This window comes from Ruditapes philippinarum, unplaced genomic scaffold, assembly GCF_026571515.1.
Source record: "Ruditapes philippinarum isolate M1 unplaced genomic scaffold, ASM2657151v2 ctg6318_1_1_1_1, whole genome shotgun sequence".
NCBI lineage: Eukaryota > Metazoa > Mollusca > Bivalvia > Venerida > Veneridae > Ruditapes > Ruditapes philippinarum.
The window spans coordinates 2,540-74,628 of NW_026852738.1; the positions used below are offsets into that span (position 1 = coordinate 2,540).

At 32.8% G+C, this 72,089-nt stretch overlaps 4 protein-coding genes and 1 long non-coding RNA gene across 7 annotated transcripts; 1 reads left to right on the top strand and 4 right to left on the bottom strand.

The window, feature by feature from the left end:
* Positions 1 to 2,957: 2,957 nt before the first annotated feature.
* Positions 2,958 to 11,425, bottom strand: LOC132722824 (gamma-interferon-inducible lysosomal thiol reductase-like). 3 transcript variants are annotated; one of them, XM_060707400.1, is made up of 8 exons: positions 11,299 to 11,425; positions 9,486 to 9,664; positions 8,674 to 8,859; positions 8,242 to 8,322; positions 6,943 to 7,041; positions 5,863 to 6,009; positions 3,981 to 4,049; positions 2,958 to 3,361 (listed from the first exon to the last, which is right to left on the bottom strand). In XM_060707400.1, the coding sequence occupies exons 2-8, from the start codon at positions 9,603 to 9,605 to the stop codon at positions 3,284 to 3,286; spliced, it is 780 nt and encodes a 259-aa protein (XP_060563383.1). In that variant the 5' UTR covers positions 9,606 to 9,664; positions 11,299 to 11,425; the 3' UTR covers positions 2,958 to 3,283. The 3 variants fall into 3 exon arrangements, with proteins under 3 accessions (XP_060563383.1, XP_060563397.1, XP_060563389.1); XM_060707414.1 differs by having other exon boundaries at positions 9,486 to 9,611; positions 11,299 to 11,364; XM_060707406.1 differs by having other exon boundaries at positions 9,486 to 9,619; positions 11,299 to 11,321.
* Positions 11,426 to 15,760: 4,335 nt separating this feature from the next.
* Positions 15,761 to 30,994, bottom strand: LOC132722839 (uncharacterized). Its single transcript, XM_060707426.1, has 4 exons — positions 30,619 to 30,994; positions 21,207 to 21,342; positions 19,278 to 19,421; positions 15,761 to 18,314 (listed from the first exon to the last, which is right to left on the bottom strand). The coding sequence occupies exons 1-4, from the start codon at positions 30,727 to 30,729 to the stop codon at positions 17,938 to 17,940; spliced, it is 768 nt and encodes a 255-aa protein (XP_060563409.1). The 5' UTR covers positions 30,730 to 30,994; the 3' UTR covers positions 15,761 to 17,937.
* Positions 30,995 to 35,632: 4,638 nt separating this feature from the next.
* On the top strand, positions 35,633 to 46,696 carry LOC132722849 (peflin-like). The gene is made up of 6 exons (XM_060707437.1): positions 35,633 to 35,729; positions 41,022 to 41,070; positions 41,593 to 41,715; positions 42,488 to 42,646; positions 44,305 to 44,448; positions 44,966 to 46,696. The coding sequence occupies exons 1-6, from the start codon at positions 35,712 to 35,714 to the stop codon at positions 45,190 to 45,192; spliced, it is 720 nt and encodes a 239-aa protein (XP_060563420.1). The 5' UTR covers positions 35,633 to 35,711; the 3' UTR covers positions 45,193 to 46,696.
* A 13,368-nt stretch (positions 46,697 to 60,064) lies between these two features.
* LOC132722869 (uncharacterized) lies at positions 60,065 to 61,665 on the bottom strand. The gene is made up of 2 exons (XR_009624670.1): positions 61,271 to 61,665; positions 60,065 to 61,228 (listed from the first exon to the last, which is right to left on the bottom strand). It is a non-coding gene; the product is annotated as an uncharacterized LOC132722869 (long non-coding RNA).
* A 10-nt stretch (positions 61,666 to 61,675) lies between these two features.
* On the bottom strand, positions 61,676 to 70,655 carry LOC132722859 (zinc finger protein 808-like). Its single transcript, XM_060707447.1, has 5 exons — positions 70,603 to 70,655; positions 67,127 to 67,462; positions 66,189 to 66,360; positions 64,125 to 64,337; positions 61,676 to 63,148 (listed from the first exon to the last, which is right to left on the bottom strand). The coding sequence occupies exons 2-5, from the start codon at positions 67,448 to 67,450 to the stop codon at positions 61,896 to 61,898; spliced, it is 1,962 nt and encodes a 653-aa protein (XP_060563430.1). The 5' UTR covers positions 67,451 to 67,462; positions 70,603 to 70,655; the 3' UTR covers positions 61,676 to 61,895.
* Positions 70,656 to 72,089: the final 1,434 nt, after the last annotated feature.

The following is a 72,089-nucleotide window of genomic DNA, read 5'->3' on the forward strand; positions in this document are numbered from 1 at the left end:
TTAACTGGTATACAGTATAGTACGGAATTCCATAAACGACAGCCTACTGCTCACTGCCTACTGCTAACTGGACAGCCTGCTGCTCACTGCCTACTGCTAACTGCTTATTGACAGTCTAAGTCTATGTATGGATCAAATAGAAGTATTCCGAATGTACACACACATGTGCGCCCGCCATTTTGTTGAAGGTAAACTTTGCGGAAAACAATGGTAAGTAAATTAAAAAGGATTATTTTATAGCCTAATAATTTGTAATTTCGAATTCATTGCAATGACTTGTGTATGTCCCACTATGGAACGCCGTGACTGTCTTATGTAATCAATGTTTTTGTTATCTTGTGAAACGATGATATTTTTTTGTCGTTTGAGCGTGTTAACATGTGCAATTTACATCATGTCTTGTCAAAGGAACATGCTGATTTGTACAAACATCATGTTAACTTGTCAAATTATTATGATGACATGTGCAGACAACATGCTAACTTGTCAAAGTATCGTGATGACTTGTGCAAACAACATGTTAACTTGTCAAAGTATAATGATGACTTGTGCAAATGACATGGTAACTTGTCAAAACGTAATGATGACTTGTGCAAACGACATGTTAACTTGTCAAAGTATAATGATGTTTTGTGCAAACGACATGTTAACTTGTCGAATTATCGTGATGACATGTGCAAACAGCATGTTAACTTGTCAAAGTATCATGATGACTTGTGCAAACAGCATGTTAACATGTCAAATTACCATGATGATTTGTGAAGACAACATGTGAACTTGTCAAAGAATCGTGATGACTTGTGCAAATGACATGTTAACTTGTATCATGCTGACATGTCAAAACGTACTGTTAACTTGTCAAAGTATTATGATAACTTGTGCAAATACCATGCTAACATGTCAAAATTCCATGATGACATGTGTAAACAGCATGTTAATTTGTCGAATTATCGTTATGACATGTGCATACAGCATGTTAACTTGTCCAAGTATAATGATGACTTGTGCAAATGCCATGCTAACTTGTCAAAACTTCATGATGACATGTGCAAACAGTATGTTAACTTGTCAAATCATCGTGATGACATGCTCATAATACCTAGGTAGAGTGTTGGACTGTGAATCGGGCGACCCGGGTTCGATTTTTGGACGGTGCAGGTCACTTTCGTTGTGATTGATCATGAAATCTTTCTACGGTTTTTCCCACTGTACCTCTGCTCTGGCACGTTCAGAAGTTTAAGTTCTTTTCGAAATTGAAGGAAACTAGTACTGACTGTTTGACAGCTTTCCCAGGAATGCTGGGATAGGTGAACTGTGCTGTGGTAAATTCAATGTGGCTTACTGCCGTTATCTAGAGTGACCACCCACAACTCATACACCACATCGAATGTAAGATAATATTTTACCTGTGCGTGCACTATCTTGCTCGGAAGTATATTAGCGACAGTACCTCCGAAAGAGATAGATCTGTTGTTTACCATGCATGCGTGACATTATATATCATGCATTCTACTGGATAATGATTATTGTACGTTAAAAAGATTTCACAAATATCCGTTGTGTTTTACATCTCTTTATACATTATAATTTACAATTTAATTGAAATTCGGCTAGAAAGGCAATGGAAAGTATTCTGCAATATCTTATTTTGTTTTATTTGGTTTCTGATTTTTTTTTAATTTTCTCTCGGAGAACCATTTCCTCACAGACACTTGGGGGTTGGAGCTCAAAACGCCTTTAAAATCCATATGCATATTTGTCAATCCCAGCACATGTACTGATCATATAAATATATAAAAACTTAATATAAGCCGTTTTGAAAAAATAAATAATTCGAAATAAACATCAAGATTATCGCCGTTTTCCTCCATTTACAAAATCTTTTGATAAATTCAAACGTGGCCCCAGCTTTGCCGTGTGCAAAATGCGCAGCGCATTTAAGTTTGGGAACAAATTGAATTTATCGAAAGATTTTGTAAATGGGGGAAAACGGCGATAATCTTGATGTTTATTTCGGCTGTTGCGCGTTGTTTATATTACCGTTGAAGTTTAAAATTGACCATCAACGTGAAGAATTATATCTTCTGTGTCGATGGACTAAAGGATTATTTTGAAAATATTGGAAATGGAATAAAATACATGGTGATTATGACGATAGGGGTGCGGATTTTTTTCCGGCGAACATTTTTATCTTGTGTATTATTATAGATGTTGAAATATGAATTTTTTCAAAACGGCTTATATTAGGTTTTTTAGATATATATGATCTGCTGGGATTGACAAATATGCATTTTATTTGGATTTTAAAGGCGTTTTGAGCTCCAAACCCCAAGTGTCTGTGCATTTCCTTAGAGTATAATAGGTCCGCGTGTAGTCCAACAAATATTCTCTTTTCTACATTCTGGCCCACAATTTTGCTCACGATGGAGAGGCGAGGTAGTTGAGATGATTCTTTCCCTCTAAATCACCCTCCGTGCACTTTTTTCCTTTATTTCCTGATCATGTCTGGTTATCAGACACCGGTCATTACCTTGCAGCAATATTTGCAAAAAAAATCAGCGCCTACATCCTTCATCTCTTTAACTAAAACTTTTTAACTATTTTTTTTACAGTGTATCATCAAAGTTATAATTGATACATGTATAACCTTTTCCGCCATTATACGACAATTCTGAAATTCAATCTGTCTAAAAATAACTCCCGATTGCAAAAACAGTGTTACTTAACCGCTTGACTCCCTTCTTTAGTTCCATAATTACAAATGGAACTTAAAATTGCATATTGCCTACAGGCCATAGGAAAAAAACAAATCTACAAATAAACAAGTGTCTATATGTATATAAGCCACAATATACTGTACTTCGAGATAATTTCAAACAAGTTAACAGAAACCAGTATATGGCAAGACAGGCTTTGCTGCAATGACAAAGGTACGTCATGAGTTTTTATTACGGACAACAGACTTCTCTTCAGATTTTTTTTCTTTAAATTTTCCTTTCATGCGATACTATAATAATAACTTGTTAGTTTCACAATATGAATAACGTTCGAGATATATTATTATACTGGTATTTCCTAAGAAAATCTTTACAATTGTTTTGCTGGAAATTATTCTCAATTTACGGGAGACAGTCTTTCAACAACGAGAATTAAATTATTTAAAGACGATATATATATTTTATTAAAATTTTTCCTTAACTTTAATGTTTTGAAATCATTTTTCCTTCTTTATTTCTATTTCATCTTTTGATTCATTTTTTTTTTGCAAAATCTGGAATATATGTCACTTCAAGCAATGCCCTCTTTTTTCGACAAAGTCCTTTTCTTGAATATGCCGATGACAAACTTTTGGTGGAGTTCCCTGTTTTCAAAAAGAACAAAAGGTGGATGATTCAAAAACTGAATAATGAAATTTCAAGTATCCAATATCCATATCCTTATCAACAGGTGTCATTTAACATTATTTATTAAGACTAAATGCAATGTACTTGTATAATTTATTTGAACCACATTTAACTGTACAAATCTATATATAAAAAATATTGTTGAACGCAGTTTAAATGGCGTTTAACCTTCACAAAATCACTTTTATATACGAGAAAATCTCGTCTACACGTGTAAACACGAAAACATTTACGAACTTTTGGAACAGATTCTTACTGCTATTATTTTAACAAATCATGTAGTATCGGAAGGGCTCGGGCGCTAACTATGAGCACAGTACTTAGTTAGATAAGACAACGCGAAAACTAACAACGGTTAGATTACAGTGACCTCACAGATTTACTATAGTCGAACCCCTCACCATAAGTACAGTCTCTCTTGTGGCGGTCACCAAGAACAGGACATGCGCAGTGCATCGACAACAGCCAAACAACAGTTTGCGCCCGAACCCTGCCAGTTTGGTCAGACAACGCTTATGACCAGAACACACGAACTTATATTTTTCAGGCAGATTGAAATAACATTTAATATTGTACCTTGTATGTGTCGCAAATCAGACTCAGTAAATCTTTTTGTGCCATATCTTGCATCTTTTCTGTATGAACCTTTAAAACAGAAAATGTATTCATACTTCTGTGGTAAGACCATGATTGTGAAAAACGTGCTTCGCTGTATATCGTTAACAAATTGATAAATTTGCTATTTGCAAGTCTTATTACATTGTTATTTCTCTAAATATTCCTCACCATAAACAAATAGTTTTTAGTATCAATATAGTATCAGGCATCATTATTTACTTTAAAAGGCATCATTTTCAATTGCGTTAATGTGAAATCTGCAAAATCACAACTGATTTGCCCTTCTAAACGTACCACAAACTCCATATTCAGACAATAAATTTTAAAATGACGCATTTTATTTAAACTTTTTGTATTATAAATGTCTATAAGATCGAACTTCTTATACCATTAGTTAAACGTTACATGTATGCAAAAGAGACACTTAAATGTTCTTTGTGCATTATTTCTTTCTTAAATTGTGTTATATATACAGTATAATATTATGTTATTTTGTTTGTTTGTTTGTTTCATTTTACGCCTTTTTCCAACAGTATTTCAGTCATATAGGCGGGTAGTTTCCTAACCATCGTTCTTGGAGAGTTACACCAGTACTAGACTATCTTCCTCCGTGCTAAACTACCAAAGCATCTCCAAAGCATCTGTTTAATCTTCAGAAGTAATTTACTTAATCTGAAGGAATCAGAAAATATTAAGAACGCTGAAATGCGGAATGGAGAACTGTTTACACCTTCTAAACGGCACAGCTGCAGTTGTGAACTTGTGGGCATATAATTCTGACCTGCAGTTGTGGACATATAATTCTGACCTGCAGTTGTGGACATATAATTCTGACCTGCAGTTGTGGACATATAATTCTGAAAACGGGGAGATCATTCGAGAGCACCGAACACAAATAAATACTAGTACATTTTACATGAAAACGACAGACTCAAAGACTAATCAAGTATAAAAAAAAGATCCCAATCACCTGTCTTTTTTCATCCTTTTTATTCAAGAAAACGAGGCCAGTTAGGGTATGACCACAGCTCACTCTTTTAAAATCTTCAGTATGGGATGGTTTCCCGATCCATATACTGATCATTTTTACGGGGAGAATAAATGGGGTCATCCTTTTATTGTTGGGGCTTGTTAAAAGGTTAAAAAAATAAACATCTGGGAAGGGCTTAATCTAATGTTGCTTGAACTTGTTGCCCAACTCATTTGCTTTTTTTTTATAAACTTATCATTTACATAATTTAACATGTATGTAATGTTTAATATAAAAAAAACAGTGACACCATGAAACTCTCAATATAACTTGAATGAAATTCATCTCGAAGGCTAATCAAATTAAACCAGTGACGTAACGAATATTTTACCATATAACTTGTACGAGATTTTCTTCTAGTTTGTTTTGTTTTTGATTGGGTTTTAAGTCACACCGACACAGTATAGGTCATTTGGTGACTATCCAGCTTTACTGGTTGAGGAAGACCTAACGTACCCGTCCGTGCATTATTTCAGGCACGAACTGGCACCTGAGTAGAACCACCGACGTTCCGTAAGCTAGCTGGATAGCTTCCTCACATGAAAGAATCCAAAGTCGTTGTTGGGATTCGAAACCACAGCGGTGAGGGGCAAGTGGTTTGAAGTCAACGATCTTAACCACTCGGCCACAGACACCCCTTTTTCTTCTAGTTGTAAGCATTATATGATACGGCATGATACTTGTATTTGTGATGCATTTTACCTTATCGCCATATTTGTATTCATATATGTTTTGCCACATATGTCTAAGATCTTTTGGATGAATAATGAATAAAGTTATAAAATTTTATAATTTTGATATATTTCTTACCCCATTGATTGTGATCCATGGAACATACGTTTGGTTTGGTCTTAATGCTTCCGTTTTCAAAGCCATCTCATGTTCCAGCAAATTTCCCTTGTCACTGTTTGCACATGACATAATTGGAGCTAAATCTATTTTCATAGCATTTGCGCACTGTAAGCAAATAAAGTAAATGCCACAAATTCATATTTCATTTGTCAGTATTAGTTTTGGCAAAGTTTGAAATTCAGATTGATCCTCAATGTGAGTAAGAAGAAGATTTAAATTTTACAATTTTCTAACTTATGCTGTAGAAGACGGCAAGTGCCATGTGGGAATTATTTCAAACTTAGACTTACATCTTCCCTGCTGCTCACTTGCATAGTGGACTTATTCTGCTTGTATTGTTTAACTGTCCATTGTTAATTAAGAATATTTAGATACGGAAAAGCTAGAATTATGACACGGTGTAGAAGTTGACCAGACTAAATTGAGCAGGATTGTCGTGGGTACCGCCTGCAATTGTTATTCTTTGAGCTTCGAGCTATACAGGCATGATACACCTTGATCCAGAGATAAGTGTGAAATAACTTCAAATAAGAAACAAGAGCCACCGCCGGGCGGGGGCAACGCTCGACCTTTTTACTTTTTTTATAAAAGCAAAGAAATAAACCGTTAAAACAAACCATAAAGAAAAAAAGTAAAGTTTTCCTTTTTCATTTTTAAAGGTCTGTTTAGTCACACTAGTTTTTGAAAAGACAATTAATTAATGATTAATACATTCAAAAATAACAAAGTTAAAGCCACTTAGTCTAATATAAAAAATCAGCGAAAAACGAGCAAAATTTAGACATTTAACCTTAAAAGGTCAAGGTCTTTTAAAGATGATGGTCAATGTTAGTCTACTCTACTAAAAGGCACTTTCCCAAGGGTTATTGTGGCCAAGTAAGAAGACAATACACCAGGAACTTAAAAAGTTATGATCAACATAAAGTTTGCGGACGGCAACGCCAACCGCAACGGCATTGGTAACGCCGACATGACTGTAATAGTTCTACTTTAAAAAAAAAAAAAAAAGTCGAGCTAATAAAAAGAATTTACATATACCTTCTCTGCTGCTTTATCCGGCATTGTATCTTTCGCTTCCATACATTTTATGAATGGAAAATATACATTGATGTCATCAATAATGTTTATGGCACAAGTCTGGAAAAGTATATTTCATTTAATCAGTTCTTAAAGTCATATTGACAGATATATGTGGCTATGAATGTTTATTGGTTTAGTTAAGGAGACATCGGGAACACTACCCTGTATTATTATTTTAGACATGACCAGGTGATTAACAATTACCACCACCGAATCTTCAGCAAATTTGTCTTACTATCGCCGTTCTTGGACATATACAATTTAAAAAGGATTTACCATTTCTTCCCGCACATAGCCTGTCCAACAGAGAAATTTAATACCACATGATAACAAAATGGAAGACAAAGGACCACAAAAAGAGGCGCCTACGGGGCAAGCAATCCGCCATGTTTTTGTTTGGTTATCTATATAGAATTTAGATACTATCTTTCAAAACCAGTGTGACTTCATTTTTCAGGAGAAAGTCTATATCATGAAGAAAAAAAACAAAACATTTTCTTCGTATACCCGACTGAACGGCGATTCCTAGCATTTTTCAAAATGCTAATACTTGTTTATGGTGTTTAACTGTTTATGGAAGAATCGATATAAATTGTGGGATCCATAAATTATGTTATATTATATCAGAATTAAGTATAAAGTTTAGCTCAAACGAGTACAATATAAGCTTAGCTTTGTAATACTAGTATACAAAAATTAAAGGAACTCTACTAAAGTGCACAATTAACCTTAAAAACATAAAATTTGAATTTCTGACATAGATCAGCTTGGGCACTTAAAACAGAAAGATATGCAATGATAATAATTATATAAATATACTCAGCAATAAACTGAAAATCGTATTGCCGACTTCTTATAAGCACAATCTGTGTGAAAAGCGCTTTACAATTTCGGGCCATTTTTCACAGTAGAAATATTCTAAAAAAGCGTCCGCAATAAGCGTCCGCGTCCGGATGAAATATTGCATACAAGTTTATTATTGGTCTAAACCTAATCAAATAGAACAGTTATCTTGAAAGATTTATTCCCAGTCCCGTCTGTCAGAAGAAATTTAACCTCTGTTGAGTCTCTTTGACTAGAAAAGAACATTTAAAAAAATCCTGACAGGTGTAAGTCAGATACAACTAGTTTTTCTTCTTCTTTTATTCAAATCAAAATAATGCTACCTAACATCATGAGTGTGTTTTTTATTTTGACAATGCTGCACATATTGTCTTCATGCCTATACGTAATAAATTAAAAGGAGCCTTATCTAACCTCAATGATATTCCCGATGCATTCTTCTGTTCCATGCTGGCACTCAAATTTCCACTTTCTTGTAAATATGTCTTTCTTTTCCTAAAATAAAACAAACTCAATACAGACAGCATATTCCTGCGATTATTTTAACAATGGAAAACTAACAATCAAAACAAAATTTTCAATGCATAATTCTGACCAGTGAAAGGTACTGTACTGTAAATTTAAGCTTCGTATCATATACATGTAAACAATTTCTAGCAATGAACAAATGTATATGTAACCCCTGGTGTAAATGGTAGGAATGGCTGAAAATAAGCTGAAAGTTTTATATGGTTTCAATAACGTTGTTTAATGGAATTTTATAGCGCTGTCAAAAAAGGAATTTCAATGTCGCTCATTATTCTTTATTTAAATGTGGGATACACACTATATAAAAAAAAAACTTACATGCGCGTTCCCGTATGGCACCAGTGTTAAATTAAGGACATGATTTCCAAGTTCACGCCAAGTTTGATACAATTGTTCTTGAATGAAGTTCCTACATGCAGGGCACAAGAATTCGTAATACAAGGTCAGGTTGACAGGGCCAGCTGACGGGTCGGTTTTAAACTCTTCTTTACACTGCTCATGCACCTACGTAATGGAAATTATGGCTAAGATATAGCAATGTTTTATAACATTAACATTAATTTCATCACAGTATAATATCAGTATATGCTATATTAGATATTCAACTTTCTTGAAACATCCGACCTTTTCCGTCAAACTTTGGATAAGACGAAATATGAAGAAAGTTGTGATTTCTGTGAGTTTACACTTCATCTATATTATCTTATTCAGCATACAACAATTTGAAAAAATGCAGACTGTAGTGTAATAACATTACATAAATCAAATATGCTTCTCATATAATGACATAATTCTTTGATGAATATCAGTTATGTACTATTATTATAAAATATCATTTTTTGCACATTTATTCAATTCCTGCAGACGCACTCCTAACCATTTAAATTTTTGCCTGAAATAAAAGCTAAGGTTTGTTTTCCCTGTATTACATTCTGTATGTACATACGCTAATTCAATTTTGGTATAGTATAATTAAGACATAATAAAATTACACATAACAATAATTTGCGATGTCAAGATTAAGGTTTCATTTCAATCAAAAGTATAGAAGAGTGCCTTAAATTAACATACATAGACAATATGCGCAAAGGCTACTTTCAAATACAATGTATATACTTTTTTTAACTTACTCCACATGCTTTGGCGATCTCTGTTGAAGAGCACCAGAGACTTGAGGGGAAGTTGCACTCGCTGTTGACGACTGCCAGTGCAATAAGCGTAGTTAAAGAGAGTTGCACCAATTTCTTCATCCTGTGCTGAAAACCTAAGTGGTTTTTCACGGTGCTTTTATATTGTATTTTGGTCAATACTGTCAGTAAGTAAGTAGATATTTTATTATAGTGACATGTGTATGACAGTTTACAAAATTAATAACGAAATTAAATAATTTAACATAATACCTGGCCCAATGGACCAATAAGTCACCTGAAACATATATACATCATAAATAGTTCACATGAAATTATTATACTGTACACATCATCAACATTATAATAATATAATATATATTTCAACGATTAAACAAGGATTTCTTTCTTTTAAAATAAGCATTAACAAGGTATTTAGCTACTTTTCGTGGAAAACTTACAACAAGATATTTCATTTTCATTTCATTGTTCATGTTGAATAAATCTGCATTCATAAATTGTTCAATAAAAATGTCTACTCTGATATTGTTGTAAAAGGGACATTGGACTAAAAAGTGCTTTTTATCTTCTATTTTGTTATCGGTACAAAACAAACAAATTCTCTGCTCTGGTGTTTCACTGATATAACGTCCAGTTTCAATCCTTAACGGGAGAATGCCAAACCTAAACTGAGATAATATTGATCTTTCATTTTTATTCAAATGTGTCATAAATGTGCCCAAATAAGCATGAGACCTGTACTAGAGGCTGGTGTCTTGGTGGCCTATGTTTGTTTACTCTTTGTAAATTTAGGTGTCTTAATTAATTCTGACCTTCCTATAGAGAAAGGTCACTGTTTTGATATAGGACTTGATCACTTTGTAGCGAACAAGAAATAGGAGATGAGTTTCATTATATTTTTAATGTTATTTTTTTAAACATGAAAGGCACATGTATATCAGTAATAATTACAATGTAGGTTTCCTAGTTCAACACATGTAGCTGTTCAGACTCTAATGTGTTGTGTTAATAGAAACACTTGTAATCTATCTACATTTGTTACAGCAGTAAAGCTGAAAACTTCATTGGTTCATCTTCCTCTTTTTTCACTTCTCTGCTATGATTAATTATATTATTATTTGTTTTATTGTTTGTTCACTCTTCTGTCCGCATTAGAAAAAAAACCCTGACAAAAGACGCAAAACCATCGAATATCCTTACAAATAAAATGTCTTGGTGATTTGGAACGTAAGTTTTACCAAAACTGGCAGACGTACATTATCAAAGCACCATGAGAACCCCTTTACATGAAACACAACATAAATTAATTACTATAATATAATACTATTTTATTTTAAAATATTTTTTATTTTTATTTTTCTAATACGAAGAAGAATGTGATATTGCTTTTTAAAACCTTTTATCATTTCAAAGTCAAATTTAATTAGGTATCAATAATTTATCAGTATCTTACAACTGTACTGTAAGTATAATATTACATTGTTCTACAATCAAAATTTATGATTAGTTTATTTTATATTTAACTTTATCTGATCTCTTGCGTATCATTATTTTGATATTGTATACATTGTAGATAACATAAATAAGTAAAGTTTAAACCCCTTATTATACTACATTATTTTGAAAATATAGTTACAATTTCGAAATTAATCTCCATGCAGTTCATTGGTAAGTTCATGGCTTTAACTGTCAGATATTCAGATAGATCATAATATGATTAATACCCATCTTTAGATCTCAAGAGGACGACGGATTATACTCGTAGTTTACTGATTTATGCATAAATCTTACTCACCTTATAATGATTTCCCTCCTTTATCACGTCTGTATTTGTTGATCATGTGACATTTTGTAAACGTTTCACGTGATTTTATCAATCGATCCAAAATGTATGGAGCGCTGTCGGATATATGTGAACCATTTTGGACCATACCTCATTATTACGCGAAGAATTCGGAGTATTATTTTATTTAATTATTCACTTAAAATGTCATTCAAATCGACCTTTTTCTGCTTGCATCTACCCAGCGCCTTGTCGTGAAATTCAAAAGAGAATCTGACTCCTTAGATTCTGACAATATTCTGATGAGGGTGATCTTTCTATCATTAGCTCGACTATTCGCAGAATAATCGAGCTAATGCAGTCACCCATTTGTCGGCGTCGGCGTCGGCGTCCCTGTGGTTAAGTTTTTGTATGTAAGCTGGTATCTCCATAACTACTGAAGGGAATGGATTGAAACTTCACACACTTGTTCTCTGTGATTATCTAAGATGATTGGCACAAGTCCCATAACTCTGAATTGTTTTATTTCATAATTATGCCCCTTTTTCGACTTTGAAAATCTTGGTTAAGTTTTTGTATGTAAGCTGGTATCTCCATAACTACTGAAGGGAATGGATTGAAACTTCACACACTTGTTCTCTGTCATTATCTAAGATGATTGGCACAAGTCCCATAACTCTGATTTGCTTTTTTTCATAATTATGCCCCTTTTTCGACTTAGAAATTCTTGGTTAAGTTTTTGTATGTAAGCTGGTATCTCCATAACTACTGAAGGGAATGGATTGAAACTTCACACACTTGTTCTCTGTGATTATCTAAGATAATTGGCACAAGTCCCATAACTCTGATTTGCTTTTTTACATAATTATGCCCCTTTTTTGACTTAGAAATTCTTGGTTAAGTTTTTGCATGTAAGCTGGTATCTCCATAACTACTGAAGGTAATGGATTGAAACTTCACACACTTGTTCTCTCTGATTATCTTAGATGATTGGCACAAGTCCCATAACTCGGATTTGCTTTTTAACATAATTATGCCCCTTTTTCGACTTAGAAATTTTTGGTTAAGTTTTTGCGTGTAAGCTGGTATCTCCATAACTACTGAAGGGAATGGATTGAAACTTCACACACTTGGTCTCTGTGATTATCTAAGGTGATTGGTACAAGTCCCATAACTCTGAATTGTTTTATTTCATAATTATGCCCCTTTTTCGACTTAGAAAATCTTGGTTAAGTTTTTGTATGTAAGCTTGTATCTCCATAACTACTGAAGGGAATGTATTGAAACTTGAAGAGTTTGTACCTTTTCGGACAATTTTATGTATTCATATAGGTAAGCATTATTATACTCAATGAAAAACCCTTGTGACAAATTTTCGAATAGTCGAGCTTTACTGTCCTCCGACAGTTCTTGTTTTATTTATAGAAGCACTTTATACACTAGCATGTTAAAATCATCGCACAATTTATGGTTTCTTAGTACGAAATAAAGACAAGGAAACGAGGAGTTACCGATTTTACGTTTATTCTTATCCAAGAATAGTGCTAATTAATACATTTTATCGTGCATTAACATCTGCAGAAGCCCTCAATGTACGTGCTCGGACTTTAACTGTATCCTCATGCTTCTGAAGGTGTTAATGCACGAAAGAATGTGCATTAATCCCCTTATAGTAATCCAAATGAACAGATAATTAATAATTGTCGTTCGGATGCGCATGATATCACTCGGGCTACGTCCTTGTGATATAATTCCTCCATCCGAACTCCAAACAGTGATTTTATTGAGCGATAAAATCACTGTTTGGGATATGTTATTTCTTAAATAAAAAGACAACCAATAAATCATATTTATTATGTTGTGTTAACGTGTTTTCCAACCTGCATTATGTAAATCTCATCGGGTGAATTGATGTCGTTTCAGATCAATTTCAATGGTCCCCTCTGTGAATATGATTTTTAAAATAAATATTTAATTAATTGAGTTATAAATATCAAACAAGGGCTGTCACAGAAAGTGACAAATGACCTCGAAGGATTTTAGTTATAAACCACCTATTACATGGTAAAAATTGTCAACGTTTGAACCCTAGCAGTGACCTTTAAGTTAGACAAAGAAACCTGTGTCTTGTTCACAAATCATTGTCCATCTATGGTGACTTTATATTTTGAAATAAAAATTGAAACTTTCATGTATATATGGAAGTTACAGAGCGGACACAACAACCACCTTTTATATGTATAAAACAAAAATATTGAAAAAGTTTAAACTCCAGCAGTGACCTTGAACTAAGGCGTAGGAACACGGGTCTTAAGGGCAACACATCATACATTTATGATAATTTCATATGTAAAATCAAAAATATAATCCTTTCATGCATATTAGTTTCAGAGCAGACACGACCATCTCTGCCTATATGTATATTAACATCAAAATTGACAAAGTTTGAACCCCCACAGTGACCTTGACCTAAGTCGTAGAAACCAGAGTCTTGTTCGCGACACACCATACATCTATGGTTATTTCATATGTGAAAGAAAAATTACAATCCTTCCATGCATACTGAAGTTTCAGAGCCGACATTACCACCACCTTCTATATTTATATAACATAAAAAATGACAAAGCTTGAACCCCCACAGTGACCTTGACCTTAGTTGTAGGAACCCGAGTCTTGTTCACGACACACCATACATCTATGGTTATTTAATATATGAAAGAAAAATTACAATCATTTCATGCATACTGAAGTTTCAGAACGGACACGACTACCACTGTCTATATGTATAAAGTGGGACGGACAGACTGACAGACAGACAGACGGACGGTTCGATTTTAATATGCCACCCTTTGTTCGCAATATTGTCTGTACACCATCATCATATGCATGTAAGTAAAACCTAATAAAAACTATAGATCTTAATATAATTATTATGTAGAGTCTAATATGTCAAATAGCATTGTATTTTTAGAGCTTTCAGAAGATTTTTACCCAGCACTCTTCAATTTCGGCGCATAAAGGAGCTACAACTCAGTCCTTTAAGACAGTAACTAAGGCCATCTGGTGACTTTTTAAGTTTTATTTTAAAACAAATAATAAAGAAAATAACAAAAATAAATAGTATGAGAGGAACACACATGACCGGAACAATTTTAATTTTTTTATTTAGTAAAAATTTACTAAATAATAAAGAATGTGGAAAATTTGCTAACTTTCTATTTTCCATTTATGTAAAACCCCTCGCGGGGACGTAGACATGACTCTAGACTAGTCACTTCGAAGAAAGCTATGAGATACAAGGGAATCCGGGAACCAGTCCCTAGCTCTTATTGAAAAGAACCCTTGGTTCTTTTACATGCCCAGTGTATAGCACAGACACATGCAAGGATTACCTGGATTTCTTACCAGTACCCCTCTAGAGTGTGAAACACTTAAAGTGTCTCTGAAAAATCCCAAGGGTGTTACCCAGGATTGAACCCGGGACCTCAGGACTGACAGCCAGTGGTCTAACCAACGCGCCACCCTTATTTGTATACCTTTGTAACACACAAAGGATCAAACCATGTTAAACTACTGACCCTGATTTTCTGGTATTACTATTACTTACTTACTTCAGGTTTTAAATTGAAGGGGCCTGAACTCTGTCATGCATTAATATGGTTATCAGTCTGCATAAGCAAAAAAATGCTCTAGTGTGCAAGTTTGGTTTAAGCTACAGACTAATTGTGAACTGAGATAAAAGTTATGGAAACCATTTGATTCCAAAGCTTTAATATCGGGAATTTTTGCCCAAAGGCCAAAATGATTTTAGACTTCTTTTAAAATTTACAGGGAAAAACTGAATACAAAATACAGATCCTTTAAATTATGGTTCTTTGACACTATACTTCCTCTCGCATTAAGTGTCTCTAAAACTGTCCGAAATTTCAATGACATTATTGGCAGTTTAGTCCTATTCTCCAGACAAACATTATCATAAAACAAGGTAGAATTATAGTTTTTGTACTCAGCACTTCCCCTTACAAACCTAAAGTTCAATCATAGCATTAGATAGCACTGTTAACATTTTTCAAGTCAACAACGATAACTATTAAAGCATCATTACCTCAGCCGAGTTTTATTTAAAGTTTCTTCATGTTAAATTTCTTAAAGGGACTAAGTGGTGTTAAGGTTCTTGGCAAGTGACCCACATGACTTCAAAGGTATGAAAAATTAAGCAAATTATTTCAGTAATTTTGGAGACGGAATAGACACTTAAAAACCTTAGACAAGAAATTTTCAACATCACATATTTTGTAAACTTTTGTCTTTCTTAGATTATGACAGCCATTTAATTCTGGCCTTCAACAATGAGAGTGAATACTTTCATATACATGTATTAATTAAAAAAATGATTTGACACCATACTGGTATGAATTGCATAGCTCTGCTGTTTCTTTGGATTTAAGGATCATTTGGCATAAAGAAGAAGATATTCACTTTGTTACAAGTTTTATTACTGATTCAGGATACACAATATTAATTACCGTGCCTTATAAAAATGATTATTGTACAATGATATGATAAATATGGTAATAAAAACTGCATGTACAGTATATTTCAAGGTTTGAAAAGGTTTCTAATTAAGAATTAATGTTTTTTATCTTAAGTTTCTGGATAATAAGCATTTTTTTAAATCCTATATAAGTACAGTATTTAACAGAAAGTATGTTGTCTTAAGTTGTCAATAAATATTGAAAAATAACAATTTAATTAAGGATTACTTATTGAAATAATTCATGGGCATAAAAATAAATCAGAATATTTAAATCCTTGGAATGGATTTGCGTAGAAGCGCTGTTTTAAAAAAGCATTTCTTTGTAGAATGTTATATGCCTAATCATATTTAGTAAACAGTGCCAAAATAACTGATCAAATTATAATAATAAGCTGTATCACAATTTCTTATAATACAGATTTATCTACAAATATTATTCCAGTATTATAATTTTCTATAATATTGACTTAGCGGCAAATACTATTCCAGTAGCAAACAGACTAACCAATATGTTGTGTCATTTATTAACATAAACAATTATAGGATGCCTCTGCTGTAATAAGAATATCAAAATCATTCTGAATGTAACTTATTAAAACACAAGAGCAAGCACCCACTACGCAGCAAATATTCGTAACAAGCAACCTAATGCTACTGGAAAACGAACATACCCAAAGCACTCATCAATTACTATGACTTGGATGTCAAATAAAAATTTCATGAAACAGACATTTGTAACTAGTATATCTACTTGTTTCTTTATATTTCTTTATAAATACATCTTTACTCTCTCGTTGTCTTAGAGACCTTTGCTCAATTATAAAATGATACCTGTCAGTGTGTGTGTTTATATTATGTTTAATTAATGGGGTATAGGATGTAATGTACGAAAGGTATATGTGATGATGAAAATATGACTTTACACTAGTAATATAAAAAATACAATTTCTATGTACATTAAAAGTTCACTGTATATAAGTTTGTTTTTTTTTAAAACTAAGCACTTTCTATGTACATGTGCATGTACAATTTGATAATCTTAACCCTTAACAAGCTGAATATTTTGAATGGACTTATCCCATTTCCATTTTTGGGACTGTCCATTTTAATATCAATTTTAGGGCTTTCAATTTGAATATTTAACGTTTGTCAGCCAACAGTATAGAGCCTGGTCAGACTGCATGCATGTGCAGGCTGGCCTGGCTCTATACTGGTGGCAAAGGCTTAATGCTTTCGGTTTCAGCACTTTAAGGGTTAAAGTAAGATAACCTTAACATAAATTAATGTATTTTATTTATTCATATTAACTGATATTACTGTAGAACTTGTTTTATTCATGCTAGATTAAATTTTGCTAATATTTGCAAATATATTTCTTTGTATGTTCAGTTCTCATGAATAAATATGTTAGCCCCATATTACTAGTTTCTTTTTTTATTCAGAAACACTTTTGATTTAAAATACATGTACTATGATGGCGTAATTTAAGTGTATGAATAAGCGAAAAAAGAAAGATTCACTTTTTGGACTAAAAAAAAAACCAAAAAACAATTTGTAACATAAATTTAAAGCATTCTACAGTACATGACTTGTTAAAAAAATTCTAGAAAATGTATGAAAAAAATCAGCATTTGATGCATCAACTTAGTAAAGAAAATTGTGAAATAAAAAAATCATATCTATATAATAATAAAACTAGTAAAATTAAGAGGTATTCCCTTTTAATTGCCTGACCTTCAACAATTTTAACATTAATGATTGAATGTTTCTTTACATCAAGTTTATTACTTCCCAGATATATGCACCTTTTCCCTTATAAAACCCACTCTAAGTATTCAATATCTTGCTTAATGTTTTTAATAGAAAGACATTTATACAGTTATACAGAAATTCTTGGTATGTACAGTATATAGCTTCCAAATTCTTGGTAAGTACAGTATATAGCCTCCAATATAAAAACTTCTAATTTTCTATAGTGATTAGTAATGTACATATTAATGTGATATGTATTTTATAGCATATCAAGGTAAATTCACATTCACAACTCATAATGTGTATATGTGACAATAGTTTAAAATCTTTTTAAAAAACAAGAAAAATGAACAGTCTGTGTCTTAGAAATCCACTTCCATGCCTTTCTCGGGTTTGCTGTAGCCATCGTATCGGAAACCTCTACCTTGCCCACCAAACTTGTACACTTGTGCTGGACCAACACCACGTTCGTCCTCAGTGAGCGGTGCATTCAACATCTGGTATCGGACCTCTTCCACGTGCTTACACATTATGCAAGCCTGAAGCCATGCAATGGCAAGTGAAACCAAACTGAGAACGGCAGAAAAAGCAGCAATATAGAGGCCAATACCAAGACTGATTTTCGGGTCGGCTTTAACTTGCATGAAGTTGTCAGGAACTGGAAACGCATTCCAGGCACTTTTATCTTCCACAATTCCAGCCAAGACAGCAAACACTACACCAAGTACCAGACTCAAAGCTGAAATAAGATAAAGATCATATTAAGTGGTGATTTTTTTACAAACTCATCAGTGTGGGTCCTAGGACTCGCTGGGCTCTAAATCTACGAGTCCCAAAATTTAGCCGACAAATCCAAGTTACAAGGCTTAATATTGCTTTAGTGATATGAAAGGTATATTTACAATGGAATGAAGAAAAATGAATTTGATTTCTACATTAATTACAATGCTTCTGATACTGAAATTATTCAAAACTGTCAAATAAATTTAATAAGTTTATTTACATTAATTTAGTTTGAGATTAATTAAAACTTCATTTTCCTTAATATTTTCATGCCTATCTGCACATTATTATTTCTTATCTGTAGAAGATTTGCAGACCTAGAATATGATTGACATAACTTGAACACAATTTGGTATTTATTACCAAATTCCTGTCAGACAGGACTCCCTACTCAGAAAAAGTATGCATCCAAAAGATGCACATTGCCAGCTAGGAGACAGTAATTTAAATCTTATAGTAAAAACAGAATGGTAAAGAAATAGCAATGGATAATGTGAAATCATGGTATATCTTGCTTTCTTTTTTTCTTTTTTTGGTTGGATTTTATCTCACACCAACTCAGTATAGGTCATATGAAGAGTTGAAGACTTTCCAGCTTTTACTGGTAGAGGTAGACCTCAGGTTCTGTCCCTCTGTGCATCATTTCAGGCATAAGCAGGCACCTGAGTAGAACCAACAATGTTTTGTTGACTAGTTGGATAGCTTCCTCACACAGAAGAGTCCTAATGTCCCTGGCGGGAATCAAACCCAGACTAATCTTCATCTGATTGCAGTTAATATTGGGGTTGAAGGTTATAGGCTCCTGATCACTAAATAATTTGAATAATGGTAAGTTCTCTAATGGAAAACTGGAGACTCAAAAGTATACTATGATTTATCTGACGGAATGTTACCTATATAAATTACATTTCTCACTTACATGCTGGTAAAAGGCCTGCAGCTAGACATATTTCTCCTGTTGCCGACTTGTACTTCCGACAGAAATATATTAGTGATGCAATGAACAACACAAACACTGCCGTATCACCAAGACCAAAGAATATCTGGGCAATGCGAAACATGGCTGAAAAATACCAATATTCATTGTCTATAGATTATTGTTATAATAATAAAATTAATTTATATGCTTATTTTAACGTCCACGTATATACTTAAAGGAATGCAATAGAAAAATGAAATACATGTAGTTAAATAATAATTAACTTAAATCTTTGCAGTCATGGAATAATTAACCCTTAATTATTAAATCTGCTGACAATTTAAGAAAATTTCAGCTACCAACTGTATAAAGCCCGGTTGCAGATGGCAAAATAATACACAGTATGCAGACTGGCATGACAATACATATTGGATAATTGGTGGCTAATCACTTTTAATGTCAGCAGGTTAAGTGTTAAAATGATGTGAATCAAAATAATTTCAAACAAAGTTTTTATCAGAATTATAAAGTACTTAAAAGTATAAAGTACATTTCAATATTGTACATTCATTAAAATCCTGTAACACAATTTTTTATGGTTTTAAATCATAAATATGATGCTCAAATTAAGATTTATCAATATTGTGGGCTCCTAAAAGCATTATTGATAAAGATATTACCGAATTTAACATTTCATGTAAATAAAGGGAGGTAATAAAAAATCTATTTTCTATAAAGTTTAAGTCAAATTTTACAATAAGAAATGAATGCATATATTTTAATGATTTATACATATAATATGCACAAATATTTGCAGTACATATTTTACATATTCTCTGATGTTTGAAAATTGTTTTATTTGCATAATTATGTAAATATATATATAATTTCACTTAGTGTTTTTTACCACATTAGGTTCTTATTGACCACCGTACAGTGACCTACTTTTGGCTCAAAATTCATATCTTTGGCTAATACTCCGTGGAAATTGCATGGAGGTAAATTATCACCACTTTGTGCTTCAAAGGGCATGACTGGTGACATGTCCAGGGTCCGTACTCGACAGCGAAAGCTGCATTTTGTGCCCGAAAGGGCGGATGGACCCTCATTAAGCATTAACTACATACATACATGTTTACCACTTTGATCACAACATACAGGATCTCTAAAGTAAAAATAAACAAGAGCTGTCCAGAAAACACCACGCTTAACTTATTATTCTCTGTAATTGACAGTTCCTACTGTCAAGGGGCTTAACTCAGTGTCATGGTACCAGTGTCCAGCAGGAAAAGGGACATAACTCAATGTCATATGACAAGTGCCGATCATGTAAGATATAATCACAGAGAACAAGTGAGTAAACTTTCAATCTATTCCCTTCAGTATAGTTTTGGAGATGCCAACTTGCACATAATGTCAGTTGGACATTGTTGGATTTTATTTTTATCTATACATTTATGATATAATAAATTCAAACATTATTTTATCTGATTTGTAATAAAAGCTTCCTGGAACCAAACAAATACAGGTTTCTTTAGAGGAAACAAGGCTGTGATAATTACCTAGAACCCCAGGGCTCAAATCTATGGACAGAGAGACAGATATCTTTACCACTAGACAAAATATTGCTGCCCCTAATTGCACATTATAATGCATGTTATCCAGAATTGGCAAATGTGTTTTTTTCCAAGTTAATCCCCCGGTACAAACAAACTTTTACCGTTATAACTCCCAGCGCACGTAACAGGTCACAATGGATTAGTCAACCTGTTGCACATTTATTTCGAAGTTGTAACTGTGAGAGTTTATTTGTGACCCTAGGATTAGCTGTGAAAACCCCAAAATATTCTGATATTCCGGAGTACGGAATTGACTTACGTAGGAATGTCATGACAATCAGACAATGCATATTATAATAGAATGACTTACGTGGGAATGTCTTGAGATTACTCGCTTTATCTATCATGATATTATCTATCAAGTTGATGTTGTCGCCCTGGTCTGTGTAAAATAATCCAACATCCATCTTCTTTGTCTGCATTGTACGACCGCCATCCCATGATATCTGTAAATATATACCTCATTATTCATAAATATAACAAAACAAAAACAAATGTTAAAAAACTAAAAAAAAGTAAATGTAGGGTCTGCAGAAGCAATAGATATGTATTATTTTAGTTGTGCATGGAATCATCTTGATATGTATCAAAAAATTATGCAGATAAAAAATGCTGTATTTTCAATCCCAAAGAAACCTACAATTTCAAAAACTTCAAATTTGTTTTATTTCTTGTCCCCCACCTCTTCGAAGAAAAAAGGGGGAAATAGAAATAGGCTACGTCCGTCTGTCCATCACACTTTCGTGTCCAGTCTATAATTTTGTCATTTATCAAAGGAATCTGAAATAACTTGGCACAAATGTTTGTTATACTAAAACGATGTGTCATGCGCACTAACCTCACCCCTACCTCCCGGGTCAAGGTCGCACTTGTTCATTCAAGGTCAACATTGTCTATTTGAGGGTATATGTTGTGTCCTGTCCATAACTTTCTCATATCTTTGAAGGGATTTTGTAAAGACTTGCCACAATTGTTCACAATAATGAGACTAAGTGTCATAAGCAACAACCAGTCACCTATCTCCAAGGTCAAGGTCACACTTGGAGGTCAAAGATTAACATAGTCTGTTACAGGGTATATTTTGTGTTCAGTCCATAACTTTTTCATAGATCAAAGGATTTTGAAAATACTTGCCAAAAATAGTCACTAAAATAAGATGATGTGCCATGCACAACACCTGCATCCCTACCTCCAAGTTCAAGGTCACACTTAGAGGTCAAAAATTAACATAGTCTGTTTTAGGGTATATTTAGTGTCTGATCTAGAACGTCTTCAAGATTTTGAAATAACTAGGCACAAAAAGTCATAATAATAAGACAATAATTATGTCAAGAACAACACTTGCACCCCTACCTCCAAGGTCAAGGTCACACTTGGATGTCAAAGGTTAACAGAGTCTGTTATTTGGTATATTTTGTGTCCCGTACATAACTTTTTCATAGATCAAGGGATTTTGAAAATACTTGGCACAAATAGTCCCCATTATTTAAGATGATATGCCATGCGTAACACATGTGTCTCTACTAGTGATGTTCCGATTGTCGCAAGTTGCCGATAATCAGTTACTGTTATGTAAAGCGACAATAATCCATTTACAAAAAATTTGTTCCGCGACGTCGTCAAAAATGCTTACTGCAGTAAAGTATCAAAGGGAATTAATTCTGACTTTAATTTTCTTTAAAGAACACCTCACCGATCGCAAAAAATCATCTCAGAGACAATTTGGATTTGAACAGGATCAATACGTGAATGTAATCAATAGTAATATAATGTGATTTTAATGTTATTATTTGACATCCATTGAAAAATAAAATCTATGTCGTAAAATTATGTCTATATAAGGTTAAAACTATGTTGAAAAGTGGAAAAATGAAGTTCATGTTACTGAATATAGTCAAGTGCATTGGGAAGATTGGGAAGAAATGATACTTCCCTATTTCTTTTTAACACGACTTTATTCAAAAAGTTATCGATTATGTCCCATCCGACTTAACCGATGATCGATTGGGACAAATTTCATCCGATTTCCATCACTAGTCTCTACCTCCAAGTTCACACTTAGAGGTCAAAGATTAACATAGTCTGTTATAGGGTACATATGTATATTTTGTGTCTTATCTAAAACTTCTTCATAGACTTAGTTCAAGGGATTTTGAAAATACTTGGAACAAAAAGTTACAATAATAAGACGATATATCATGCACAACACCTGAACCCCTACCTCCAGGTCAAGGTCACACTTAGAGGTCAAAATCTTAAAATGATAGATTTTTAAATTCCATGTTTCATTTTATTTCTTTAATAAATTTATTGTTGCATTTGCAGATCTAGCATTGATCATAATTTTGGACTGAAAGTCCTGAGATCCATACCTCAATCTTTTGAAATAGCACCATTTTATGCTTCATATAAAACTTCCCGAGGCGGGGGACGTTGGTAACTCTGTTACAAATCTTTGTTATATTAAAAAATGTCCTCCAATTTATCCATCAGCTTGATAAACATTCATAATGCTATTAGTTGTATAAAACTGAAGATAAAATAAATTTGGAAAAAAAAACCTCCTAAAACTTTTCATAATTTAGCTATTTTAAAAACCAAAAAATGATACATATGGTTTGGATAAATATGATTTATCCATCAGACTTGATATTATTCTACCGGGTGAATAATAAGAGCTGTTGATAGGACAGCATGCTCGACTATACTTGGTGCTTGATAGTAAAAATTAGATAATGTAAGAATTGAGAAAGAGGAATCTTTATTACATTCATAATCAAAGCACTGCAAGCACTGAGGTATACATTGCTTGACATCAAGACCATGTGATTTTAATCTACTGAACTCAATAGAAGTCATCTTCTGGTTACAATCAATTTCGAACACAAATCTAGGCTTATTTCTTCTCAAGTTATTAATAGGACAGGAAAGAGGTGTTGTTCCTACAGACTAGTGCTGTGTTTTTTCAAGGCAAGACTATATGGTTTGCGAAATTGAAGAGCAATACAGAAATCAGTTTGCAAAGACCGGTTTATTATCTGCAGTATACAATGCTGAAATAGTAAAATAGAGTCTTCAGTGTTTTTATCTATTACTTTAAAAACAAGACCAACATGTGGGTTTGTAGTCTACAAAAATGTGGTATTGAATCATTCAGCAAGACTTGAAAGTTAGGTGAACATTTTTGTTTAAATGCAAAACGCATTCACTGGAAAAAATGCACTCCATAGTGCAATAATTGATTCAAAATAAAAGCATTTGTACTTGACAAAATTTAGGCATCAAAGCCCTAAGCTCTAGCCTTGTACATTCTTAAATTTTTACTACAAGTACATTACGAAAATTAATGACTCCCCCCACCCCCAACCCTCCCACAAGGCAAATTTTATCCCAGGGCTAAAATTAAAACAATCTTGGTACGAGGTTCGATTACACAATGCTTCATGCCAAATATCTTACCTCTAGTCTTTGTCAATTCAGAGGGGAATACTGTTTAAGTCTTTTTTCTATACATGTATATACATTTAAGGAAATCCTAAAGACACCATGGTGCCTGTTAAACCTTGTACCTTCAGACAAGATTTTTTTTTAAAGTTTTACTATATACATACCATATAATGAAAACCCAAAAAGACTCCTTGGCAGAGCCATTTTGACCCCAGGGCTATAATTTGAACAATAGTGATAGAGGTTTATTACACACGTAAAGGTTTCATGACAAATATCAAACATCTAGCCTTTGTCAATCCAGAGGAGAATATTTTTTAAGTTTTTTTTCCTATACATGTTTATACATTTAAGGAAAACCTATGACACCCTGGTGCTATTTCACTAGGGGCAACATTTGAACAACTTTGGTAAAGGACGTACTTATGATATTATTTACCAAGTATCTAAGTTCTAAGCCTTAAACCTTCTGATAAAAAGATTTTTAAAAAAGTTTTTGCTATATACATAATATAAGGAAAACCTTAATATATGACCCCAGGGTGAGGCTAATTTTGACCCTTGGGCTGTAACGTGAATAATCTTGGTAGAGGTTAACTACCAAATGTTTCATGACAAATATCTAACCTCTAGTCTTTGTCTTGAGAAGATTTTAAGTTTTAACTACATACATATCAGGAAAATCTATGAACCCTAGTGCAGGGCTAATTTTTGACACCCAGGGTATAATGTGAAAATTATGTGAATGTCTACCAGACAATGCCTTTTGCAAAATATCTATGCTCTAGGCCTCATTTAAGTCTTTGAACAACTTTGGAAGCCCCTTTACTCATGGAACAACCCTGTCAAGTTTGGTTGAAATTGGACAAGATGTTTTCAAAAGATGTTAACTATATAATGTATAAAACACACACACATGCACGCATGCATGCACACACACACACACACACAAAAGGGGAATCGCTATATGCCAAACACAGCATCTACATGCATCAGACCAGCAGTCCAACACATTTTCAAAAAATAAAATGACAATTACATTGTTGATGTGTTGAAAGCCTTTTGAAATTTAATAAAATTAAGCTTTATAATATCTAGAATAAACTTTCATTTTTTCATTCCTAACTGTAAACAAACAATATGAGGTATGGTACATGTTATGGTCAACCAAGTGGATCTCATTGGAGCTAGGTGGAGAGGAGTGTGGGAATCCAAAGATTAGTTAATCATGTTTGCTTACTGAGTTCATCAGAAAGTATTTAAGCACTAAGTTGAAATTTATATGGCATAATGCCACTTTATGTGTGTTAATATGCTATATATCAAAATTAAATACTCTGTATCTTTTTTTGTTAACTATAAACTTAAAAAAATTAATAAATTTCTTTTATATAATCTATGAATTCAGTTTATAGTATCTTTTTTGGGTTTGACTTTTATCACAGTCTGTGCTTTTTTGTGATATCATACTATTGTTTCCAGCACCTTTACTCCAAGTAAGCAAATGAAGTAATTGAAGACCAGGAACTTAGGAACTTCCTTTCTGAGTGGGGGATCTGAACATCACTGTCTGTCCTGTCCACCATGTTCTCGATATCGGATTTGTCAATGTCTTGGTACAGACCACCCTGTCTCATGGTCTGCAAGGTCCTGCATGTATGGCCAGCTGGGGACTGTTTAATGTCACGAGGAGAACTTCCATATAGTTTTTTTGACAATCAATAAAATTTTACCAATCCAATAGGAAAAAAAATTCATGTAGTATCTTTTTTTAGCTAAATCCTTTCAAGCTATCATCATCGTGTACAATAAAACTTACTGGTAAGGAGTTAATTAAGGGCTTCTCCCCCAATACAAAAAAAGGTCAAATTAAGAAGTAGTTACTGTTACAATGCCTTATCAAAAATAAAGTCACGTGCATATATATAGACAATAACTAAATATTTAAAAAATATTGATTTAAAAAACAAATAAATCATTAATATATGCAGTCCAGCCAATAATGAGCTGAAAATATTTATCAATATCAAAGAGTGAGAAAATGAAATGCAGCCTGACTAAAACTCAAACCAGAGACACTCAGAATACCATACCTCAGAACTACCAAAAAACCCAGAACCCTTGGAATACCATACAGCAGCTCTACAGCTTAAATATTTTCAGTCTCATAGTTCTATGCATTGACATAATCCACAGCATATTGAAATTTTTCCTTTTTCATTGGCACACTTAAGTAACAAAGTGAATTGACTTATGACTCAGTTATGAACCATCATAAACATATATTGAACCCTAAAAGTAACAGGTTGAAAATATCACAGGGTGAGAAATATGTGCAGTTTGACCGGAATCAAACCTGAATCAGAATATTATACATGTATGTGGGCTGTACTGACTCACTCAGCTGAGCTATCTAGCTGCTGGCAATGTCAATAATCTATTACACATGGGCATAGAAGTCAAAGAAATATTCATTGATAATGACCCATTATTTAAAGTAAATCATATTAGAAACATCCTTGAAAATGATATTTTTTCATTTTTGACCCACAGTTATTACCACTACCTCCTAATGGGCCTAAGTAAACTGAGCCTGCAGAATTTTATAATTTTGCTGTCTGTCAGACATGGCAATTTCTTATGGGTTTCATCTTTATCTCCATTTGAAGGGATGTAACTCATGTTTACTAAAAAGTTTGTTCTTATCTGTCTATCTTAGCCATTACAGACTATTCTAGCTGTATATAAACATAAAAATATTTTATATTAACAAACAAAACATAATAAGATGAAAAATTTACCAGTTGGACAAATTCATCAAATGGATGGAGGTCCAGGAATGATGAATATGGATAGAAATATTTTTTTTGACTGGCTTTATGAACCTTCTAGTTATCATTGTGGCAAGGAATTTTATAATTATTCAGTTAAACCTGGTTTTTCAGTTAAGATTTCATCATAAAAAGATCTTCAGGACTCTAAATAAAATCATATTTGTGGTATCAGGGGAAATTAAATTACTATTTGTGCTAAATCTGATCATAAACATCAATCTAAATATTTAGAATGTACCTGTGTTGAGTATCATATTTCACTCTTCACTTTGGTTATCCCAGGTCAACCCTCTTTTTTTACTACTGGCTTTAATTTAACTGCCCATGCAATCATAAGCTCATTATAATAAATGATATATGGCTAATAATTTTACCTTATATATATATATCAATAGTCTAAGGAGTTATGTAAAAAAATGTTAAGGGTGGCTCAGCCTGACTGAGTGATTGGATTGTAAATAACATATTTCAAAATATATTTCTGGACTCAACATGCTTTCAAAACTCTGTAAGAAAACTGTCAAATGATGAATAATTATCTGGATTTGTTACCCAAAATCTGTGTGATTCTAGCACTTCATTTTTTCTAGGATTGCAATAGCTTTCTATTTTGTCAAAAAAAATTTTCACTTTCAGTTTATGTTCTGCATTTGCCCATGTAAATTGATAACTTTAGGTCCAGCACACAGGCGCTAGTCACATAATCAAATATTTTACATAATCGGTCTATATATATCTTTATATACATATATAGACCGATTATGTAAAATATTTGATTATGTTACTAGCGCCTGTGGTCCAGCATAGTGTAATAGGATATTTACTTGTATCTTTTCATCTTTCTCAGCATTTCCAATGGCAGTCAACACTGGTAAAGTAAATTTCCATTGGCGCTTCCATTTGATAAAGTTATGTGATATGTTACCATTTCAACATCTAAATGTCCAGGGGGTCTAAACATATCTGCCATGATTGTCAGTTCGAATAATACCGATTACGAAGGCTAAATTCGAATAATATTGAGTACAAATCCTTAGTTCGAATAATATTGAGTACGAATCTTCCCCTTCCCGAAAATGGCTTTTGGACGATATATTTCACTAAAGTGGCAGAAATACTTCACACTGCAGGTGTGAAACAAATAATTGCATACTCCTCCGATGCCACCACGTTGATAGGGTTCTATTATATGCAATTATATGACAATTCGTCAGAACGTTAACTTTAATCCATTCATACAGACGCTTACAATGTTACATAACACTAAATAAGACATATAGGCCCCCTATATCTGTATATGCTCGTTTTCTAAAACAGTTTGAAATAGAAAAAGTATGCAAGTCTATATTTAAAAGTAAATAAGGTTTATTAAACAGATTATATATTAATTTTGGGTGTTGGACATATTTTTATACAGAGTCCGTTGTAATTCATTCATTCTTGCACGCGCATGCGTCGATACGAAGTTTGAAGCGTAGGTTTACACAATGCTTTTATGAATGAAATAGAAATTTTCAAATTATCGCTTTCATGTTTAGAAAATGTTTATTTGAACTGAAAGTGCATAGTTTTGAACTTTCAAAGCTTATTGACCACTATGCAAACAGTATATTAATAAAAAGTGATCTTAATGTGACAATCCTGCAAAATGAGGATCTACTTTTATCGAGGTTTCATCCAAAGGTGGATGTTGTTCAGCAAAACACGTTAGGTGTACTAAATCTGAAATACAGCTATAACTCTGTATACATTGCAAGCAATGTATACAAAAATACAAATAGTTTTTAGGTTGAGAATGTTTTGGGTTCACATATGGCCTTATTTCATTCAAAATCTGTAGGGTTATGGGTGTTATCGAGGAAAGTGACCATTAATTGTAATTCAAAGAGCATGAATCATTTGTTTCAAGTTATTCAGAGTTCCAGATAATGTGCGTATTGGCGTTTTTTACGCTTCAAAATCAACTAAATAAGCACTTTATTTCAAATTTCTTGCGTTCATTTACGCATGCTATAAATTAAATACGCAAAGAATGAAAAATCGAAGTGTATTTGGTGTGTTCTTTCATTTTCGAAACAGCTGATTCCGTTTCGTTTAACAGTTGACTGTGTTTCTTTTTTCCGTTTAATACCCGCCAAAATACTCCCCACTCTTTTTCATTCTGTAAACCAGTCAAATTATGTCTTTATCGCATAGGCGCTTGGTAAAATGTGTTGCTCGATTTCCTTTTATAATTGCTAGCGTTTATTTATAAAGACTTAAATCATGGCAGCTTCCAAGCCAAAGCAGAGGAAAATTGACAATTTTTTAACGCGACCGAGTTGCCTGCTAAAACAATTGTTAACCCAATTGTTGAAGACATTTTAGAAAGTGTATTTAAAGTGAAAAGGGCACACGTAACTGTGAATCGCAATACAACACTTGAAAATTGGCAATAAAGTTATCCGTGGCTGCAAATTTCAGAAACTGGTATTGAAGTGCGAATGAAATGTCTGACTTGTCATAAATTTAAAGCTGGCAATGTATGGGCTAATGAAGGTACAGAAATCGGCAATTGACAGATGATTATTTGTAACGTTATTGTTCATGTATTCATTTTCACCGATTTTTGTAGTAAACAATGTAAAGTAAAGTTAATAATATGGTAAAGGCCTTTTAATTGAAGTGAATTCACCCTGAAGCCTGAATATCAGAGAATGGTGTGTTAATTTTAATGTAATAAACCTGTGATGCAGCAAAAAAAGTAAGTCATTTAATTGTACTCTTTAGATTTACAATATATCTAAATTTACCCCCACATTCTTAAAAGTGGGGGTAATTACCCCCAGTGTCAAAAAATTATCTGGAACTGTGTTATTACAATCAGCAGTTTTATGAAAAATTCATGTTGCAAAAAAAACTTAACCAAAAATATTCTAAATTCAAAAATTTTTTAGGGACACAATTTGCAGGGCCGGCAAAATCTGATTTTGACTTACTTGTCCGTTTTTTATGTGAAGCATTTTTTAACTTGTCAGTATGATATTTACACAGATTGTTCTTGAAACAGACTGTGGGACAACATACCTAGGCAATACAGTCAATTTATTTTGCCGGCCCTGATTTGAGTCTATGGCATAGATTGCAACCTCCAAATATGATCCAAACAAAGACATAATTATTAAGTTTTATGAGAATACCTTCAATAGTTTAAGTTATGAAGATTCAGATGCTACATACAAAACTTAACCAAGGATTTTGCAACTTAAGAAGTTAAGTTATCGTAAAACCCTGTATAATCTATCATCTAATTATGTTGACTACCCTTTCCTTTTGATACTCAAATACATGGAATGGACAAGGAATATCTCCACATTAAAAAGATCTGGCTCAATAGGTCACCTTTTCACTTTTAACCTGATAGTTAACATAGAGGGCGGTAGAACATCAGATATTATTTACCTGTATTTCAAACTCGTACCAAAATGGTAAAGTAAGTGAACCCCCAGAAATCACTGCCGTCGCTCCAAGAAGAACCGTTTTAATCAACTGAACTAGACTGTAGCCGTTCATTCTTACAAATTAGCCTATTCAACGCCAGAACAAGAATTTTTTTAATGAACACCTTGATTACAGGTGAGTCATAGAAGTATTTCTTAAAAGTTGGTGTAAATGAACTCTAGCCCCATGTAACTTTTTGTTTACATGTAAAAATCCTGTAATTGAAACAGAACTAGCATAAAATCCCTACATATTTTGAGGAAATTGAAAACTTTATCGAAATACTAATTCAGGTAAACTTCCGGTTTTTCGAACAACATTAGACTGGTCGGGTCGCAAATTTTATTTTCACACCGGAAAGTTTTTAATTGGCGAAATGAACGAATGATCTCATTTCGAGAATAAGCATTAAATGTTTATCGCTATTTTAACTTCTAAGTTGGTAAATAATGCGACATATGGAAAATTAAATAATTGATTTTTTCGTGCAAATGTTTATCATTTATTTCCCATATACACTGTGCTCCTCTTAGTTCACGGTACTATGAAAAACATATTGTTTATTCTTAGTAACATTACATCCACTCTTTCATCAGAAGCACTTAACACCTTGTTGTATAATCAATTCAGGAGAAAAAAGTGTGAAAGGGATTAATGACAGGGTTAAATTAATAAAATGTAGTGTATGGTATTGTAATTCCTTTCACAATGACAGGGATTAAAGAGCAAATGATTATTACATGTTAATATTTTTGATATGTCATCTTATAATAACATCAATAGCACCTAAACATATTAAGACAAATTTATGGTGAATTTGAAATTACTACGGTTTGTATGTAAAATAATATGTAAAAATATTAACGCATAGTAACAAATATTATTTTTATGTAATAAATTATAATAATTAATTTAAATATGACTTTATATTTTAAAAATATTAATTAAGTAAAGAAACACAACAGATTTGTTTATTGCATCTTCTAATTTTAAGGTAAATTTCATCAAAATTAAAGTAAAAAAATGGGGGGGGGGTAGAATTGTCTGTGTCATTTTTCCAATAATGCGGGGTGAACTGTCTGGTGCGTGAGTTGTCTGGAAAAACTGGCTGACGATGAATTGTCTGGGGGTGAATTGTCAGTAAGCCCTATATACAGTAACGCTTTGAAACAAGAAAAGAAAATAACAAATGAAACTTATGGTACAAAAATTGTTATAAGCTGTAACATATGGGGATTTTCTGCTGTATGACACAAGGAATCAACAATTTATTGAGTCAAAATCAGTTTTGATGGTCCAGACGTAGACAATATGTCGGTCATTTCGAAAACTGCGTGTCATAATTTAAATCGCGGTAAATGTTTTACACTTAAGTTTTTTCATTTTTCAGCTGAAACTTCTACATGTTATTTTGTTTAATTTTAAATAATAAAAATATTTTTACTTTGTATCTCAAAATCTATTTTTCAACAAATAAGAACATTTAGAAAATGATGACTGTTTCAAACGTATTCACAAATTTAATGGACTATTGTTGCTTTTTGCAGAAATTTGTAATATGTTGTTCTGTTTTACGTGAAAATCTAAAGATTTAAAAATATTTTGCATAAACTCTTTGTTGTTCATGTGTACGAAAAAATATGTCAATTCTGACCAATTCTAACACTGGTCACATGAAAATATGCCATTACCGTGAAATAAGTGATGACTCGGAATTAGTAATGTTGAGTATATACCATAATGGGATATCGATATGGTACTATCCAAAATGACCTAGTACAATCACAGGGTCCCGGTACAGTGCTGGGATAGTGTAAACAGTAATTCTAGGGGAAAACTATATACTGTATATAAAATATATAGTCTATAGAATTACCTTTTACACTGTTTTTGTGGGTACAATGTAACGTACGCAGCAAAACTACGATTTTTTAACTCAAAGCAAAAACAAATATGTCAAATGATGATAATAATGAAAACTTGTAACATATGAAGGAATACAATAAGTTCAACATATGTCTTTTTAACAATACGGCCTTCAAGAAAACACAACTATGTCAATGCGTATAAAAATATAAGCAAAAACATTTTAATTGACATACACATCATGTGACATGTATTCATCAGATTAATTTATATTACATATCAAGTAAAATTTGTTTCCACAATTATTATAAAGACGATTTTTTTATAAATCAGTGCTGGTCCTTCCCAGTACTTTTAGCGGGCACCCCTTTTAATAGTATTGAGGATTGAATAACTCTATCTACTGTAAGGAACATGGCAGATATTTTACTGTCCATTTTCTCTGATGTACAGACTGAATTAAACAGAATTTGTCATTTTCAGCTTACTTGAGTTACAGTGAGCAACATTTTGAAACAAAAGAGCCTAAGCAGAAAAAATCCTTGCCGCTTCTTAATAATCGCAAAATTCGCAATTTTCTTTTAGTGAGACCCGTCAACGCAATCCGGTCAACTCGTCCCCTAGTCAACTCGTCCTCTGGTCAACTCGTCACCTTTTTGGTCAACTCGTCCCCTACTTTTGGTCAACTCGTCCTCAAAGAGTCAACTCGTCCCTAATATGGTCAACTCGTCCCCTACGTTCGATCTATTCGTCACTATTATGTTGTAAATCAATGTCTTTAAATAGTACTTTTTATGTAAAATTTATAATGAATTTGATTGATATCGAAATATTAATAAAATAACGTCTTTTTTACGTTAAATTTTAATGATCTTTATCTAACCCACGTGCATAGCTTTGATGTAAAATTACAAAGACAGGTAAGTTTGCAAACATTCAATTAATGTTTAATTAATCGGAGTTTTAATGATAATTAAAACTAAAATTAGGTCCAACTCTTTGATTTTTACCTCCTCCCTGAATGGATTAAAGACTGACGACAGATTTACAGAAATTGGAAGTGCTAAAAACTTTATGTCGGTGCGTATTGATCTCATTATAGAAGGATCGTGTCAATTAAAAACATGATAATTGTTTGTTGTGAAATTGTCAATTGTTTCTGATTTTTTTAAAATTGAATTTCATTGTAATATTATGGTCCATTATCATAGGAGTTGTATAAACATACATGCCTTTTGAAAGAGTTAGTATTTTTTTTTTCATTATTTTTTTTAAATAAAAAATCCGTACAATGATATTTGCCGTGGATATTAACTAATTGAAAACATAAAATAATTACTAAATATTCAATTGCCATCTAATAATAAGTAAAGATTAATATTAAATTTCCATAAATAAATCTTTAAATTGATCTCAAAGAGGAGCTGTATAAAACCGAGTTCCAGAATTTCTTGTAGAATACAAGTCAATATATTGAATGTATTAATTGTATTTAATTCAACATTTTCACATATTTGACCATACACCATCAAAAACAAAGTCGACATTTGGAAAATAAAATTTTATAACAACCTTTGGCACGATTTTCACGCGATTTGTATAATTTCTAATTAAAGACACGCGTTCTTTTAATATGTATATACGTATCCAACCACAGAGGCAAATGTGTCTTTAATCCTGTTATCAAATTACTATGTGTTTACTTTAATAACCAAAGGCACGTGTCATGATATATTTAATTAACAACAAAAAAAACCTCCAAATATTCGCATACAAAAAGCGTCAAAATATGTCAAATTCAGAAATTTTATAATGTATTATTTTAACAGTCTATGATAATTTATTGGGGGGGGGGGACGAGTTGGGGACGAGTTGACTCTGAATCCCGTCAACTATGTCATTAAACGAAATTAAATAGACGAAATATATATATTACAAATACATATGTTTGCTATTATCAATGAATATACTCAATTTAAATACCCTTAAAATAAGAATTTTAATAATACTTATTAATTCTTAATGAATTGAATTCAATATTTGAATTGATAATTAAAACTAAAATTAGGTCCAACTCTTTGATTTTTACCTCCTCCCTGAATGGATTAAAGACTGACGACAGATTTACAGAAATTGGAAGTGCTAAAAACTTTATGTCGGTGCGTATTGATCTCATTATAGAAGGATCGTGTCAATTAAAAACATGATAATTGTTTGTTGTGAAATTGTCAATTGTTTCTGATTTTTTTAAAATTGAATTTCATTGTAATATTATGGTCCATTATCATAGGAGTTGTATAAACATACATGCCTTTTGAAAGAGTTAGTATTTTTTTTTTCATTATTTTTTTTAAATAAAAAATCCGTACAATGATATTTGCCGTGGATATTAACTAATTGAAAACATAAAATAATTACTAAATATTCAATTGCCATCTAATAATAAGTAAAGATTAATATTAAATTTCCATAAATAAATCTTTAAATTGATCTCAAAGAGGAGCTGTATAAAACCGAGTTCCAGAATTTCTTGTAGAATACAAGTCAATATATTGAATGTATTAATTGTATTTAATTCAACATTTTCACATATTTGACCATACACCATCAAAACAAAGTCGACATTTGGAAAATAAAATTTTATAACAACCTTTGGCACGATTTTCACGCGATTTGTATAATTTCTAATTAAAGACACGCGTTCTTTTAATATGTATATACGTATCCAACCACAGAGGCAAATGTGTCTTTAATCCTGTTATCAAATTACTATGTGTTTACTTTAATAACCAAAGGCACGTGTCATGATATATTTAATTAACAACAAAAAAAAACCTCCAAATATTCGCATACAAAAAGCGTCAAAATATGTCAAATTCAGAAATTTTATAATGTATTATTTTAACAGTCTATGATAATTTATTGGGGGGGGGGGGGGGGGGGACGAGTTGGGGACGAGTTGACTCTGAATCCCGTCAACTGTGGCATTAAACGAAATTAAATAGACGAAATATATATATTACAAATACATATGTTTGCTATTATCAATGAATATACTCAATTTAAATACCCTTAAAATAAGAATTTTAATAATACTTATTAATTCCTAATGAATTGAATTCAATATTTATCATGCTTGCAGATGATAGATAAAAATATATTTCGTTTAAGAGTACTGAAAAGCAAATATGGCGAATTACGGACAGGTAATACCAGGAAGTGTTCATATTTTATAATACCCTGGTTCTATAGTCCAATTTTTGCAGCTATGGATTGTTTAGTTTAGAAATGCACATAATCTGAAAATATTGTAAAACATGTATCACTACAATAAACACAGTTTAATTAAATTATAATAAGGAAAGAAATGGTCAACAACAACCAGTTGTATCGATACTTGAAATCATCAGTAAAAACATTATTCCAGAAGGGGATTCCGCTATGACGTCATTCAGTGACATCCCTACCAGTGTTTTGATTTGAAGTCCCACATAATTTTTTTAGGAAGTGGTTAGCCAAAAGATCAAGCCATACATGAGGCACATATATACGGTTAGCCTATACACACAGTGTGTATAGGCTACAGACACTTCACCCCTCAGACACTTCATCCTATGCCCTTTTTTGCAGACAGTTCACCCCTAATTTTTAGAAATTTGATTGAGACACTTCACCCCTCATTTTTTTATTTTGTGTTTAACAATTATTTACAAATGTATGTAGAAAATGTTAAATGCATTCAATAGTGATTGAGTATGTTTATTGTTTAAACATATTTTATTATTATTATTTTATCATGTAACTGACCAAAGACAATGGATATATTGTTGTTTTGCCCTACAAAAAAGCTCATATCTCAAAGTTAATAGTATCTGGGATGTACTATAACATATCGTATGTTCCAGATAGTATAAAGTAATTTTTTTTCTAATTTTTATACTAATTTCAATTCAAGTAAAAGTGATATAACTAATTGAATAATCTTTCTAGTGAAGAGTGTGAACCTTTGTGTGAATTTTCCTTTGATATATATATATATATATAATAAGTATATAATCTCTTTCACACTTACTTTGTGTCTTTAATTAAGAGTATCTTGTTTAATGGAATGAAAGCAAAAACAGGAATACAAAACTGTTAATTAGCTGTAATGAATTATGACTATTGTATTAATTATCATGTATTAATAGTTCAAGTAGTTCATATTCTCTTAATATTACCAGGGAATTCCCCAGGCGCTTTTTTCAGAACAAGAAATCATAGCGCTTTAAAAAATGACCGATATTCCTTACTATTGTGTCTATAAGTTAACTCCAATAAGCCAAATAAATAAGCCAATATACATGTCCTGTGTAGATAATTACCCGAGGCGTATACAAAACCCGATACACTGATTGCCTTTAGACTGTGTGACGTCACAGACACCTGTCATCGATGTCTGCAGACGACTGTTGGTGCACTTTCAGATGTTGTCAATTACCGTGTATTGAGATGGGTGCAATTTTACCGCGGCATGTGTGATATTTACATGTTTCAGGTAGGTGTAATAACTTTTATTATTTTGATAATATAATTGGCATTAATTGACATGCGATATAACAGTTTGATATTTAGGGATGAATGGGTTAATTGTCTTGATATAAGTGTAATGTTCAATTTCATCTTTCACTTTCTTATGATCGTTACGTCTAGGCAGTACTGTAGTATTAAGATTTCAAAAAATAATATGTCTAACATGAATAAGGGAAGCCTAGTTCACTATCAATTTTAAGAGTTTTTTTTGTGAGCAATGTCGTTGAAACTGTCTTAGGATCATTTTGATTTTTAATATATACAAGATAATCGTATTTTACTTGGATTAAACTGCATAGATATTCAGAAATAAATTTGGTTGATGGCTACTTTAACATTGAAAACATTTACGACTGTTCATTATTATCAACTTGCAACTGAGTGAAAACAACAACAAAAACTTTACATTAACAATCCCACTTAGTGACAGCCAATTGGTCATTTTCTTTTTTAATTAAAAATATCTTGTAATCTGTTTCTGTTCACTGAATCCCCAAAATGAAAAAAATATTAATTTTGCAGGCCCTCTTTAATCGAGTCTGTTCATGCACAGCTTTGTGAAGTGCAATCTACTGTCCTACCCCTTAGCATTGGTTTGTCAGGACATACAGGAGCTGGCCAGGCACTTTGGTGTAGATATGGAGCAGTGCTGCAGCCACTGGCACCAGGTACGTGCCAGTCTAGAGGGGACTGATCAGTCAGCCGACCAGACCATGACCTGGATTACTGGCAACCTTTCTACCAGCTCTTTACAGAATTGCTTCTGTGGATCTCCTCATCCCAACCTCTACTGCAGGTAATTATTATTAAATGCATTCATTCTTGAACATTAATGAAATTCCAATGACAGTTGCAGATGTGTAACACTTTGCTAGAAGTTTTTCAACATTTCAAATATAATTTTTTTTACTTTGTTAAGTTTAAACAGCCTGGAAGTTTTAAATTTTCAAAAATTCACAGCAAACAAACAATATAAATAAAAGACATGCGGTTAACATAAATGATTACTTTCATTTATTAATTTCAGATTGTGAGGGAGGATTCCGGGCTGAGTGAGTGAGCTGCCTACTGAAAACAGGAATTGTCTCTCTGTAAAAGTTCTAAACTATCTTCTTGCCGTCTCCCTTCAAGGACCCCCATTAGAATCTTTCAACTTTGAGAAGGCAGTCAAGGCATGGAAGGACAACAAAACCTAGAAGACAGGCCCACTTTTAATGATGTTAATGAAGAAAAAACAACTGAAATATACTCATTTAAATGGGACATACACATACATATAAATGTTGATCACATGTTGTGAACTTTTGTTTATATATAATTGTTTATTTATTTGAATTGTTGGAAATGGAAAAAGTAAATAATAAAAATTAAGAAAAAGTTAATCAAGTGAAAAGCTTTCATTATTTGTTTTAAAACAGCCCACAGCAGTATCTTGACACCTAAAATGGCAAAAAAATTTGACACGCGCTATGGGGGTCAAGAACCCCTCCCGCACCCACCCCCGTCTGATTAAAAAAATGTAGCGCTTAAAAAAAATCCTGGGGAATTCCCTGATTACTGAATAATTTTGTTTAATTAGCTCATATATTTTAGTAATCATAACAGCAGAATAGCTTCAAGTTTATTTGCATCATCAGCAAATCAATTGCTAAATGGCCATTTACAAAGAAAACACATGAAGTATGGCAAAAATAATATAAGACTTACTAGTAATAACAATACAAACTCATACAAAGACTTTCAAGTAATTTTAAGTATAACCCATTGTCTAATAAAATTTGAGTTGATTTAATTTTTGAAGTTTTGGTGACAATTTGTGCCAAAATTTTTGCTTAATTTACATAACTAGTGCTATTTATTTGTTTAATAAATGACAATAGGAATGATCTTTGTATTAAATGCAGGATAATTGTGTCTGATAATGTTGATAAATAATTTATGTTTACTATATTTTATAAAGCAACGATTCATTCATTCATATTCATTTTATTCATTTATTCAATATTATAAATAAATTTAATTTTCATACAATAATACCATTTTAATTCAATTATCTAATCAATTATGAGATAACTGTTGAATAAACAACCAATCAACATGTTGAATAAACAAGGTGACATGCAATAAACACTGAATGGATGAAAATGCTTTGTATATCATTTGGCAATACAACCAATTAACCTAAATTAGCTTTATAAACTTAGTAAAAATAAAGCTTTAAGCAAACTTTTTAATCAAATAATACTAAAAGTAATTAATATAAACATATATAAGCATTATGTTGTTGACTAACTTTACTTTACAGAAAAAAATTGGATGAGGGGTGAAGTGTCTTACTGATTTTGGGGGGTGAAGTGTCTTAAGGGGTGAAGTGTCTTCAAAATTTGAGGGGTGAAGTGTCTTGCTACCCACACGGTAGAGGCAAGCCTGACTTCCTTTTATATCCCAGAAATTCTTGGTTATTTATATCTTATTGCTTAAAGATGCATAGAACTTGTATACTTGTACTGTCAGCCCTTGTTTTAGGGGTCCTACTAACCACTGGTAAGGATTGCTAAGGAGCAAAGCAGTAGTTCTTGGTATCTTTTTAAATGGAGAGGTAGTCCTGTAACATAAGACGTTTTGGTTAGTACTACATACACTCCAACTGACATCTTATTGACTCCTTCATAAGTTTCTTTAGCAAAACTCGCAGCGTTTTTGAAGCCCTACATAAACTGTTATTACTCAATAATAATTCTATATTTTTACTAATAATACACAGAAATATTAAATATAAACCTTTTTGCATAAATATGCAAGAAAATAAATAAATGACTCACCTTTGAATGCAAGAATATCCAATACAATACAATCTAATCCACTTTTACCTCTAATAATAGCGGCTATATACATTTGGCCATGTTACCTGTATACAAATCCTGATAGACAAAATATATGTCCCTTTAATTTTTTGTTGCACATTTTAATATGCAATGATGTTTTAATTTATTGTCTGCATATCTTTTGACTCAAAATATTGTTTTTGTAGTAAATTACGACACTGTATGTAGCGCTTCAAAATGGAAAAGTCAATAAGACATTGGAGTGTATATAGTACTAACGGAAACGTCTTATTATGTTATAGTAACTTATAGGACTAATGGAGAAAGGAAGCTCTTGTGTCATACATTTAAAATCTGTATCAGGGATTTATTATCCTGCAAGTTCACATGTTTGACACAAGTAGTAACAAAAGAGTCAAGTTTAAAAAATATAGAAAAAAAGCAATAAAGATTAAAAAGATTAGAATTATTCTCAGTAATGATGAAAACGTAAATGTAATTGGTTACTAAAACAAGATGGCGGAAATCGATCAATTTGAATGGCCAATCAATCTCCACCAAGGGATTGTGAGTCTCTGCTTTTAAGCTCTTCTTTTTCAATGAAATTATTCAAGCTAGTGCTACACTACAGTCATGCGATCCATTACTCCAGTCCAAAAACTTTAATATTGGCCATTATATTTTTGTATTTCGAAATGGATTGTGGCGTTCACTCATTAATACCATTGACGGTCAAGACTTAATTGAATTTTGGTCGAGTTTAGCTAGAATTGGCTATAACTTTGTTGTTTTTAGGACAATGTGTTAGAAGATCAAATAAAATTTGACCTTGACTCAGATATTTTTGTAATTTTTCATTTTTTTGCTATAGATGGATATAACTAATTAACTTTGTAAGTTATGAATGCAGAATAATCTTATATTTGGGCACAAAAATCACAGGGATAATTAAAGAAAATAATTAATCAACCTTAGCTTGACCGTAACACTTAAGGTCATATCAGTAAATTTTGCTGCATTTGGCAATAATTTGTTATTTATTTATGGATTGGAGCCATCTACTTGCTACATTTTTATTTGAATGATTGCATATATTTTCAGCCTCCTTATGGACAACCTGGTTATGGAGCTCCTCCTGGCGGGCAACCAGGTATGAGATTATCAGATATTCACATTCCTAAGACTTAATGCAAAAGAGTTGTGACTTAAAAAAACTATTTCACACCAAGCTCTACAAATTGAGTGTGCTGGGTTAAAAATTATTAAAATTAAATCTGTGGACCTTAGATTCTGAAGGTGGTACCATTTGTGTGCCATGTGTTCTTCTTTCATGATTAAAAAAACAAAAACTATTGTTACCATATAGGTTATCTGTCAGTAGACAGTTTACATTCAAATCATTAGGAAAGGCTGAGTCTTGAAATGGTTAAATGAAGTGACAGTCACAGTGTAAAGGTGGGAATTGTTTTCACAACCACAAGAAAATGTAAGGAAATAGATGATTAAAGACATTCTGTAGTTTTTATAAGCATTATTATTAATATTTCAATATACTATTTCTGTTATACTGTATAATACAGTCATATATACACACAATATTAATAAAATCTTGTACTAAAGAGGATGGAGCAGAGCTGAAAACTGTATTAGAAAGTCTCTCTCCTTATTTCAGGTTATGGAGCCCCAGGTCAGGCACCTTACGGAGCTCCGGGTCAGGCACCCTATGGAGCACCTGCAGGCCAAGTGCCCTATGGAGCACCTGCTGGAGGTCAGCCATATGGAGCACCACCACAAGGTATGAAGTCTTGAAAAGAAGAGGTGTACAATTTTTGATAAATTAAATCATTTTATAGCAATAGTAGGTTTAAAAGATGTCCAGGTTTTTTTTGGTATAAAATTTAGGGAAAAAAGTTTGGTCATTTTTCCAAATAGAGTTGGTGGGGAGGGTATTACTATGAAAAAGTACAAGCCAAAAGAGAGTGTAAAATAAACAATTACAGAAAGTTAACAGTATTGGCCTATAACATGTTGAAGTAGAGATTACCTATCTATAGTCTGTGAAATTAGGGTTGTCATTCGGGCAACCAATTCAAGAAAATCTGGTTGTCCAAAGTAAAAACTGGTTGCCCGAATATTTTCATCAGAACATCTTCAAGCAATTATTGATCAAATCTGCAAACTGATCTTCAGTGAGAAACAGTCATAAATGTAAGCAAACTAATTGTATTTGATATCTGGCATTTTATCACTATTCGTTGACATTTTGATGAACACTTTCTGCAAATTATTACTTGTCCATCATAAGTAAACTTTTAAAAATTTGTTGTTCGGAACCATAAAATGGTTGTCTCGAGCAATAGGACAACTGCTAATTTCGCAGACTGTGTCTATTGACCTACAGCTTTTAAGACAGATTAGACAGTAGATAATACATTTGTTGTTTGTTATTTTGTGGTCCTGGCAGTTCATTTAGTAAGAATTTTCTAGATTATGATTTTTATCATTTTCAATAGGATGAGATGTTACATTTTCTTGGTATGTTTCTGTACTGATTTGATTTATTACAGGATGGGGTGGCGCACCAGCTATAGATCCACAGATTCAACAATGGTTCATGTCGGTAGATGCAGACCGTAGTGGGCGTATATCAGCATTAGAACTACAACAAGCGTTGGTGAATGGAAACTGGTCACACTTTAACCCAGAGACCTGCAGACTCATGATAGGTTCGATACTTTCTTAAATGGACTTGTCCATGACCAGCTTTTATTTTTGGAACTGTCTATATTTTTTTGGGGGGATATGAAAATATATGAAAATGTAAACTTTGTCAGACAAAGTCTAGTATTGGAGCCTGGTCAAACTGGATAGATATGAAGGCTAACTTGGCCATAAACTGGTGGCAAATGCAAATTACTTATGGTTTCAGTAGGGTTGTGTTAACCTTGATCATAGCAACTTCATTGGTATTCTCTCCTTCCTTTGATTTACTTGAGAATTTATTTTAGTTCAATTCTGCAGGAAGCTATAAGCTTATAGACACACTTTCGAATCCATTCCTGGAACCAACCAGTACTGAGCAATGAGTGTAAAGTTTCTTGCACAAGGAAACAACGACTTGCCGTTGATGGGGTTTGAACCCATCCGGCTAGCGATCATTAAATTACTAGTCCGACACGTTAACCACTCGGCCATGCCGCCACTTCATTGTACTTAAACACACCTGGATAAGAACTTCATTTTGAATATTAAAATATAACCTTGACCTTTAAATCACATTGACTTTTATAAAGTCTTTAATTATTAATGGATTAGTGTTATAAATATTCAGTGAAATTTTCATCGCTGCTTAAAATACATAAATATTGCAATATAAACACAACCTTATAGCTTTTGAAATTTTTCCTTGTGATTATATGCAATGTAACAGTAAGGTGTGTCTGTGATTTCTGTTTTGCTGTTATGTTAAAAAAAAAAAAATCACAAAAGATTAAATTTCGCTTATTTCACATTTTGGAGATGTTTGCTAACAAACATGTATCTAAGTATCATGTAAATCTAAGAGAATTCAAAGCAGAAAGTTGTGTATAATCAGCCTCACCAATTTGACTGATCTGTTGATTTTGCAAAAGTTTGGCCTCACAAAAATGTCTGATTTTACAATACAGTCAGGACTCAATACATCGGAATCCATTATACTGACAAATTCAAATAACGACAGTGAATTGGTGGGAACCAAACTTTTTCAACGTTATTATTATCCGTTATAACGGAAAATTCGTATTCCGACTCCGACACAATAAAATTGGTAACCAAACCTGTTATTTTCTATACAATCAGTACCCGTTAAACTGACACTTGGTCAGTCAAGCGCGCTTATCATTGAGCCTAGAACAAAAGCTGCAATGTGTTAAAACGGGTATTGTACCTTGGTCAGTTGATTGTTACACCTTATTACAATACCAACGTGTTGTTGTCAGCTGAATTTTGTTACACTTGCCAACTTGTGGCTTTTTTATTAAAAAAATGGCAGAACCTCCAGCTCAACGTCAACAGACTAATTTAACTTTTGAACAAAAATACGAAATCATTTCATAGAAAGAAAGTAAAAAGGATGTTACACAAAGTGATATTAATAAGAATTTTGGGCATATTATGTTATACCCCTTGGCATCCGTCCGTCTGTTTCACTTTAGATGTTTATTATAGATCTAAATACATAATGTTCAGATACCAGTGAATAAGCATATCATTACAATTACAATATTATGAATAATGAAATTCAATATACTGACAAATTCCATATACTGACATATCCTTTGGGAACCAACAGTGTCGTTGTAATGAGTACTGACTGTATTTGATTATATTATAATTAAAACAGGAATGTTTGACAGAGATCATACTGGGCAGATTGAGCTTAATGAATTCCAAGCTTTATGGAACTACATTCAACAATGGAAGGGTGTGTTTGAAAGATTTGATGGAAATAGAACTGGGCAAATAGAATCTAATGAATTACACCAAGGTAAAATTATATATTTGGAAGTGTTTTATTGATATATTTTCAGAAGTTTCAGTAACAGATTCCTGTAACAGTAAGGTAAAATCAGCCTATTGGAACAGGATATAACACAGTTTGTAAGTAAAAAGGGCGGCATTACTCTGTCAAAATGCTGTGAAGAGTTGTGAAAAACTTGGTCTATTGTGCATTCTTGTGACTCTACCCTTAAAGTATTAAAAATATGCTTGTTTACTGTTCTACCTACAATGGCCACTCAATATTTGGTTTTTATTGCCTGTGATGATTTAACAATAGGAATACACTGAAATAATGAAATTTAAATTGGTGATGGACAAAGACTGTAATCATACAATTAGTTGCGTATTTTTTCTCTTAGCATTTGTCACAGAGCTCTTGTTATTGCATGTTATTGTATGAGTGAATTTTTTGTTGCAGAGCTCTTGTTATTACATGTTATTGTATGAGTGAATTTTTTTGTCACAGAGTTCTTGTTATTACATGTTTCACTTTTTCTTTCCAGCATTATCGTCCATGGGATATAACTTGTCACCACAGTTCATGCAGATGTGTGTTTGTAAGTTTGACATCCAAGGTCGGCGTAGCATGAAACTGGACGACTTTATCCAGTGCTGTGTGATGATAAAATCTCTTACAGATATGTTCGTGGCGCGCGATCCACAAAGAACGGGTCGAATCACAGTCACTTATGAAGACTTCATGACCATGTCCATCTTAAATAAGCCTTAAATTGATTGATTATATTTAGGGATTATTTTATTTTTTTTTTGAAAAATTATCTTCATCAAAAGTAATAATTATACAATTTACTCATTTATAATAATTCTCTGTGTTGTGTAGCTTTGAAGTGAGTGGTAGAATGATTCGTAATGTAGATGAAAGGACATAAATGTATACAATGTATATATAACTGTAGGGAACATGTTGAATAAAGATTTGAATGTGGTGTTAATGCAAAAAGACTTATATTTATGAATTTATAATCACAACTAACCGGAATTAAAATGGACAGATTACAGGTGTTTTACCTATACTGTATAAGAAAGTTTCTTTTTGATGTCATACCTTTTTCTTCTCGCATCTTTTTTTGTTTTTAAATTTTTGATGTCTCAAAAGTATGATCAATTGAAAGTATGACAATGTTGTTTTGTCTTATTAATTTGTGTGCAGGACATTTTATGAAACATTGTTGATGTGATGAACAAATGGCTAATTCACTGAACATTGAAAGTGATCTTTGTCAGTGAACAAATTTTGTAAAAGTTAAATCTGGTTGATCAAATTATTTAGAATCAAAAAAGCAATTTTGAGCCATAATTAACAAAAGTTCAAGTGACTATTTACTAATACTTGTTTTACACTAAGAATCTGAAATGTGATCAAGAACTTTACTTCTGTTATATTCTGGCAGTAAGAAAGATTTATCTATAGTCACCATTTAAGAGGCAGGCCAGTCTGATATTTAAAAACTCCACTGTGCTCAATTGCTTTGCTAAATTTTTAGCATTTGATACTGTAATCCCTTATACTCAACTTGGACTGTTCCAAATGCAAAGCAGGACAAGTCTTTTATATGAATTTAGCAGTGTAAGCCTTGAAACAAATTGATTGTTCATTGTTATCTAAGTGCAGCATCTTTGGCTTAACCAAAGTTGATTTTTGAATGTCTTGACAAGATATTGGCACAATGTATTTACTGGTACTCATTGCTCATGTTCAAATTTTAAAACATGGCGGCCATTTTTGAATTTTAGGATTTAATCAGATTGGGTTGTAATAGGAATAACGGGGATTTGGGGCAATTGTCGGTGAACAATGGAATGATAAATAGAAAATAGCCTTACACATATGCACCAGATAATCTGTTGAACTTCTGGTCTGTTTCTATGTACCAGTAAAGTGCATATAAATTTGTTCCTAAGATATTGACTGTTTTTTACATTATTGTGTTTTGTTTCATGGATTGGTCTTTTGGGCAGGATTTAAAACACTAACCATGTGAGCAGCTGAATTTGGGCATTTAATTTATTTAATTAACTTTATTGTTGAAAATGCCTGTTATAGGTACTATATAACATTCAATATCTATGATACTGACTGGGGAATATTTTATACATGTACATGTATCTACATTTTATGAAATATACTATTTCTTTTACTATTTTACTTTCCTTTGCATTTGAAACATATTGTATCTGTAAAAAATGACTCAAAATAAATTGTTGCCACTTTTTGATTTTGTTTTGCATTTAGCTCTTCTAAATCTCTGTACCCTCAATGATGTTGACTGTGCCCTCATTGATGAGGACTGTGCCCTCAATGATGAGGATTGTGCCCTCAATGATGTGGTTTTAGCCCTCAATGATGTCAATTGTGCCCTCAATGATGTGGACTGTGCCATCAATGATGTGGATTCAAAGTCGATTTTGGATTCCTTTATGCAGAGAAGCTAATCAGGTGGGAAATGGAAGATTGATGGCTCTACTTTAGTTCCTGCTTTTGTAATGGATGGTAGGGGGGCATAAGGTGTTCCTCTGTCACAAAATCATAAATGTTGCCATTGAATTTGGTCGATTACTGTGTTCCATAAAACTCGTAGGACTTTATTCATGTTAAATTGGCTAAATGCAATTCTTAGGGTCTGGCATGTTACTTGAATGAGCTAGCTTGATGACTTCATGGAATTATTTGCTCCAGGGTTCTGAGAATTACTATATCCCCACTTATCAAAAGCTGTACTCATTTGAGGCTGTCTGTTCAGTTGTCTGGCTATTTGTGTGTGTTTCTCTGAAACCAATTTTGATATTTCATGGGAGTAATTGACATGAAATCTACTTGTGAATATTGCAAGAAAGTTGATCTTCACTTGTAAATGACCTTCACTTTCAAGGTTAACTCCTTGATTTCTGCTGAAATTGGCTCTAATTGGTAATAAATGTTATTAATACATGTATTGTATTCATACTTTTAAAATACATTCAAGTTGGACCTTAATGGTACAATTTATTTCTGATAAATTGGCCACCTTTTTCATTTAAGGAAAGTCAAAACAACTCCTCCACCAAGTGACCTTGATTGTAAAGGTCAATTTAAATCAATGAATTTAGCTACACTATTGATACATCCATACCAATACCTAGGATCAAACTATCAAGTGGAGTAGTTCATGTTTGACCTTGACATCAAAGGAACTAGAAAATCAAAATGTATTTTCATAAAATAATGGTAATTATTTATAAGCAAATTTGATCTTGGACAGAAGACCGTCATGTGAAGTTATTTAAGTATGACTGACCTTTGAATTCCCTAGAGACTAGCTCAGTGATAGTTCTAGTTTAATGCAGGCTTTCTGAAATTTTATGCCCCCACAATGTGGGAGCATATAGCGTTGCACTTGTCCGTCCGTCTGTCCGTCCCGAAATCTTGTGAAGGCAACTCCTCTTAAACCGGATGGCAGATTTTGCTTAAACTTACAGGGATGAACAACCTTAATGTGTAGATGGTAGGAAAGGAAGGAATTTTCGCTGCAACCAAATTTAACAGAATTATGGCCCTTTGTTGATTTTTTCACTATATACTATGTAGAAATTTTGTGAATGCAACTCCTCTTAAACCGGATGGCAGATTTTGCTTAAACTTACAGGGATGAACAGCCTTAATGTGTAGATGGTAGTAAAGGAAGGAATTAATGCTGCGGCCAAATTTAACAGAATTATGGCCCTTTGTTGATTTTTTCACTATATACCATATAGAAATTTTGTGAACGCAACTCCTCTTAAACCGGATGGCAGAATTTGCTTAAACTTCCAGGGATGAACAACCTTAATGTGTAGATGGTAGTAAAGGAAGGAATTTTTGCTGCTACCAAATTTAACAGAATTAAGGCCCTTTGTTGATTTTTTCACTTTATACTATGTAGAAATTTTGTGAACGCAACTCCTCTTAAACCGGATGGCAGATTTTGCTTAAACTTCCAGGGATGAACAACCTTAATGTGTAGATGGAAGTAAAGGAAGGAATTTTTGCTGCGACCAAATTTAACAGAATTATGGCCCTTTGTTGATTTTTTCACTATATACTATGTAGAAATTTTGTGAACGCAACTCCTCTTAAACCGGATGGCAGATTTTGCTTAAACTTCCAGGGATGAACAACCTTAATGTGTAGATGGTAGTAAAGGAAGGAATTTTTGCTGCGACCAAATTTAACAGAATTATGGCCCTTTGTTGCTTTTTAGTTTTCAACTTGTGGCACATATAGTCTAAAAAATATTTGACCTAGAGTCATAAGATTGACAGAACAGTGGCATGTGGGGGCATCCGTGTCCTATGGACACATTTCTAGTTTTCTTTAGGATTTCAGAGTTATTTCTTCCAAGATTCAGGGAATTATTCCCTACAGACATCCAGGAAGCATGCATGGCAGAGATTCAATACAAAGCTGTCAATATTAAGTATTCAATTGACAATAACATTAAGCTTTTACAGAGGAGAGCTCATGACCATGTTGAAAACGTTAGTTTAAGGCCCATGTTTAAGCAATAAGGACTGCATTTCAAGGAGAAGTTGACAGTAACTTGACAAACAGAACAGGATGTAGTGGTATAGAACTCGGAAACGGTAGCAATATGTAACTTCCCACAGTTATGGTGTGGATAAATTTCTGATATGTTCAGTGATGTACATCTTAGTCCAACTAAGTGCACTTTGCATTGAGATATTGTGCCATTTTGTGTATGAACAATATCTCCCCTTTAAGCGAGCTTCTGACCCAGAACAAAAAAAAAACTACGTTGTACAGAACTTCAATATTTTGACTATATACATATATAAACAAGTATAAGACCTGTTTATTGATGTCCATGTTAGCAATAAGTTTTAAGGTACATATATATATATTATATAACTAAGTTACCTTCTTATATACAGTGGTGGTTGTAATACTGTTAATGCTGTTTTACTGTTTTAGTTTATTTCTTCATCATTGACTAATTTACAATTTTAACTTATAAGGGGGACAACTCCACATTCCATATTACAAATGTCTAGAGTGCAATAATTTCCAACATAACGTACATGGTTACCTCTCTTCTCTTTTCATAGCATGATATGCATATTACAACTAATTTTAATCTAAAAGAATTTCTGGTACAATTGCTTTACATGATGTTTATGGTATATGAAGGCTTTACTTTACAATATACTGACAGGCATTCATTACCTGGCGGTGCTGGGCCGCCCAGCATTGTGTTCGGCCTTCAACAAGACCGAAAGGTATAACAGTGGCTATGAGGCATAACAACATCAACATTGTTTGCTGTCTATATATTAAACTTCATATCACTATATAATTTTATTGATATAACAGGTGACTTAAGGATAACTTCCTAAAATTTCTCCCAGAAAATAAAATTATTTTCCTAAAAATTTCTTTTTTAAATTCTTTTTACTCTCAAAATACAAAGTGCTAAGAGAGTCTTAAAAACATGAACAATAAACAATGTTCTATGTCGAAAACAAAGTAAATTTCAAGTAACACAAACTGACAGTCTTTAAAGCAATTGTCCTCTCCTCTGAATATCATCAGTTTGTGTGGGGTGTTTTTATTTGTCTCCAATTTAGCAGGAAAATAATATTATTTATTATCCTTGCATAGTTTCCTTCATAGAAAAATTCACTTTGAATGTCCTTTTTTGTTTTCAATTAAAATATATAAGAAAACATTGAATAAAAGAGTATAGTTTGCAACTACGCTACACGTTAAGTGCATATATTACTTATCTTCTAAGTGTATAGCTTTGCGTACTTTTGCAAATTTATAACTAGACTAGTTTCCGTGTACTTGCCCTTCACCAATGTGTTTTCAAATCCTGCCAGGTACTTGGGATTTGTTCATGTTATGAAGCTATCCAGCTAGCTTTTAGTCAGTGGTTCTCAAGTTAGAAGTCGATCTCCAGCAGTGAAGCTTACTGTGATGGTGTGACGGTTTAATGTCTAAAATCTAATAAGTAATTTGCATGTCTTAATGAGAAGTTGCAAAAACCTATTAGGAGGGAAAACTAGAACTGCCACTATCATGGCGTGAATACCCCCGCATACCACTTTGTCAGAATCAACAGTGGCCATTTAGAGCTCAAGGACAACCTCCCTGCCAAATCTGAGGTTACTAAGCCAGTGCATTGCTAAGTTATGTATTATACATGCTTCAAATGTGAAAATGTCAAAATCAATACATTGCGGACAGGACATTCTTTAGCAATTAAGAAGAAAAGCTTTTTTTTTGTCAAGGTCCCTGTGACCTTGACCTTTGACCCAGTGACCTCAAAATCAATAGGGGTCACCTTATAGTCATGATCAACATCCATGCCAAATATGAAGACTGTGGGTCAAAGGAATCTTAAGTTAATGGGTGGACACACTTTTTGAAGTCAAAGTCCCTATGACCTTGACCTTTGATCCAGTGACCTCAAAATCATAAGGGGTCATCTACTAATCATGATCAACATCCATGCCAAGTATGAAGACTGTGGGTCAAAGGAATCTAAAGTTATTGGGCAGACAAACTTTTTGAAGTCAAAGTCCCTGTGACCTTGACCTTTGACCTGGTGACCTCAAAATCAATAGGGGTCATCTACTAATCATGACTAACCTCCATGCCAAATATGAAGACTGTGGGTCAAAGGAATCTTAAGTTATAGGGCGGACAAGCTTTTTGAAGTCAAGGCCCCTGTGACCTTGACCTTTGACCTGGTGACCTCAAAGTCAATAGGGGTCATCTACTTACCATGACTAGCCTCCAGGCCAAATATGAAGACTGTGGGTCAAAGGAATCTTAAGTTATTGGGCGGACAAGCTTTTTGAAGTCAAGACCCCTGTGACCTTTGACCTGGTGACCTCAAAGTCAATAGGGGTCATCTACTAATCATGACTTGCCTCCATGCCAAATATGAAGACTGTGGGTCAAAGAAATCTTAAGTTATTGGGCCGACAAGTGTTTTGAAGTCAAGGCCCCTGTGACCTTGACCTTTGACCTGGTGAACTCAAAATCAATAGGGGTCATCTACTAATCATGACTTACCTCCATGCCAAATATGAAGACTGTGGGTCAAAGGAATCTTAAGTTATTGGGCGGACAAGCTTTTTGAAGTCAAGGCCCCTGTGACCTTGACCTTTGACCTAGTGACCTCAAAATCAATACGGGTCATCTACTAATCATGACTAACCTCCATGCCAAATATGAAGACTAAGGGTCAAAGGAATCTTAAGTTATTGGGCGGACAAGAAAAAACCGACGGACGGACGGCTGGCCGGACGGACGGACAGCCGGATGGACAAGCTGATTCCAGTATACCCCCCTTACAACTTTGTTTTTCGGGGGTATAAAAATCTTGTTCTTTATTTAAAAACCTAGTTAAACAAGAGCCCGGTTTGAACCGGATGATGCTCCCCGAATAAGTTTTGACACAGGAAAGTATACGCCTTGTAGTTTCAGAGTTATGTCCCCGGACAAAGTGCAATAATTCCAGAATATGGCAAGGCAAAGTAACTGTTCTTTGCACTGGACCTCTAATACTAGTAGATGAGATCTATCTACCTACAAAGTTTCTTGTTGATACCTGTTATGGTTTCCGAGTTATGTCCCTGACAAAGTTTAAAATGTAAAAATGAACAAAGGGCAATAACTCCAAAATGAGACAAGGCAGAGTTAAGTTTCTTGTGCACTCCTCATCTACCTATTGAGATCTATCTACCTACAAAGTTTCATGTTGAAATCTCTTATAATTATAGTTATATCTCGGACAAGATTTTTTCTATAAGGGGAGATAATTCAATCACAGGGCTTACCAGAGTTATGGTTCTTTTGCAATGCACTTCTACCCAATGAGATCTATGGATTTACAAAGTTTCATGTTGATATCTCTTATAATTTGCGAGTTATGTTCTGGACAAAGTTCAAAGTGTAAAATGAACAAAGGGCAATACCTCCAAAATTAGGTAAGGCAGAGTTACGGTTCTTGTGCACTGCACACTACCCATTGAGATCTATCTACCTACAAAGTTTCATGTTGATCTCTCTTATAGTTTTAGAGTTATGTCCCGGACAAAGTTCAGTGTAAAAATGAACAAAGGGCAATAACTCCAAAATGAGGTAGGGAAGAGTTACTGTTCTTGTGCAGTGCACAGCTACCCATTGAGATCTATCTACCTACAAAGTTTCATGTTGGTATGTCTTATAGTTTTAGAGTTATGTCCCCAGACCGTTTCTAGGAGGGGAGATAATTAAAAAACTGGGCAAAATAGAGTTATGGTTCTTTGACACTGCACTCCGCCTCGATGTCCTCTACCACTGTGTGAAGTTTAAACAAATTATCTCCAAGTGTTTTCAAATTATGCTCTGGAAAAGACAACAGGCGGACAGATGGACAAGGTGGCGACTATATGCTCTCCCTTTAAGGGCGCATAATAAAATGATATATTGGGTACTTCAAACAGACGGACGTCTTAACAAGAGGACATGTATTGGGGTACTTCCTTTGTTTAAAATTACCCAATTAGTCCACAAAAGTACCCAACAATACTGACGGATTGAACCCAATTCACTGTAATCTATTGTTCTTGGTACAAAAGTGTCCATTTGTTCGCCCGGACGAGCAGATGTGAAATTTGGGTGACATTCTGAGCGGATTTGAAGACTGTCATGTGAAGTTTTTCCAAGTATGACCTTGACCTTTAAATGCTTTTGACACTCAGTAATAGTTCTACTTAATGCAGGCTTTCAGACATTATCTTCAGGCTTCAATGAATTTTTTCATACATAGTTCTATGCAGCATTCATGGCAGAGATTGAACACAAAGCTGTGAACATTAAATTTTTACAGTCAAGAACCTAAGCTGTAACACTTTGCCAAAGAAGCCAACAACAAGGATATAATAGGTAAAAAATATGGAGGAAAAATAACACAACAATCTCATTAGAATGTGCCAATTTATTTGAACATAGCTTTTATACATCATGCATAGGAGAAAAAATAAAACCCCACGGTCACTTGTCACAGATATTTGAACATATGGCTTTTTATTAGAAAAAAATGGCATACAAATAAATCCCTCAACCCATGCGGTACAAAAAACCAACAGAACAAAACACTTTGACTTATTATCCCATACTTAGGGTTGTGTTATCACATGACATGTTTATGGTAGCATTGGGTCACCATTAAAGGTATTATCTTTCAATATTTGAATAATTAACACATACCATATTCCAGAAAATATTTGCTTATTTCAATGGTATACAACTTTCCATTGTAGCACTTTCACTTTTCTTGTTATGCTTGTAGATAACCTTCTATGCTGCAATATTTTAATGAAAATAATGCAATAATATTGTACATTTGTACCACAATTTCTGTTAGCATTTGGAGAAAACTACAAAAGCTACAATGGAGAAATAAGTACCATTGGAATTGGAAAATATTTGCTTGGAACATGGTGTATGATTATTTTTTAAATATTGAAAGATATAACGAAGAATTAGTAAATACCTTTATAAGAAATGGGTGTGGCCTTTAGCACTGACCCAAAGTTACCATAAACGAATGACAGATGCTCACCCACCCTGATACTAAAAAAATGAGTTACATCTGATTATTAGATACTGAAAACTATGTATATCAAGCAATAGAATTATTAATATGATTACTCCTTGAATGTGAATAAAAGTTACATGTATGAACTAGTGCAAAGAATTGTAGATAAACACATTACTTGTTCACAGTAATTTGTTTTGTTTGTTTGTGTCATTTTACGCCTTTTCCCAACACTATTTCAGTCATATAGGCGGGTAGTTTCCTAACCATCGTTCCTGGAGAGTTACACCAGTACTAGACTACCTTCCTCCGCGCTAAACTACCAAAGCATCTCCCGGGGATCGAACCCACGCCAGAGAGGTAAGTGGATTAGAAGTCATCGACTCTAACCCCTCGACAACGGAGGCGGTCATTTCACAGTAATAATCTTCCTCCATTGTAGTACCCGAACTTAATTACTGTTATTATCTGCATAGTTAATCAATCAATCAATCAATCAATCAATCAATCAATCAATTATTACATAAAATCTTTGCTACAACTTTATTCATTAAAATCAGGTGAAATAAAAACAGATGATCCAACTCTTTGGCTGTAAAAAGCATTTAATGAAATAATAAAAACTTATTCTGCAAAACAGAGACTTAATAAGAAATAAAAATGTGAAACAAAAGTTTGAATAAAAGGTATTCAGTGGAAAAGACTTTTTTTATAAGAAATAAAACATGTTCCAGGAGACATAATTTTTTATAAGAAATAAAAAATGTTCTGTGAAAAACATAAAACTTTTATAATTCTATGAAACAAAATTTTTACATTTTTACCTTTTCTTTAAGAATTTGGGTATTAACAATCAAATAATTTTTCATTACACTAATTGATCGAAATAGAAAAAATTGTAAACAGAACTTACTGTAAAATCAGAAACGTTTGCATTGCCATATTTTCACAAAATCAAAATTTTAGACTTAAATAGCAAAATTATATATTTATGAATTTTCTACTTTCCGCTCTGCATAATGTAAATGGTAATTACTAAGTAATCATTTGCTTTCACAAAATTAAATCCCTCACAAAAAATTATTATTTCACATTTATCATTATTTTCACAGTTGAACAAAAAAAATGTACAGTTATCATTATTGTTAAACTTTGATTGTGAAAGAAGTTAAAACTTGTCTTGCCCTGATAAATACATAGGCAAAAAAAAGAAAAGAAAACAAGTCACTGTCCAAAAAAGTATATATGTTGGTAGGTTGGTTGTTTTTGTTTTTTAAGTAATTCTTGTATAATATTCATACATTTTTTTTTATTCCATTAATGAATGATTTGTAAAATCAGAAAAGCAAAACAATTATTATCAGCAGCTTAAAAAGGGCAAAAAGGCCTAAAATGAAAGGATTTTTTTTTTGGACTTAAAAAAACCCCAAACACCCCAGATTGATCATTCTAACTATATCACATTGCTTATAGAAATTTATTTTCTGATTTACAAATATAACATGTTCCCCCATAATGTTCTGAGTCACTCAATGATGGACAAAATATTTCACAATAAATGCACTTCAAAAATCACATTTAATAACTGAGATGATGGATTAAGTAATTACCTAACTTGAAACCATTTTATTTGTTTTAGATAGAATTCTTCAAAATGATTCAATAAAAATTAAAAATTCAACCCTTTCTGAGATCATATTAGTTCAACACACATTACAGATATTAAAAAAAAAACAACAACGTTAAACAGTTCTGTGAAATAATTTTTTAAAAGTTCAAAAGTCAACCTGGACCACTTATGTCAATGACTCGTGCTATAGTAACTTTATGTTTTCAATGAGCACATGTAGTAATGAGAAAAACTCAAACAATGCTAACCACCTGCCTTTCCTGTCATAGGCAAATACTGTATGATATCAATACTTGTTCATTATCATAAATCATAACCAGCCTAGTTCAGACATGTACATTATCAAAAATCATAACTACTCAAGTTCAAACTTGATTAATCAAAAATCAAAATTCAGTTAAGTCTCACTTGTTAATCATATACAACCACAATCAAGCATTTGCCATATGATCAGCATCTACTTTTTTTAATGAAACATTGGATTATAAGTTGAAATGTTTTAATCATATCTACAATGTTTCAACAAAAATACTGAAATGCTGAATGAAAAACGTAGCAAATCTAGTTTGGGATGGTTTTTCCCCCTATCTATCTAGAACAGTTTAAAAAGTGTCAAAAGGCATGACTTTTGACATGCTTTCTATTAAAGGAAACATCTTCCTAAGATTGGTGTACATTTTGATAAAGGTCTGGACTTATAACTTGTGTGCAAATTTTCAGTTCATTCCCTAATTCCGTTTTTCCACAATAATCATTTTTATTGCACAAATTGACCAGAAAATGAAAAGCGTTGCAACGCTTTTCACTAAAATCCAGCTGAAATAGCACAGAAAATCAATTCTGTGTATTTTTCTTTGTTATCCTTTGCAGAGTTTACCATTTTAAGGTTCACTTGACATTTTTAAGATTTTCAAGTTTTATGTTTTAGGCCTGAGTGGAGTTCCTTTAAGAAGTAAATGTCACAACTTTTTCAAATGAATATAAAAGGGTTAAGAATTATTCAATATTGGACATGTATTTAATTTATGTATATCTACTTGTGTGACTTTTACTACGACAGGACAGAATTAAGATGTGAATTTGTCATCCGTCCATTATTCAATATTGGACATGTATTCAACTTATGTGGATCTACTTGCGTGACTTTTACTACGACATGGCAGAATTAAGATGTGAATTTGTCATCCATCCATTATTCAATATTGGACATGTATTCAACTTATGTGGATCTACTTGCGTGGATTTTACCATGATATGACCGAATTTAGATGTGAATTCGTGGTACATCCAGTTATTCAATATTGGACATGTATTCAACTTATGTGGATCTACTTGCGTGACTTTTACTACAACATGGCAGAATTAAGATGTGAATTTGTCATCCGTCCATTATTCAATATTGGACATGTATTCAACTTATGTGGATCTACTTGCGTGACTTTTACTACAACATGGCAGAATTAAGATGTGAATTTGTCATCCGTCCATTATTCAATATTGGACATGTATTCAACTTATGTGGATCTACTTGCGTGGATTTTACCATGATATGACCGAATTTAGATGTGAATTTGTGGTAGGATTTAATTCATGTGTGTTATGGAATTTCACTTTTGCTTGTATATATTTGTTAACATAAGACATAAATGCTTTGGAATGTGACCATGTAATTTGAAATTATATACAATAGAGGCTATTGAATGAATGTAGACTCAATACTGAATTTATTGAATAAGTTGAATAAAACTGTATAATACCAGCTTCTGGCAAGCATTATATTATTTTATTGAACGGGTTCAATGAAGTAAGTAATGGGTTACAGGAAAATAATAAAACTATTAAAAAAAAAACTGCTTAAGAAAAAAAAATCACTTTTTAAGACTGTCTATAGTGTAACTCTAACATTAAGTGTGTCTTTAAACTAGGTTTGTTTAACACAAATGACATCACAAATCTACATATGGCCGTGCAATCCAATTTTTAAGGATTTGCAAAAGCAGCATGGGTATGTGATAAATTCTATAACTGAACAGTATCAAGAGTTTGAAATAGATCTCATTCTTAGGTACAGTATGAAGTAAACAGGAGAGTCTGAAATATAAAACCTATGTACAACATATATATTTTATAACATAAAAATCTGTTTGTCTATACATACATAAAAACTAGCCCAAATTGTATAAAGACTTATCCCTAAACAAAGTGGTTAAATGTAAAATTTAGTGTCAAATGAAATCATGTAGCTAATAAAAATGATAAATTCATATAGCAAAACGGATACTTGAAAGATCCTATATTTCATTTCAACATTCAAAAATATATAAACATTGTATTTCCCCCCTCACATATCAACAATACACAAGAAAACACTGAGTACAGAGGTTGAATAAAATATGCATTTTCTAACAATTTTATCACTGTTTTTCTTTCTTCAATTTACAAAAGAAATTTCCATTTTTCTTTCCTCAAAATATCAAATATCATTAAAATATTCAAAAAGTACATGTCACTTTATGCAAAAGTCAAGTTTAATCTCTCCAATATACCCCATCTCATTACCCTGAGTTTGGAGATGTGCAAGATAGTGGGGACAAAAATTTCTTTCCCTTTTGTCTCTTTCTGCACTGTCGGTCAATATGGTTTTACTAGATTCAAAATAACAGTGTATTCCTATTTGCCTATTCTAGACAATCTGGGTTCAATGTGTTGGTTTTGTTATGGATAAATAATAACAGTGTATATGGATAAAAAATAACAGTGTTTATGCCTGACAACCACTGAGTGGACATAAAATGGAGGTTGTACCATCTGCCCGTCAAAGCAAAGCAAGGCCTTTACCAGGAGGCTTAAGTCCCCAATATTTACCAGTTATGTGTGTGGGCAAGTCCCCACAATTCACCAGTTGTGTGTGGGCAAGTCCCCACAATTCACCAGTTGTGTGTGGGCAAGTCCCCACAATTCACCAGTTGTGTGTGGGCAAGTCCCCACAATTCACAGTTGTGTGTATGTGTATAAGTCCCCGCAATTCACCAGTTGTGTGTGGGCAAGTCCCCACAATTCAAAGTGTGTGTATGTGTGTGTAGATGGGTAAGGGAGAGATGAAACTGACTGGTGCATTACATTCTGTGACAACTTTCTGACAGCAGCACTAAATAAATGGTACAATTTTATCACATATTTTGTGTAAGGCAACATGGTATCACAAATTGAAACTTTGTTAAAATATTTCACTACAAAAGTCCTGCAATTTTAGCTCTCATTGAAGAAACAATCATTCACATTGAGGAAGATCCAAATGTTTAATAACAATGCCCTATAATTATTTCAGATCATACAATCCAATCTAGTCAAATAATTGAGATTTTAGGACACCCAACAATTTGCCGAAGAAATTTCGCCTTGGACATACAAACTGGCCTAACACATACCAGTATTGCTCAAACAGTTAAATGTCACATTTAAGTAAGGTTAATTCATTTATTTTGATTGTTTTGTCCATGAGATAATATCCAGAAATACAATTCTAAATATAAAAGTGACATATTACATAATTACCTAATTGATTCTTGAGTTGTAATTCATTTGCATATTATTGTATAATATTTACTCATTCATTTGCATATTAATGTAGAATATTCATATATTTGTTTACATATTAATGTAGAATATGTAGTTGCTTATAAGCATATCAATGCATATAATGTAAAACATTCACGAGTTAATTTGCATAATAAGGACAAATGTTTTCTATTTTAACTTGCATATTAACGTAAAACATTTACATATTCATTTGCATATCAATAAATCTAAAACTGCAATTACGAATAATCAAATGGTAAAAGACCAATACAATAAAGGTAAAAAAGTTACCTTGATTTCTCATGAAGGCACTTGTCATAAGTTGGAAAAAAAATGAAAAATTAAACAGAATTTCCACAAATGAAACAATTGCTCAATTCTTATTTAAATTTTCACCAATGAAAATGCATGTTAGAAAATTTCCACAAATTACAAAATGCTTGTAAATGATTTATCTATAAAAATACTTTTAAAATTCTAATTTATATTTCCTCCAATGAAAACGCTTGTTCAATAATTTTCAATACAAATGTATATTTTTAATGATTCTACATGTATAAAATGGGACAATAAAGTCAATGATATGAGATGTCATATCCGCCTTTTTTTAACACTTGTTTTTACTTTTCCAGTCTTCAGCTAGCGCACATTTCATATTTTATCTTTTACTTCTTTTTTATATGCAAAAAAAAAATAATCTATTGACTGCCAAAATATATTTCTTTTATCTTATATACAAATAGATCTGGTACAAAAATTTACATCGATTATAATATATTTGTGCCAAGAACAACAACAAGATATACAAGTTATAAAATCTTTTTTTACGTAAAATACTGCATAGTTTACTCATGTCTATCAGCATATGTACATATGTGTATATGAATGTACATATGTGTATATATGTATTATGTTATATATATACATATGTGTGTATATATTCTAAACATTTGTATTGCTCTAGGAAAAGCTTAAAAACAATTTGATAAGCAAATAAAACATAAAAAAGCGCATGTACAATATAATCAAATATACACATCTAAAGAAAATCATAACAAGTTTGCACACACAAACTAAACATTGCAAAAATAATAAAAAAGACTAAATGGTTTTAAACAATAATTAGAGAAAGCCAATACTAATACTATTGAACAGGCTCTCTGGCAGCGTAGAGAAAAAAATCTACAAAAAAAAATAATGTCAGAATGGAAAAAGCTAAAAAATTATTTTAATCAATATAGCATAATCAAAGAGAAAAAAAAGAAGAAAAAAAAGGAAGATTTAAGCACAAAATTAGGAGGTCAAATATGGTGATGTGATCTTTTAAATGATAATTTATCAAAAATGTTATTTCATCATTAATAAAATACATCATTTTATTACTGTGCAAATAAAATTCTACAAAAGGACAACAGAAAAACAACTGTGCGACCTTTGAACAACAATAATTTTAAAGGACCTTTAAAATCAATGCCTTTGACCTACCTCACTCAAACTAAAAATTTATAAAAATTGATGCTAAAATTTTTAATTCATTCAAACTGTGGTCAAAACTAAACAAATTGATGATTTGACAAACATAAAAATACACAAAAGCGGCCCTCGTAAAATTCAACAGAAGTCTCATATCCCTTGTGAAAAACAGATTCATAAAATCTACATATATATATTCTCTAACATATCATACAATAAATTTATAAAAGGATTAAAAACCTGATAAACCATTATACTTTTAACATGGTATATAAAATTCAAATAAATGGAATGAAATTCAACCAATGCTATTTACAGGTAAACAAGAAAATATACACAGTTTTGTTATTTTTCTTCGCAATTATATACAAGTATAGATATACAAAGGAAAGAAGAAAAAAAAACATCTATAAAAGTGATGCTCTGCCCACATACACTGTATTTATCTTCTAAAAAAGAGACAAACAACAACAAAAGGTTTCTATGGCAACAACCTGATAGTAATAATTACATATACTGGGCAAAATGGCAACAACCTGATAGTAATAATTACATATACTGGGCAAAGTCTTTCCCAGTGAAATATTTGCTTAGATGGTACTGCATGTGAAACTTGTACAAAAACAATTTTTCTCATACTTTTGTCATAGTTCATTACAAAGCCTGACCACTTTCTTTATTTCAAAGTTTTCATAAAAACATCTTACTATATTCTTTAATCAAAAGTTTTCATTAAGAGGTCTAACCATTTTCTTTAATTGAAATTTTCATTTAGAGGTCTAACCATTTTCAGTAATTCCAATTTTCATATTGAGGTCTGTCAATTTTCTTTAATTCAAAATGTTCATTAAAGAGGTTTTTCCATATTCTTTCATTTAAAGTTTTCATAAGAAAATCTTATCATTTTCCTCAATTTTTATGCTTTCATTAGGTCAAAGCATGAGAAAATATTTTTAACATTCTTCAGAGAAAATGATTCAGCTGGCATAAAGCCCAGTCATCTAACTTATTAAAATGCATTTAAAATATAATTCCTGTCTTCCAAGGAAAGAATTTTTTCATAAAACCAAAAACAAGTATACTCCTTATAAAATAAAAGAGAGAAAAAAAAAGATCAACAATTTTTCTTGTCAGGCTTCGCTAAAATCAATGTATCAGTTGCTATTCTCGTTTCTTACATTTTCTCTGATGACGCAATAAAGCTTTTCTTTTCTTGAACACCTGATGACAGTTTTCACATACAGGGTATCGATAACCTTCCCAGCGTGATTTTTTTGGTTCCATGTCTTCTTCTGTTTCGCTCTCAGCTTCACTCTCTTCTTCGCTGCTTTCCTCTTCTTCTTCCTCCTCTTCTTCTTCTTCATCCTCTTCTTCATCTTCTACTACTTCTTCTTCTTCCGCCTCTCCTTCTTCTTCCTCTTCTTCGTCTTCAACTTCTTCTTTTATTATATTGCGTGCTTTCCTTGGAGCGTTCCTGCGTTCTGGAATTATCTTGGATTTATCAATCTTGATGCGTACAGGGGAAATCTTAGCTGGCGATGAACTTTTTGTTGGAGATTTACGTTTTGATGCGGAAACCTCAGATTTGGAATCAGACTCCTCGGGCGATTCCTTCTTTGGCTGATTTTCCTTCTTACGATAAAACAATGGCGGATCCATTTTTCCACCATTGTGTTTCTTATTATGAAGGCGTAACTGGATTTTCTGGGCGAAAGACACATTACAGAGATCACATTTATGAGGTTTCACATCCATATGGGTGAACTCATGCTTCCGTAAACTTGAATTAGAACTGAATGTTTTATGGCATGTTTTACATGTGGGCGGTTGTTTTGGAGTTGATGATTTTGGACTGGTAATGCTTTTACTGCCACCATTTTGTTTTCCATCCGAGTTATTTTTGTTTTCATTTTTCGGAGTGTGTTTTTGTTCACTATCATCTTGCTCCTGAGCAGTCATACCTAAATGCATATTCATGTGTTTCTTAAGACTTTCCTTAGCAAGGAAATATTTGTTACACATGGTGCACTCGAACCGTTTATAGTCATTATTGTGCCTTCTCATATGGATATGCAAACTCACCTTCCATCGGAAACTAACATTACATTCTTCACACTCATAGATCTGCTCGCCAGTGTGAGTGCGTCGATGGCGGACAAGGTGGGCCCGAGTAAGAAAAATACTGTTACAGTCGTCGCACTTGAATTCTCTATCGACAGCATGTTGCAGCTTGAAATGGTTGTCGAGGCTTTCCTTGCTAATGAAGATCTGCTGGCAGACCTCACATTCGTGCTCATCATATTTGTTCCCTTCTTCGTCAAATGAGTCGTAAAGTGACGCATCATAGTCAACATCATCATCATCATCAGACTTATTGTTCCAAGCTTCACTCATCGAATTATCCTCACTTGTTACTAAAGCAGAAAAATAAGAAAAAACCCATTTTGGAAAATGATAAATAAAACAAGATGCACAAATGCATTTTCAAAATTCTGTTTTTAAAGGAACGTTTCAGTTATTCTTAAGATTCAATAGGTTAATAAATAAAAATAAATGATTATAAAAGAGCAGTCCAGTAGGACAGCTTGCTTTAATAGAATGTTATTGGGAAAAAAACATTTGTTTTGTTTTTGCAAAGTAGACCATGGTGGGCTATTCAATTAAGCAGCTTTACAACATTTTCATACTTTTCCATTGGTAGCCTCGGTTAAATCAGTGATTTTCCCCCATATTTTACAGCCCCATAAAGGCTGTGTTCGCTAGCCAAAACTAGGTATACATGAATCTTCCCCTAAAAATGCTTTATTTTCTCCTGAAATGCCCAGTTCACATTCTTCACCAGAACCTTGACTCAACAGCAACTGACTTATATCAGCTAGTAAATAAATTTATCCCTATAGATAGCCTCTGCTATCCATGTATGTTAAATTGAATGGCAATTATAAATTTTATAAAATGTGTGGGTAAATTTCATTCTCAGTTGTTGGAATTCGATTTCAGGTTTTCCCCCTTTTCTGATTTATTGTGCTATATTTTCCCCTTCGGAAAATCACAGGTTGTTATGAAAATTGAAAAGAGAATCACTGTAACAAGTTTAAATGTATTTGCATGTTACAAATATTTTGTACTTTTCAGATCACATCTCAAACCGCGCCAAAATAAATGGAGGTTTTCTTACCTACCCTCTTTTTTCATTGCTGACCTTAGACTTTTGCCTTTCAACTTTTTTTTTACAATATAGACCTGATATGAAATCAATTAGTAATGTGTCCGCTGATTAGTGAAGTCTTTGGATTGACAGCTTGGCAGACAAGGGCAAAACTGTAAGCCCACCACTTACCTCTCTTAAGCAATGAGGGTATGAAAAGATAAAATTTACACAATACTTACATGATGGGGGTGTCTGTGCGACACTTCCATCAGTATTTCCTCCTTCCTCGTGTGTCCGTAAGTGACGTTCATACCTGAACTTGTGTTTAAAGCGTTTGTTACATTTGGCACACTGGAACGGTAATTCTCCTGTATGCTGGAACATGTGGTTCTTCAAATGATGATGAATGTAGAACAGTTTGTCACACACATGGCACTTGTATGGCTTCTCACCTGTGTTATTATAATAACAATAATAATAATAATTAACATGATGATAAAATAAAACAAAACACAGAATTATCAATGTGTATTCTCCTGCTTTGTTGTCCATTTTATTCAGATTTAAGAAAACTTTTTATTCGTAACGCATCTTTTCCCACACTGAATAAGTTTTATTATATCATGTCATCTAATAATAAACATAGATTATTACTGATAATTAAGTACTTGGAACAAAGCTTTTGATTTACGATCTTATACCATGGAACAAATTGATAAATGAGACGAAATTTAATGAATATTATTAACACTACTTTGTTATTTGTTAATTTAAAAACGAATACTGATATTTGAAATGTTTATATATATATGTATCTTGTAGTTATGTGTGCTATATTTCAAGAACTATGTATGTATATGTTTTGTATGTATTGCCAAAGGCAAGGATTTGCCGATTTGCAAATAAAATTTGAACTTGAACTTCTTGAATTCAGTAAAAGTTAAAAACAAGCCATACAAACATGTAGTGATGTATCTAATGCAAACGTTTCATTAGTACATAACATATTAACTTGAAATAACATCATAACGGAATACATGTTTTTTGCTCTTTCCTTTTTCACTGAATTAACTGACATAGAATTTGACTAGATTTGTTCTCAAATAAGATGTTAATATTTGTATCATAAAAACTTGCATACATATGTAGCCTGATATACTTTATTTTCAACATAAGTAACATTTCAATAATAATCTTAAAAATAAATATTTTGTGTTCACCACGAACATTGCATTTTTTCTTGTGTTGAACTTGGTCAAATATGTTTTAGTTTCAATGTAAATATGACATGACATTATACATGTACAATAATCGGAATATGATGAAAATCAAATATACCAATAATACAGAATTTGTGTAAAACTGCTTGAAATAAAAAAAAAAAATCTGTATTCAACCATTTATTCATGGTTTCAATGAGTATTCTGGTCCAACCACTTAGCTTAATAGGAAGAGGGTTGGCTTTGTAAACCATCGGCTTGCTGGTTTATTTATTAAGAAATAATTTTAGTTGGATTGTGAAGGATGCTATAAGCTTAAAAACACACTCTGGAATCATGCTTCTGGAACAAACCAGTACTGAGAAATGACTGTGTGAGTGAATAAGTGTAATGTTTCTTGCTCAAGGAAACAACGGCTTGCCTTTGACAGTCACAGTATTTGAACCAACAAAACAAGAGATCCTCAGATTACAAAATCCAAATCCATTACAATAACCACTCATATATGGGATCACTCGCTGGTTTTGACCATCAGGCAAGGCTAGATTTCTCCATGACATTTGATCTTGGAAATAGAGCGTAATAAGGTAATTGTTATTTGTCTCTCATTGGCCTATCAAAAATCATGTGTGTTTATTATTTGGTCACATACAGAGAAATGGGTAATTACTAGTTATTTATCAAGGAAAGTTTGTTATGTCAATTGACCACCAAGATATAACCAAATCACTGTGTTAAAATCAGGGTAACAAATAGAATTCTGAAATCTGAACGTTAAAACATTTAATTCAACTGGACTTTTAAAATGGACAGATGCAAAAGATAGTAAAATAATTAATCACAATTACATTGAAAACCTTTTTAAGTTAAAAGCTTTCATTTTTGGGTCATTTTTACAATTAAAACCTTCATCAAATAGTACAGTACACATTTGTCAAAATAATATTTCCAGTCCAGTCATGTCAAAAAACCCTCAAATAATTAATTCCTTTAATTTAACAACAGATGTTCCATGTTTAAAGCTTGCCTTGTTAATCAAAGGACTGGAAAAGAGCAATGGTTGAAAATATTCAAGCTACAAACCTGTATGCACTCGCATGTGCTTTGTAAGGTTGTGTTTTTGGGTGTAACTGTTCCCACAAAGTTCACACGAGAATTTTTTCATGCCTGTGTGAATTTCTCGATGTCGTCTCATGCTGGCACTCGAGCTGAACACCTTGTCACATATATCACAGTGGTGCTCCGTGCTGGAATTCTGCAAACATGTCGTAAATAAATATTATAACAGATAGGAATGGACCTTTACTTTAGGGCAAACAAACCCTAGATCAAAAACCTTTTGGATAATAAGAAAAGGTACTTAACTTTAAGTTATAAGCCTATTAAAATGAGACATCAGCACTGGTTAGTTACAGGTGAAGGACTTAAAAAAGAATAACATAGTCATACACTGCAAAAATTTGTTTAACAATTAAGATTAAAAGAACATACATTATTAACTAAACTTAAATATTAAAAAAAATACAATACAGAATACATGTGTGTGAGGATAGAGCTGTCATCAATGAAATCGATATTCATGTATGGTGGATAGTTTTTGTGGCTTGATTATTGATAAATGTTTGAAACAGTGATAATTTCAGCTAATTAATAAAATGTCTAGAAATGATGAAAATTCAACAAAAACATACACAGAACCAGGTGCCCTGTCAAAAAAAGACATGTTTTAAACTATGCCCTTGTTTCTTTTTGGATTTTATTTATTATTTTGTTTATAGCAGTGATGACAAAGTATGGCCAGAAAAAAATATGCATAGGGCATTCATAAACTTTACACACCCTAATTTTATGCACATGGCAAGCATTTTACAAAAATTATAAAACAGATATAAAAGTGTACTGTAGATAACTAATACTTGGTATATTGATGTATCATCAAAATATTGTTGTCCGATATTGATATATTTCTAAATACTTCTGATTAAATCAATGACAGCTCTAGCAATGAAGAACATTTTTACCATGGGTTTCTTGGGAGTAATGTATTTACTATCTCCATTTACTGCCACAGGTAAAGAGGACTGGTTTAAGGGTTGGTTGTTATAAAGATTAGGGGTTTGAGCATTGGTCTGAAGTGTCCCCTGAGGCTGAGTTCCTGGTGTATACTGAAATCCGGTTGGCTGAAAGGGTACGTGCCCATAAGTCCCTGAACCGTCGTATCCATAATTATGGTTGTTGTTGCTGACATCGTAATGGTAGGGCTCACTTTCAAATTTGATTGGTCCAATTGAGTTGCCTATCTGCCCATTGAAGGATGCCGTATTTGTAGCAGGGTAGCCATCCATCCTAGATATTCCCTGAAAATATTCAGAAATCTAATAGTAACAAGCCATTATGAAAAATTAACTTCAACTCAAGATCTCTTACAACTGGCCAATTTCTGAGTGACAAATTCACCTAAAGTTTTGGAACTTTGCCAAGTTTGAACATCAAAGCAAAAATGACTTTGCTGTGTTTTTCATTACCATACCATGTTTATGTAACACTTTGTGCTTGTCAATAAACTACAAAACTAAATTTGGTATTGCTAATTGACAGCAATTAACATATCAAATTATCATGATTCATCAGTGATCACGTTTGTGGTTCCATTGCCATTTTAAAGGTACAAAATTACTAAGCACAATTTAAATGACACAGGACTGTATTTTTATTAGCAAGTTTACACGGTAAACACCTTGAATCGGTCAAAATTACCATATTTGGCAGTAGTCCTACACAAAGATCTCAATGACCATGTAAATTTATATGTAAAAATTAATGCCAAACAGTAAATGGCTAAGTAATGAGGGTTCGACACTTACTGTTTTTACAAGGGATCCCATAGGAATCCCTAAGTAAGATTTAATTCAGGGATTCCTCCTAAATGTCAGGGATTCCTCAGATCAAAATAGTAAAATATGAAGGCGAAGAATAACAAGGGAGTCCAGCAATCCGATTTCAAATTCTTTTTTTTAAGACCACATACAGGATATATATTTCCTTGTTTCAGATGCAGAAAATGTAGTTTAAAAGTCCTCTGGAAATATTGCTGTTTAAAGTTTTAAAAGTGTTTCAAAGTGTTTACTAGTATATATATATATATATATAATTGGACCGATAAGATAAATTAATACATTTTTACATGCACGGAAACAGAATAACATTAAGCTCAATGAACAAGAGTTCGATTTGAAAATACAAATTTTGCTAAATCCTGTTTTCTCCTTGGTGTTGATAATTGTGAACCAGTTTCTGTAAATGAAGGTATAATGCAAGTGACTGGGCAATGGGACTTAGGATTTGAACTTTTAAAGTTAAGTATGAACTGGGGAAACATTTTCCCAGATAGCCTAGGGTTCACTGAAATAGAGCCCACTTATGATCTGTAGATCTTTAAAAAATTACAGGTAATGATTAGGCTCAATATTCCAGTAAGTTCTGGTGTGGATAACTACTATTGTGTCATTTAAAAGAAATGTTTAATTATGATCACTTTAAAAAAATAAGTGATTTTCAGCTTACTGTAAACTTTTTTTGTTTAAAAGGAAATATCCCATACTAGATTGTTGTAAATTAAATATTTTGTTAATTTTTTACTGAGAAAAAAGTTTTGTATGCATTACAAGTAGGGTACCTTCAAATGATTTCATTTTTAAAAATAAAAAGTTGCTGCAAGTCCATGACAACAACAAACACTTGTTGACTTCGTAGCTATCGCCGGCAACGCCGATCAGCACATATTTGAAGTACACACCGCTTGTGTAATAATTATACGATAATTAATTTACATTTCTTTTTTGAATTTTCACAACTTAATACTATGAAGTCAATGGATGATATAAAATTATTCAAGAATGTTTCTTTAGCCAAAATATTTTTCATTATATATCGCAAATGAGTTGATAGCAGTCACTGCACAAAGGAAAACTGGCGTACATGATACGAGAGCGTAGATTTTACCGGCGGGATTTTTCTTGTCTTTCTTGAACCTTGCAGTTGTGCCAGTCTTTTTTAACACTTTTCTTGAATATTTGTGATTCAATGATATTAATTCAGACAATTTAAAAAATTTACACAGCAATTTTTCAAGGATCCCAACGGAATCCCCAGCTAGGAATCACAGAGATTTCTCCCGACTTTTTGGGATCCTCGGAATCCCGTTAATGTCGAACCCTGTGTGTACATCAAATTAAAGTCAGTGCTCAGCATCTTGATATTGCTTGAGTAGCAGTTGCAAAGAAACAGATTTACAGCCCACTTTCAATTCATCATTTAAACACCTTTTTGAAATGTAACAAATTAGGTTTCATCTGATTTAGCGTGTTGGTAATTATTATTGTTACCTTAAGAAATTATGCATTCTAAGATTCTTTAACATTTACATCAATTCTATAAAACCAAGAGCTGTCGGACGGACAGAGTGCTCAACTATTCTCAGTGTTTGAAAGTAAAACAAGAGCTTTGATAATGTAGATTTTTCCAAGTCCAAAAAGGGTCATATTTCTGTAAAAATCTAGGTTAGAGTCAAGGGCTTTAATGCTCAATCAACTTGCACCTAATAACTAAATCAAAGTGCGACGCCCACAACTGGGCGAGTCAATACTCAAGCTAAAATTGATTTAATAAATGGAAACAAATTTTGCACTTGTTTGTATAAACAGGATTATATTTCCAGTATTTGATTCAATAGACATTGCGTTCACATGTACACTGTAACATAACAGCCCAATTACTGCAGGAAGTAGTATTATGATGAAAGTTCATCTAATTATCCATGGAATACAATTCTCATTGTTAGCTGCTGGGAATATCAATGTGTTTGATAAAGCTTTGGCCTTGAGCTTTCATGTAGAAATTCTGACCCAGTATAAAAATATCACAGAATCAACCTTTTGCGCATCAATATATTTGACGTCAATTTAACTATGAACATCTCAAAACTCCTATGTTTTGGCAGGTAATTTTTCTCCTGGCAGGACTATTTGCCAAGCTTTGAAAGAACTTCCCTTTCTGGATATATTTGCCTAGTTTAATCTAATATAACAGCCTCGTTTTAGTGAAATTTATTCGATATACAGCTTTAAATATTACAAATACACAACCTACTTTTCATTTTAATTAAATACAATCTCCTAATTTGACAAAACTAGCAAACAAATAAATTTATATGCAGTTTATTACTGTTTCTTGAATTTAAAACATTTACTGAGTAACCATTTGAATAAAAAGTCGTGAAGTGTTTTTGAAAGAAACAAGAATATTTTCAGGGCATATCCGCTTTCTAGTCCATATCCGAAATTTTCCAGTTTAACCACGGTTTTACATTTTAACATTTCCTGTGGAAATCTGAAGGAGGGCATGTAAATTATTGAACCCATAACATGCCACTTAGATGACTTAACAGATTGATGGTCATATTTTAAACATTAATTTTTGCCTAAAAGCAAAACATTACTTTTTCTAGGAAATAATTCTTCCGTGTCCGGCGATGCAAATGGCGAGGGACGCGACTATGCAAGGGAGACAATAGCTCGATCAAAACATTCGCACTTTTAAATATCGTACCTTTGACAGTTATTAAGAACTGTCATAAGAAAGCCTTATACAAACATTATAAAATAGTATTCTTCCGGTCCTCTATTATGACAATGAAGAAATATGCAGAAGTATACTAAAGAATAGTATACTTAAAATGTAGAGAATTGGAATCCCTATTTAAAGATAGTCCAAATCAACAGATTTACAGATTTATGCAAACACTATACATGGTTAAAGACATTTTAGAAAATAAGCACCATTTAATAATTTTCGCATCAGTCATCTTATTTTTTTCACAATCCGGTGTTTACTTCGTAAACTTTTTGTTCAAAATCGAATCTTCATTAATTGTTCAAACATTTATTTAATTTTGATAGCCATGCAAGTAAGCTGTTTAGACCAAGTGCATGTAGAATTAACATCGATATATTTCGAAAAGCAGCATTTTATTTTCGTGACACGTTAATTTTCATGACGTGATATTTCATATACATATACAGTTTTGGTTTTAACATGAACTTTTATTTTTCAATTTCATGAACAAAAATATAAGACTCTTCATACATTATATTTTAATCTTTGCATGTATTGAATCTTTGAACGACGAATTACTTTAAACATAGACGTACGAACTTGTATATATACATGTACATGTATTATATATTTTTCCTGCCTAAAACTATGGTGGCTGATTTGTGCCATTCGTGTTTTCGCCCCGCGGCACCGCCATTTTAATTTGTTAATTCTCGACTTTTCGCTTGGCGGGGTCGCGGGACGAAAACACGCTAATTAGTGGGAGCGCGGGGAGAAGTTTTATTTCATTAAACTTCGCCCCGCGCCCCCGCCGTTTTATTTCTTAATTCTCGCTCCGCGCCCTCGCGGGGCGAAGTTTTATTTGTTAAACTTCGCCGCGCGCCCCCGCTAATAAGCCTGTTTTCGCTCCGCGTTCCCGCCATTTAAACTTGTAAATTCTCGACTTTTCGCTTGGCGGGGTCGCGGGACGAAAACACGCTAATTAGCGGGGACGCGCCCCGAAGTTTTATTTTATTAAACTTCGCCCCGCGCCCCCGCCGTTTTATTTCTTATTTCTCGCTCCGCGCCCTCGCGGGACGAAGTTTTATTATTAAACTTCGCCGCGCGCCCCCGCTAATTAGCGTGTTTTCGCTCCGCGACCCCGCCATTTTAACTTGTTAATTCTCGACTTTTCGCTTGGCGGGGTCGCGGGACGAAAATACAAATGGCACAAATCAGCCACCATATAAAACTGAAAATGTCTTTAGTGCAAACAAAATTGAAATAGATCGTTTTTTTTGTTACAATATAATTTTTCTTAACAAAAATTATGAAAAACTTTAGAATCACCTAAAAACTAGTTTTTCCATGTTAACATGTGGTCTTTCACCT

What these genes read in the sequence shown, in the direction of transcription:
- LOC132722824 (XM_060707400.1), bottom strand. Translation starts at nt 9,605, where the DNA reads ATGAAGAAATTGGTGCAACTCTCTTTAACTACGCTTATTGCACTGGCA. An exon ending in TGCCATACGGGAACGCGCAT is followed by an intron (nt 8,323 to 8,673) that starts GTAAGTTTTTTT and finishes GTTTTATTTTAG; the next exon opens with GAAAAGAAAGACATATTTAC. An exon ending in CATGGATCACAATCAATGGG is followed by an intron (nt 4,050 to 5,862) that starts GTAAGAAATATA and finishes TCTGTTTTAAAG; the next exon opens with GTTCATACAGAAAAGATGCA.
- LOC132722839 (XM_060707426.1), bottom strand. Translation starts at nt 30,729, where the DNA reads ATGAACGGCTACAGTCTAGTTCAGTTGATTAAAACGGTTCTTCTTGGA. An exon ending in TAATCTCAAGACATTCCCAC is followed by an intron (nt 19,422 to 21,206) that starts GTAAGTCATTCT and finishes GGTATTTTTCAG; the next exon opens with CCATGTTTCGCATTGCCCAG. An exon ending in TGCAGGCCTTTTACCAGCAT is followed by an intron (nt 18,315 to 19,277) that starts GTAAGTGAGAAA and finishes ATCTTATTTCAG; the next exon opens with CTTTGAGTCTGGTACTTGGT.
- LOC132722849 (XM_060707437.1), top strand. An exon ending in TCCTCCTGGCGGGCAACCAG is followed by an intron (nt 41,071 to 41,592) that starts GTATGAGATTAT and finishes TCCTTATTTCAG; the next exon opens with GTTATGGAGCCCCAGGTCAG. An exon ending in ATCTAATGAATTACACCAAG is followed by an intron (nt 44,449 to 44,965) that starts GTAAAATTATAT and finishes TTTTCTTTCCAG; the next exon opens with CATTATCGTCCATGGGATAT.
- LOC132722859 (XM_060707447.1), bottom strand. Translation starts at nt 67,450, where the DNA reads ATGGATGGCTACCCTGCTACAAATACGGCATCCTTCAATGGGCAGATA. An exon ending in TTACTCCCAAGAAACCCATG is followed by an intron (nt 66,361 to 67,126) that starts GTAAAAATGTTC and finishes ACATGTTTGCAG; the next exon opens with AATTCCAGCACGGAGCACCA. An exon ending in CGCACAGACACCCCCATCAT is followed by an intron (nt 63,149 to 64,124) that starts GTAAGTATTGTG and finishes TTTCTGCTTTAG; the next exon opens with TAACAAGTGAGGATAATTCG.